We start from the raw sequence: 72,089 nt of genomic DNA on the forward strand, positions 1-72,089 counted from the left end.
TGCTGATATTGTAAAACATACTAATGAGAAAATCAATTCAGTAAGTGAACGTTACAACGATGATCACCAATACGTAGTAAAAGAGACCTCCGAGTAAAAAATCAAGGCTGTATTTGCATTACTTTATTTAGCAGGAATTCATCGATCGTCGAAATCTTGAAGATTTCTGGGTAAATGACAGCACAAAAATGCCAATAACCAAGAAAACTATGTCTCTAAAACGTTTTCAATTTCTGCTAAGGTGCTTGCGGTTTGACAATGGAGCTACACGCGTAGATAAAATTAAAATCGATAAATAAGCCCCAATTAGAGGTGTTTTCGAAAGAGTAGTTGACAATTTTCAGTCTGCCTACACACCTGGCATTATCTCACTGTTGATGAAAAATTGGAGGCATTTTGTGGCAGGTACCCTTTTCGGCAATACATTCCAAATAAACCGGCTCGTTATGGAATCAAAATCTTTGCTTTAGTTGATTCAAGATGTTATTATACTAAAAACTTGGAAATTTATTGTGGTTCTCAACCGGATGGTCCTTTCAAACTGAATACGAAGCCTATAGATGTAGTTTTACGATTGATTTCACCAGTGTCTGACAGCAAACGAAATATCACATTCGATAATTGGTTCACTAATTATCCATTAATGCAACAACTTCTTGAAAAACACCAATTAACAACTGTGGGTACTGTCAGCAAGAAGTGTGTAAGGAGCAAAATCCTTCCACAAAGGTCAACACAAAAAAACGAGAACAGTATTCTACACTTTTTGGTTTATAAAAAAATACAACCTTAGTATCCTATATCCCAAAGAAAAACAAAAATGTTCTGTTGTTATCAACACTACACCATGATGACAGAATAGACTCATCTACGGGAAATGCTAGGAAGCCCGAAATAGTCACATTCTACAATGTTACTAATGGAGGAGTTGACACCGTTGACCAGTATCAGGTACATACGACGTTTCCCGAAACAGAAAAAGGTGGCCGTTGACGGTATTCTATGCGCTCTTGAATACGTGTGGAATTAACTCCCAAGTAATCTATAAGATCCACAATAATGACTATACACTGAACTGTAAAAAATATTTGAAATATCTTAGTGTGTCACTGATACCAGATTATATGGAAGAAAGACAACAGAATCCTCTGTTGCCGAGAAAACTGCGTCAGACACCGGGCTATAATACTGCAGATTGTGATGAAACGTCAGAAAGTACAAGGTAGCTGTGTAGTGTGTCACAGAACAAGAGACAGAAAAAGTCGCTACGTGTGTTATGATTGCAGACATTTTGTTTGTTTCGAACACGCATGTTTCAAATGCGATATTTGCGTCAACGAGGAAAGTCAGTAAATTATGTAACTTTTTTTGATGTATGTATTATTCTTTATATTGTTTATTTGTTTATAAGTCAATAAAGAACGTTGTGTTTAGTGTTCAGAAGTCTTTAGTTTTTTTTTTTTCATTTCAGAAAAATGTAATGATTTTAAGTTGCTATTTCTGCTATTTTTGAACTGTGCAATAAATTGTTTGAGCTGATAATACATTTTCAATTTTTTTAATAGTAAGCACTATTTCAAACGAAAATTATATACTTTTGATGCAGATATTCAAGTATTGAGTTTTCCAAGACGAATTTTGCTATGGGGTATGTCACACCCCACCACACCAGACACGTAAATTTTAGGCACCACACCAACGCAGGGTTAAAGATACAATCTGGAAGAAAAAACACCTAAAACAAGACTCAAAAACAAGAATCTATAAAGCAGCAATTCATCATCATCAGTTGCATTACAGCTCGTTATGAGCCAAAGCCTTCTTCAGAACAATCTTCCATTCGCCCCTGTCTCTGGTAACTCTCCTCCATGCTTTAACTCCGATGGATTTTAGATCATCCTCTATGTTATCTTGATACCTAAGTTTTGGTCTTCCTCTGGCTCGTCTTCCCACTGGTCCTCTTCGGTCGAAAATTTTTCTGATCGTTGCATCTTCATCTCGCCTGAAGCAGCAATTAGACCTATATTAACATACACGGCGGAGACAAGACCTACTACATCTAAAACGAGACGACTACTATAAACAACAGAGATGAAATTACTCTGACGAATATCAGGGAAAAGTCTGTTGGATAGGGAGAGAAACGAAAACATAAGAAGAGCATGCAATTTAGAAGACATAAATGGATGGGTGACAAAACGGAAACAGGAGTGGAACGAACACATCAGTAGAATGATAGAGGATAGGATAGGATACGATAAGAAGAAGAAGAAGAAGAATAACTCTAAAAATTTAGATTTTATCAGCAAAGCTGTTTGAATATAAAATGAAGCTTATAAAACAAGGAGATTCTTTTTTATTAGGACCACAAACTTAATGGTAACAAGGTTATAAATGTTTAAAAGAAGACTTTTATTTTGTTCCTGGAGCCACACCCAAAAATCTCCAAGTTGCTCCTCCTACATAAGCCACGCCTTGTGAAAAGAAGACGATAACAAGATTTTGTTGACTTTCGTCGGTGTGAAAGTCGTCTCGGGGTAGTTAGACTTCTAAAATGGCTACTGGTCCCGTAAGCTCTGCTAAGAGGCTTCGTTTATAGTATACGAAGGATACTTTGCACTTTGCACTTGTTTAGGTAGGACGACTGATGTATAAATCCAGTCAAGTCAAATAAGTCTTCATAAAAACTTGCTTAATTTCTTACATGTAGGAAAACACCATTTGAACAAAAACAAAAGGCAGCCGCAGAGTCTTAGGTGGTAGTATGAGGCAGAGCCCCGACAGAAGGCCCCCTAGAGTATACGATACCCTAGGAGACGCCGCAAACGACTGTCCTTTGAAATAATTGATGGATTCGACCGGTACTTGATGAAAATTCATTTTATGTAACAATAAATCACTGAAAACTTTGTTTTCAAAACTTCCACAAAATTCCTGTCCTTTGGCTTGCTTCACTGTCATATTTTTCTATCTCCGTTTGGTTTATCTTTTCTTTTTTATGCTTTTGTTGTCCTGTTTTAGGTGTGCCACCTCTTTAGGACGTGGTTTGATTTATTGGATATCGTCTCTGGGCTGTGTTATGTCTCACTGGTGGTTTGCGTCGGTGGATGTTGTTCCTGCGGATGAGGTAGATGTTCAGGATGGTCGGAGGTTGAAAAGTTTAAGCTAAAACTATTCTTTTCAGAAATTATTAATAAATTAGTTAATGAAGTGTGGTAACAGCTGTGACTGTATCATCCCTAGAGACAGGTATAATTGTACAATGGGATCGAGAAACCACAGAAAACCGATCCCTCCCTATCCGTAGCAGAGCTCGAGGTGAGCTATTTATCTATTACGGTAATAGAGTGGATTTTCCTCCAGGATGTCTATGTATTAATCAGGGAGTTCGTTGCTGGCTAGGGTCAGTAATTTAGTAGGGAGGAAGGGAATTTTCTTTTGGGATGTCTGATGAATACATTACCAAAGGATGAGCACGTAGTTTTGATGATGTTTTAGGATCTGAAGCTTTGGCCTTGGATGGTTTTGATTGTATAACTCCTGCTCAAAGAAGAGAGCCTCTCATTTATGGTCTGGATGTTCGATAATTGACGTATGAGGGCGCAGAGGTAGTCAAGGTGTTTGATTCCCCTTTTAATCCCAGCAGTTTTTGTGTAAAGTCGCTATTGAACATGCTAGCTCTATATTCAATCACGGAACTAGTAAGTACATGTTTTGTATGTATGTATGAGTGTACGTAAATGTGTCCGTCCGAATTTACCGAATGCACATAGAGCATTGAGTAGACCGACTCTTCTACTTACCCTGTTATGGGTTACAGCCAGATCAGCCCTCCAGTGTAGTGTTTCTGTGAACACCACACCCAGATCTAGAGTGATTATAAGACATTAGGATAATTAATTTTATGTCACCACCTACCGCATCCTATATTAATACAGGGTAGTTTTGGAGGGTAAGTGGGGGTTATTGCGTCACATGTTTTTTAATTTTTACATATTTTAAAAAAATATTTTAAAAATTGTTTCCTTAGACTTTTCTACGCAAAAAAGGTGCTCTTGTAATATTTCGATAGATATCACCGTTTTCGATTTATTTAAACTCGAAGGTATACATGTATTTTATTGTAATCGTTACATTTCTTAATATTCATCAAATATGCTTTGGAATTGACACTTGTGTTAGCAACAACATTTAATCTCAAGTAGTCTATGAATTGGCAGTGACGTTTAATAACAATTAAATTATTTTATCTACACTTTTATTGTACTCGACAGTGAAATTTGTTTAACACGTCTCTTTTGCTATATTTTTAAATTTGTTTGCCCGCAATATACCACACTATTCAAATTCTGAGATGACAGACATACTTTTAGTATTAGGGGAATATTCGGGAAATGCTGCTGCCGCTGTAAGACGCTACAGAGAAAAGTATCCGAACAGAAATATTCCCAATGCCAGGACTTTTGTAAGTACTAAACGACGACTGAGAGAAACCGGTTGTCTTCAAAGAAGGAATACAGATGCTGGTCGTCGTAGAGAAGCAAGAAATGTTCGCGTTGAACAGCAAATATTGGATGCTGTAATAAATGACCCCACAATAAGTACACGCAGGTTAGGATTAAGAACGAATATTTCCCATCAAAGTGTTTTAAGAGTTCTGCATGAAGAGCAATTACATCCTTACCACTATCGACAGGTGCAGGAATTGTTACCTGACAATATGCCACTTAGAGTTGATTTTTGTGAAGTACATATTGCAAAATAAAGTTCAAACTGCACCAAATTTTTTAAGCAACATTCTGTTTACAGACGAGGCCACATTTACAAGACAAGGTATGTTCAATTCTAGAAATATGCAGTTCTGGGCTGAAGAAAATCCAAGGGCTACAATGGAAACTCACTTCCAACACACGTTCAAGATAAACGTTTGGGCAGCTACTTTAGGAAATAGTTTCATAGGATACCACATCTTTCCCGGAAATTTAAATGGTAAAATTTGTAGGTGTTTACATGAACATTTCCCTGATAGGTGGATAGGCCGGGATGCGGATGCACCGATTCATTGGCCTGCTCGTAGTTGTGATCTTAATCCAATGGACTTTACAGTATGGAGTTATTTGAAATCAAAAGTGTATAACACTCTACTGTACTGTACACACTAAAAGTGTATACAGTAAATGAGTTAAGAGACAAAATTGAACAAGTATTTACCGATTTACAAAACGATCCAGTAACATTAAATGGATTAATGCGTTCGCTAAATAAAAGAATTAGATTATGTATTCAACAAAATGGAGGACATTTTAAACAGTTGTTGTGAAATATTATTTTCGCCATTAATTAAATGTTAAGTATTAATTAGGTTTTCCATTAATTTGTAATATTATTGCTAAAACAAGTGTCAATTCCAAAGCATACTTGATGAATATTAAGAAATGTAACGATTACAATAAAATACATGTATACCTTCGAGTTTAAATAAATCGAAAACGGTGATATCTATCGAAATATTACAAGAGCACCTTTTTTGCGTAGAAAAGTCTAAGGAAACAATTTTTAAAATATTTTTTTAGAATATGAAAAAATTAAAAAACATGTGACGCAATAACCCCCACTTAGCCCCCAAAACTACCCTGTATTAATATAGGATGCGGTAGGTGGTGACATGAAATTAATTATCCTAATGTTTTATAATCACTCCCAAAATATGAACTCCGTATTCAAAACCGTTTGGAAGATATTTGAAAAAATAAGAATTTCAATTCACCCCTTTAAAGGGTTGTATTTCCCTTATTATTCAGTTTTATAAAAAAGGGGACATAAAGAAGTACCCTTATTTTTGGACGTACTATGAGCTCTAGAAATTAATGTACATAATTCTGGACCACCTTGTATATATATATATATATATATATATATATATATATATATATATATATATATATATATATATATACAGGGTGGCCCATCCTATATTTTATATGGGTGCTCCAAAAGATAGTGGTATATCAACGTTGTGTTTTTTCTTATGGAACACACTATATTGATGACATTTTTTAATTCTCAGTGAAAAATAAAGCTACATATTTATAAGGGTTTCCTATACCAAAATACAGGCTGTCGAAACATGATCAGTTTTTAAATAATTTCTTCAGATGTCCGCCATTTTGTTTGTTTTCAAGAATTTTCATTTTTTCTGGTAAACAATCACATAAGGGCACTTCTTTATTAAAACTCTTTTCAAATTTTATACTTCAGATTTGCCGTTTCAGATATTAACTGTCTGTCATTTAATTAATAGAAGTAGAAATAAGTAATTTTTGGACGAAAAATTTTTGGCGCCATCTTTAAAAAACAGGAAAGATAAAAAAAGAAAAATATATTTTTTGTAATCTTCAAAAGTTGTACAATATAAAGAAATGTTATTGTCAGTTTTGTAATAGATAAGATACAATTGTTTTATTTAAAATAAGTACTATTACAGCTTGAATTTGCTAATACTTAGAACAATCTACTACTTTCAACACCCTGTAAAAAATTTTGCTATTATCTAAAAGCGAATAGTCTATTATTAACGCAAAAAAGACAAACTTTGTTTCCAATTGTTAGATTTGTAGACATTTAATTTTTTCTACAACCTTACATTTTTAGAAAAATCGAAATAAATCAAAACCCTCTGTATTTAGGTATAGGGAATCCTTATAAATGTGTAGCTTATGTTTTACAGACAATTCAAAATGCCTTAAAATATGGGATGTTCCATAAGAAAAAATATAACTTTGATATACTTACTACTCTTTTTTAGAGTACTCCGTATAATTCACATTATTTTTAACTTGTCGTATTAATGACCCTGTATAGTTCTGCCAAGAAAAACACTTATTAAGACTGGATATTAAGACAATTTCCATACAGAGACTGAGACATATAGGATAGGCCACCCAGTTATAACTTAGTTAACTTGCAAAAATGATCAGAAAGCTACACCATTTCTAAGCTGAACAGATGGCACAAATGGCTTTAAAATGCTAATACCTGAAAAAAAAAAAACTGGGATAGAAGTGCATATCCCAGTTAAGTATATGTCAAACATCTTTAAAATGAAACCTCGTGCTATAGGAAGATATCCAATAACAAGACTATTTTTTAGTTTGGACAAAAAATATTGAGGACAAAAGATTGGCATAAGGTCTGATAGTCAAGCAACCATAAAAGCACTGTAATTATGTGTTCAGCTCAAAAGTGGTATAAGAACACTTAGGGAAATTACATAAAAAATCTAGTTTTCCTCTGTTGGATTCCAGAACATACTGACGTCGAGAGAAGCAAAACTTATTACACATTAGCCAAAAGAATTAAAAATGTATGTGCTGGAGATCAGATATTTTATGTGACTGTAATCGAAAGAAAAGTAGATCACAAAGGATTCCAATATTGAGAAGACTTACAAAGAGTTTAAAAACTACTTTTAGGGAATATAGCCAGATCAAATTTACAAATTGCATTAGTTTGAACAAAAAAGGTCTATGTATTTTAACAGGAATATTTTCATGCCATTCACCACTGAGAAAGCTTCTGAATACAATTAATGTAGTATTTGTGAAGGAAAACTGAATCTCTGAAGAATAAATGAAACTTTTATACATAAGTATACTGTTAATGGCTTCACTTATGAAACTTCGAGCACTATATCTACGAGAATTTAAGATAAGACTGTGTTAGCTGTTCTAATCACTTAAATACGATGACAATGGAGAATTACTTAATGCCAAAAATAAATAACTCAAAACTAAATCTAGTACTTAAATACAACATTGGAGAGTAGAAATAGTGGATAACTATTGTATACATAAGGTTGTGAAATAAGATGTAGTGTACAGCTGGAGCTCTTGGAAGAGATATAGGTTGACATACGAGAAACTCTTTGAGTTTTAGTATGTAGGACTACTGGAAATAAATAGGCATAAGGAGAAGAAATTGAAGTAAACATTATCAAACAATACTAGCAGTTGCACATAAAAAGCTATCTAGGAAAACAAAAACAAAATTAATAGGTATATGAAATTCATTAAATAAACAAAATTATAACGAAATAAAAGATACAACAAACAGTAGCCAAAATAATAAATAACCTGAAAATATAACACCACCTAAAGTTTATATATCTATATAAAACTAACTCTGTGACTAAATCATCTCAATACAAGAAAAACCGTGCAATAAAGGATGATTGAGCAATTTTCATAAAATGAAACTATAGGACTTATAATTTTAAATACTACTCTCTGCTATGATACTGGATTAATAATATTAAAACTCTTAAAAAGAGTTTTAATATTATTAAAGAGGAGAAGGACTGTATGTGAAAGGTCAGGTTTTATAATGAAAAAGAAATATTTAGTTAACAAAACAGGTAAAAATTCTCTACAATGGTTAAATATGCCAATGCTTACTAAAAATTCATTTTGAAGTGGAGTGAAGAAGGCATTGAGGGAACAGCAAGAGCTGTGCATCTGTGAGGGATATTTACTGAAGAATGATGAACAAGCAGAAGAAACCAAGAAGACTTTTCTTATTATAAATTTTAAATGTTTGACGATAACAAAAAACAGACAAATATAACATGAGAGTTACATTCTACAAGAAATAAAAATAAAACTCTCCTTTAAGTTTTATTTTAAGGTAGTACCACTAAAAATGATTGGATAAAAAATACATGACAGGTTTTTATAAGTAAAAAAAAATTCTTTTAAGAGAAAACAGCATAAACGCCTAGAAATGATACAGAAAGAAAACAAACTAAGAAGTGTATTCTTATTGAAAACACTTGAAATTACCTTTTTCAAAATATTTACATAGAACCTACATTGGTAATGTATATAAATGTATAATATGTTTAGTTATTATTAAAAAAAACTACTATTGTCTAAGTCTATTCAGAATACTTTTAGTTATTGTTAATGCATTAGCTGAAATATCTACTTATGATTAGGGTTAAATTTGTTTTGTAGCTTTGCAGAATTTCATAAACTAACTGCTAAAAACGAGTCATAATTTTTATTTATTTTTATACATAAAAAATAAAATCATAAATTACAGATATGTTTTATTGTATAAAACAAAATACTGGTTTTAATTTGTTATATATCATTAGTACTCCACTAGAAACTTTAGCAAATATTACTGAAACTTTCACAAATAATTATAAAGTTTTAAATAAAATACAGTCTTACAATTTGTAAATATTGTTAATATCCATAGGAAAGCCCTTTCTTCTGAATGGCTACTGAAACAGCAGCATTAAGAAAATCTATGGTATTATCTTCATCTACCTCCTCTGAATTTGCCGCCACACCATCTTCAGGACTGCTGCTGCCATCTGTGGATGAACACTGGATCTCCTGTGCTTTGATCCTCTCATTCTCTACATTCTCCAAATTATCCTGACTAAATTGCTCTAAATCAGGTTTTCTATCTGGCAACACCACCTCTGTCTCGGTAAAGGAACTTGGCTGAGAACTCTGCAATGGACCCCTTGTATCTCCAAAGGGTGAATGTAAACCATGAGAATGGATTGCCATCAAAATAGCATCATTCTCGATTTGTCCGCTGTTTTTGTAGCTCTCTATAAAACGGCGGACATCTAGCGGACGGTTGATCCAAGCTTCGAGAACTTTGTTAATGGTGTTGTCCACAAATCCCCTAGCAATTTGTCTAGCTTGCCATTTACGTAAATAATAATCTTGTATTTGGGGATCTGGTGACGCTGTTGTAAAATTATATTCATTTGACTTGTCATGAATAATTATATCGTCCGCACTTTCTAATATAGTCTTCAAACAACAACTATTACAATTAGCACTTCTTGAACTGTGCTGTTCTTTGCAGTTCTGTTCGTTATTTACCGATTCCGCACTATTCATTTCGATATTTTCACTAGTACTTACGTTATTTTCTTCGTCGCCAGTTTCCTCGTTATTATTATTGTTGAGGGAACAAGTAGTAAAGGCTTCCTTGAGATGATGTTTACCCTTGAGTTCCCACACAAACCTGGCTTTCTTAAAGGGTTTTTCTCCTGTACTAGGACCTTCTTCATTCGAGATTTCATCGCGGGGTTGTTTAGGCATTGTTTAAGAATAGAAAGTATTTAGTTCGTCAAACTATTGCTTGAGGACACATCACTATATATTGATTTATAGCTATTGACCAAAGGACACTCACTACACAATTTTTAGTTAACTGAATGTCTATTTAAACGCCCAACCCGTCCACCCTAACAATACGAATCGCAAATTCATCAATTCTGAAATTTATTAGAACCGAATTTGCAGCTTTAACTGTGTTTATATTTCAATATCACTTATGTTGTTTTAATAAAACTGCTATCTATATGAAGCTATGTGCTATGTTAGTCGGAGTTGCCGTTTTGTTGACTGTATTAAAAAGAGAAGGACAAATAACAACGTATAGCGCTTTCTATGAGGATATTTAGGAACGGTGAAGCCCTTCGGCGTCATCTACTGGCGGAAAAGTAGAATTCAAATTATTGTAGTTTACCAATAAAGCAAAATTAGGTTTTAAGTCTAAAATAATATAAAAAGTATATCTGATTTTAAATAAATTATTGTAATTTAAAGTTCAATTTGGTAAACTACATTGCACAATATACTTTTTATATTTTTTGCATCTACTTTGTTAGATTGGAAACTGTATTTAAACCAGAAACTTTGTCATCTTGCCGAAAGATGGCAGTGCAAAGAAACTTATTTATATTTTTAATTTATTACTGTTAATATTATTCTACAGATCTGCTTTACAAAGTGAGATATTTTATGGATAATATTCTTGGAAATAATAAAACTTAATCACGACTTGAAAGCTCAAACAGTAAACTGATGGCACATTTTAATACAAAGTTGTCATTTTAAAATGATATCCTGTTTTCATAGCAGCTATGAATAACTCCAATAACCAGGAGAATATTGTTTTTTGAGTAGAACATTTTATTGAGAATCTATCTAGATATAATTGAAGCGATGGTCATAGTTAACTGATTTAAATACATATTTTAACAATATTAAATATTACTTAGTAAACAGAAACATTTAATACTTCCGTTTAAATGTGAAGAAACATGGGTTCTATCTAACATAATATTTTTAACGTACCTAATTTTTAAAATTCGAGCAAAAGTTTTCAGAAAACTAGTATGCCAACAAACAAGAGTAAAATCTGGCATCGAAAATATAAATCCAAGCTGAATAATCAATAAAACAAATGAATGGAGCCAAAAATGTAGGTATGGGAAGGTTGTACATAGAGAGACGCGGTACACAGTAAGACCATTGTTTAAAAAATAAATTTTTCTTTTTTAAACAATGGTAAGACCAAAGAAAAATAGAGACATAATATGCCTTTCATATTCTTTGGTGAGACAACCAATTTCAATTCAAAAGATTTCTTCCTTTTGCTTCGCCAATCTACATAAGGAGGGCTGTTGCATCACAGATGTCGCTACCGTTGATATTTTTGCAATTTGGCTCATTTTGTAAAAAATGTGTTTTCCCTAGTTTAAAGTTACATTTAAACCAATATTCATAGTAATATTTTGCAGAAACTGTAAGCAGAAGCAGTTATTGATTGAATGATCTCAGTTGAAAATTGGTGCATTAGATGTTGTGAACAAGATAGGGGAGAGTGCAGCTCCTTCAGACATAAAAATTTGAACTGTCATATCACTAAATACCTCACCAAATAAAGAAAGAAAATATTCATAAAATACATTGTTCACACAACTTTCACTGTATGTATGCTTTTAATATTAAACCCTATACTTGTAAAAAAAATCAAAACTACTTTTTTAAAAACGTCAGGGGGCTCCACTCAGTGGCGGATCCAAGGGGGTAAGGTGTCACGGGGGTCATGACCACCCCCAAAACAAAATTAAATATCAATCAAATAATCCTAAGAAAATAATTTAAAACTCATCAACCTTTTAAGCAGGAAGTCAAAAGTTAAAATGATTCAAACTCATTTATTCTAGGGGTAAGTGTAGAATTATACGAAAGTCTTTTTAAATTGCTCTTTAAAAAAATCAACAATTCTAAATACAGTAATACCTCGACTAAGACGTCCACGAATTCAGAGTTACGCGATTTTCAAATTTTGTCAATTCTTCATTTGAGTGCCAGAGAATCGTTCGATTATCGATGAGATAGAATTACCGCCCGCACATTATTGCTCATTAAATGTACATGACTTTTACACGAAATCAGCACATTTTTATTTTGTATTAGGTAGTTCTTGTCTTTAGTTTTATCTACGAATTGGTTGTTTGTAATTTGAATATGTATTATAATTGTTGAGACTGTGCTACATTTTATAATTTATCTATAATCAATATCAAAGTGAATATTATAAGTTCTGTCTGATACTTTAGTGAATACAAATAAAGAAACTGGGGGCTGCTGTCCAAGGTATTTGTGAAACTCGTAGGGTTGAAAGGCATGAAGGTCATCTTTAGTTCCAGGGCGAGTCAATCATCAAAATATACAACGCTCTTGAAACAATTTCTTCGTGGAAGGACAGTAAAATGTCAGCTGAGACATTTTCATAAATGGAAACTAATAAGAGACAAGAATTTTTCATTTCAGTAGTTTGTCTTAGTGATGTTATAGGTACAACTGTATCACTTAGTCGTCTTCTTCAGCCACCAAAATTAGATTTAAAGTAAGGTACTGAGTCAATAGAGGACACTTAATGCATTCTTCAAAATAAAAGATCAAATGCTAAATCTGTTTTTAGCAAATTTTACTATGAAGTAAACAAAATAGCTGAACAACTAGACATTGAATTGAAGATGCCTCGTATAGTTTCTCGTCAAACCTGTCGTCAAAACCAATCTGCTAACTCTTGCAAATATAATTTCCGAAGATCTATTTATTTACCCCTTTTAGACAATATCTTAACGGATTTAGAAGAACGACTTTCACCGAAAGTTATGAATCTATTTAATTTTCGAGTTGTTTTACATAAAACTGATAACACACCAGAAGATAAAGTTGCATTAAAAAATTGTTGACGCCTTCCAGGATATTATTGGACGAACTACTTACTGCATATTCCACAGTAGAACAAGAGTTTTCGCTGTGGATTCAAAAGTGGAAAAGAGTCGTGCAAAATAATGGAAAACTTCCAGATTGTATTTTAGAAGTATTAAAAAACTGCGATATTTATAATATGTATATAAATATCAAAATATTTCTGCAAATATTAATTACACTGCCAGTCAGTGCAGAAACAGCAGAGCGTTCTACGCTTAAGCGTCTAAAGACTTGGCTTAGAAATAGAACTTCGGAGAAAAGGTTAACTGTTGTTCGGTGTGTGTTGCCAGAGTTGTATGTTGGAAAACTATCGGGAATTCGTCATCTTACCTGATTCGTCATCTTACCCCCCTTTACCCTACAAAAGTACAGTTTTAAATAAATTGATAAATAATTGTAACAGTTCCGGTTCCAGGTCATCTTCCAGCTCTAACTGTCCGATCCTAAAAGGGTATCTCCATTGGATATTTCGTCTTACTCTCACAACAGGCAAAGAAGCTGGTGAAACTGAAGATGACAAGTGGATTCTTGACCCGTGCTCCTTTCGAGGGATAATCTTCCGATCATTTTATATATTCAAGCAATATTTTTCTAAAGAACACCGTTATAGATCATTCTCTCGTTCGCTTCTTTTTTTACTCCGTTTCTACCATATTATTAATAAATTCAAGGGTATTTTTTGTCTTTAAGGTGACATATGGCAAACTTTAGTCTCGCTATTTTTAATATAGAGACGGTAGGTGAAAATAACAACTGTTATATTAATGAAACGTTATTATTTCTTTAATGTTTTCAATCGTTGACGTATTTATATTGTCCTAATATTGTTGTTTTTTTTTTGTAACTAACAATATAAGTTAATTGTGCCTGACATTGAAATAAGAAGTGAAGCGACAGCAAATAATTATTGGGCACGATCACAACATATTAAATAGTGAATATTAAAAGCGGGGAAAGAAAGTTTACTGAGGATACAGGTAGTAGAAACAATGAGCTTGAATATGAAAGCAAGTTCTAAATCAATTTGAAGAAATGTGGCTGGTTTTATTATAGATACTGAGATTGAAATCGTTTAAAAAACCTCAGGAAAGAGGTTTGAGAATAAAGTGACCTAGTGCTGTTTTTTTTATTGGTATAGACTAGGTGTCAATCAGCCAGTTACAACATTACTAATATTTTAAACATAAAATTTTTATGACCGTAAAGTCCATAAAATATCAATAACGAAGAGCTGAACAATATGCTTTAAAAACTAAAATTAAAATAAGATACAAGTTAAATATAGCATCTTTTCAACATCAGTGTGTTTAAAAAACGGTACACATAATATAATTCAAAACACTTTTTTTGTATTATCTCCTTTTTATCAATATTTAGCCAGGTAGCAGCAGCACAAGCTGCTGCTACCTGGTACACGGATGGCCCAAAAACATCGGAGGGTGTGGGAGCCGGCATAGTAGGGACAAATCAAGGGATAGATTTTCCGGTAAGTTTATCTAAGGATGTGACACTTTTCCAGGCAGAAATAACTGCAATCCATCACTGCGTAGAAAAAATAGAAAGGCAGGAAAGAACGTTCTGTTCAGTTGCCATCTTCACAAATAGTCAGGCAGCGCTTAAGGCACTCAATTCTGTAGAGGTCAATTCTAAGCTAGTATGGGATTGCGTGTGTGTCCTAAATAAACTAGGAGACCGTAGCAAGGTTACGGTAGCCTGGGTACCGGGGCACGAGGGTCATAAGGGCAATGAAAAAGCAGATGAAATGGCCAAACAAGGCTCATCATTGCCATTCATTGGACCGGAACCCTTCTGCGGAGTTGCTAAATCAGTAACAAGAACGGCTACAAGGAAGTGGGTAGCTCGCAAATCTCTGGAATGGTGGAGGAATTCACCAGGACAAAGACAGGCGAAACAGTTCATTACAGAACATTCGCCAAAATTTACGGCAGACCTAATAAGCAAAGACAGGAAAACAGTCAAGGTCATAGTAGGTCTTCTAACAGGGCACTGTAAGCTGAATAGGCACTTGAAGCTGATGGGATTATCAGATGATGACCTGTGCAGATTCTGCCACCTCGAAGAAGAAACAGCAGAGCACATTTTATGTCAGTGTGACAGTCTGGCAAATGTGCGGTTCTTTGCATTAGGAGAAGAAAATCCACCGGCAAATAGCTACATGGAAGGTACAGTCTCGAAGCTACTAGACTTTATAAAAAGGGTCAGGCTAGAGAATGTTATCTAGGAATAGAGGACCACAATAGATCTGAAAAGATCGCAGTGGAATAGGACGAAAGGCCACCTCTCTTAATCTAATCTAATCTAATCTAATCTATCAATATTTACATACAAACAAGATGATGAGGTTCTCAGAGTTCCACAGCAAACTCTTGAGCAGCTATCTACTCAATCCGACAGCTGCTTTGCTATGGACTGTCCAAGTTGCTCACCACAATTTTGCATATACATATATTTTTTTGATAGTTGACATTACAAGACTATTTTGGTACATGACAGAAATTTTACTAATGCATTATAAATTCTCTCAGTTCCATTAGCTAAGAGACTAAGGATATTAAACGGGGCCTGTACATTAAAATCATGTAATTGTTGAATATATTAATCTGTTTCATCCTTATATTTTTGGCATTCGAAAAAAATATGATCTAAATCACCTTTTTGCCACAATATTGACAAAGATCACTTTCGAGAACATCAATTTTATGTAGATGTGTGGGATAACAGGCGTGGCCAAATCCAAGACGTGTTACAGATACGTGATATATTTTTTTAAGTAATTATATGGCTGGAACCACGTTTTATTCGGTATTTGATTTTGTATACTGCAGTATCTAGAAGGGTTGGTATAAGTATGTTGTGACCAACATTCGTTCCAAATATTGAGATATTTCATTCTAATATAAACTACTGCATCACAAAAACTTACAGGTAGTTTATTGGTCAAACCATTTTTTACACTTTTTTTGCCAGCATATCCACATACTCGTTATGTTCGATACCAATATGTGCTTTAACCCACACAAAATTAATTTTTTTGTTAACTTTTTGTAGTTTTAAAAACCGTTTTTTAATTGCATATATGATATAATTGGGTATTTAAGGAACCAACACCAAGGAATTTAAAACAGACAGGGAGTCCGATATAATTATTGCAGAACCAATTGTAGACTGTGATAAAAATGTCAACGCTTCGTAGATTGCAATAGCTTCAGCACTAAATGTAGAAAATGTGTTATCCAGTTTGTAGGAATAATTAATATTTTTGGAGGGAATATAAAAAGCACATCACACACCATCCTTGGACTTCGAAGCATCGATATATATTGTCACAGATTCCTCGAAGCTTGCGAGTATTGAGTATAATAAGTTAATGTTAATGTGAAAATAAACTTTGCAGTTTAAGAAGTAAAATAAAGAAGAAGACAAAACTAGAAAGTGGCAAAAAATAGGTCCTCTCTTGATGCAAACCATAATGTAGCTTTGCCTATTTTAAAAATTTTAAACTATTTGTCCTTGTGTAGTGTAGTGTAATGTACACTTTTATGTTTATGGCATTCTCAATAGATTGCTGGATAGGCCAAAATTGACGAAACGCCCCTGAAGATGCTCTAGAAAGCGAAAGTTCTTGGGCAAGATTAATTAAAAAACTGTGCTCGATATCTGCTTTTCATTTGATCCAAATAGGTTGAATTTAAATCTTCAAAATTATTAGGTGCAAAATGGAAGCGAAAATAGTAGTGTGGTATAAAGTATTAAAATATTAAAATCCGGAGAATTAAGAATTCTCACTTAAATAATTATAAACCAAATAATTAACGCCAGCAGCAAAAACGCATTACTTACATAAATAAATATTAATGTTATTTAAAACATTTACCAAAAGTCTAGTAAGTGTAAACCCGACCTTGCTAGCTTGCACAAATATTGTGAAGTATTGTAATATGACGATTCGTTATTGAATGGGTCTATTAAAAGTCTGGCAGACAAGGGAACGGGGTCAATCATTGTTAAATATTGTTAGTCGTTTATCTTAGTTAACCGATTTAGCGCCAATGGTGTGAAAACGAACCATAGCAACAAGAAGGTATAAGCGTAACGAAATTTAATTTTGTTTAATTTACAAACTTATTTTACTTTACAAAAATATTTTCTAAGTATCCGACATTTTCAATTTCTTAACACAACTTTATTTTTAGTGTACTAATTTTATTGGTAAAACACATTTGTGGTCAAATAAATTAAAACCTGATTTTTTAACCCATTTGTACGTCAATTGTTATAAAAATATAGAAAAAAATTCTTAGTCATCAAATCTCGCATTTGAAAATAATGTATTATTATATGAAGACCTGAAATGCTAATCGATCTAAGTGCCATATTTACCAATTTCATTTTATTCCTGCAAAATGATCTATGTCCTGACGCCAATGCACTGCTGAAAGATCTAAGTGTCTATAAAATAAAAATAAAAATAAAAACGTTTATTGCCTTAAAAAATATATTTACATGTCAAACTTAAAAATTTCAGCCTTCTTTCTTCGGCGTACCGCTTTTGCACCGCCAGCGTTTGTTGTTTCTTCCTCTCGGCTCCTGGATTTTCCTTGGTGGTGTCCTCGTCTGCTTCTGTAGGTACTTGTATCGGCAAACGTACCTACTTCCCTGCATGCCTGGTTTTCTAGACCCTGATCAGGTGGTCGATCAGTCTATGGGTGGATCTAAATATCCTCTGGATCCTGTTCTTCTCGAGGATATCCCTGGTCTTACGTAGTCTTCGTGTGGCCTGGTTGAAGAACCACCTGGTTCTGTTCTCGGCCACGTCCCTTAGTGGCGTGTATCCTAATCTGTTCCTAATTGTCGCGTTGGTAACTCTATCCTCCCATGATGCTCCGTCGATGATTCGGTAGCATGATGTTTCAGTTGCTTCTAACTTTTTCCAGTGTGATTCCGCAATGGAGCTCCACACTGGTACTGCATCCAGAATCACCGACACCCCCTCCAAACGGTTTAAATAAATTCCAACGGAGTGCGCTGTGCGCAAGTCCGAGAGCAATGGAAGTGCTAGTTGATCTATGTGCCAGATGTCAACCAACCATTTTGTTGATGTACATCAGTGCGTTTCTCCATGGTTAGTAATTGTTTACATGTTTAAAATATGTCTACTTCTACAGATATTAATACTAGTAGAGCCTTTTGTGATAAGTCTGAAATTATTAGCAACTTCAGGACGAAACAGAAAACCATCAGATTAAGTTGTAAATCCTATGTTACCCTAAACAAAAAGAAAGAAATCCCAGCAAAGCCACTAAAATGCGAAGAGGTTAGTATAATATTTATTTACAAAATTTTGTAATTTAGGTAATTCTGCTGTTTATGTACATGTTTGATTGTTCACGACAAGTTTATTTATCTTAACAATTTCCTATTAGAATCTAATGAATAGGTTTTAATTACCGGTATCACTATTCGATCCACATTTTACATATTACCATACAAAACATATTCCATAACTCATTTTTTTTAGGTTATTTGCAAGTGCAAAAGCAGATGCAATCAAGTTTTGTTTGAAATGAAGAGGAAACTGTTTAAATCCTACGACTAACTTGGATTGAATTACCAAGGTTCTCATTTGATGGGTTTAGTAGACATTCTTCCTATTACCAGACGGCGACACGGTTCTTACGATCAGCCAGAAAGCAGCCGAAGGCAAAGCACTCTAACTTACAGGGTACCTGATGGGGAAGGGGAGTTCCTTAAAGTATGTAAAAAAACTTAAAATTTTTAGAGTTTTACCTCAAAAAATCTCACTTATTGTGAAGAAGGAAGAAGAAGAAAAGTGGTGACGTGGTTTTTAAAGATAATTGTGGTGGCCACATTAATTCTTTACCCCGAGAGGGTCACTACGGCCCTTCAAATAGTATCCAGTTGTAAGTGACAAGTTCTATTGAAAATGATTTGTAAAAGACTTTCCAAATTTATCGTTCAAAAGACCGAGGGTGGACACTTGTAAAACGTGTGATTATCTTCCTATTCAGACCAAGAACAGAGATGTCGCTGCAGCAAATAAAACCAAGACAGAGCTAGAACTACATCATAGAAAAAGTAAAAAGCCTTAAGTACATAAAAAAATATGCATCTGGCAGCACAATGCCTAATAGTAGAGTGTGTTGTGTGGTGATTAACCTTCAAAAAGTATTTCCTCTTCCGAAACTTACACATAGCGATATGTATTATTAAGGCAATTATCTTGCTACAATGTTATTATTCATATCACCGACACCAATGACGGTATTATGAGTATATGGCATGAGAATCAATCAGGGAGAGGAGGGAGCCAGATGGCTTCCTGCATATTGCAAGCCTTAAATACAGGTATGTTGCCGACTTACAAGAAAAAACTTGTATGGAGTGACTACTACATTTACATAGTATCTTTGGGCCTATTTGAGTCTGTAGAGCATAAGTTCTTGATACCTAGTCACAGCTTTTCTGTAGCAGACCGGGACTTCGCAGTTGTAGAAAAGAGATCAAAGGTAGCAAAATGCAACATGTTAAAGATGTGGAAAACGTAATTATATCAACCAGACCATCAAGACCATTCCGAGTGCTAAGCATGGATAGATTTTTTAACTTTAACGAAGCATCTGCAATGTGTATCAACACTAAAGATTTAATGATATCCAAAGTGTCGTATTCCAAGATTGATAAAAACGAACCTGGCTACGTACTTCCCAAGCGAACTGTATGGGTTTGACAAAAAATGCTACGTCCTAAATAAAAATATTATTTCTATTGAACACATAGCTTCCATGGAGCTCAATACTCTACCAATAAAGATTCTACTAGCAGAAAACAAACAAAAAGGACTTAGGAAGCATGTTAGGTTTCATTGATAAAGAAAACAGAGATTTCTACTATGAAATACTCTTTGATGGCACTTAGATCTTTACACAGTAAAACATACCAATGGACTTAGATCTCTTAGAAGTGAAACCTATCAATGGACTTAGATCTGTTTAAAAAAGTATATGGTTAACATGCGTTTTCTCTGTTTCGTTTTTGTAAAACTGTACAAAAATTACAAAACCATCTATTTACATTAACTTGTTTGAATAAAACTACTTTTTGTAAATAAAATTGTATTCTGTTGAAAACTGTACAGTTTTTTTACCTTTTCCAACAATTTTACATTTGGCACTTAGATCTACTAGCTTTTCAGGTCTTCATTTATATATCATATGGAATCAGTGACTATCGTTTAATGGAATATTTCTTTATTATATTATATGTTAGAAAGACATGTATTCTGGTATTCAATTTTGTTGTAATCTAGGGCTGGGAGGTTGAGTAGTGTTGTAAAGAATATATTAATTTAGCAAAATAACCCTAAAATGGATCTAACTTTATTGGAATTAGAAGCCAACTGATGAATCTCAGTATAGCTGACGAAATAGCTATAATACCTCCGGACTGCGAGGAATTGATAGATGAAGAAATTATTTATGATGATGTAACAGGTAACCTTTTCACTATTTTTTAGTTTCTTTACGTGATGTTGTATGTGACAATGAGTTTCGAAAGATTGCCGGTACATTTGAGATTTCTGTTAAAGATACCGTTCTTCTGAAACCTTTCAAAAGTAAATCTGATGTTGCCGCCTTTGTAGAGATTCCTATTAAAGATTCATTCAACGTTGAAACAACAACAAGCAAATTAAATAAAATACGTAAAAAAAGTAGTGTGGCAACTCCAAAATGGTTTACAAAAACTGATCCGATATTTTCATTAGCACCACAACCACATGACATTGAAAAACAGATAGAAATTGAGAACCGTGTCGCCGGAAAAACCCCTTACGAATGTTTCCAGGTCTTCCTCGATGATGAAGTTATAACCTTACGGTTAATTTTACCACAAAATATGTCTACGATAATAATTGTCACGATTTTTATTTGACAAATCGATCATTCAAAAGGTTTTGGTATTAATCATTCTTACAGGGTATTTCACCTTGCCACAAACAGATGTGTACTGAAGCAAGAACGTGACATTAACTAGGAACTATATGAGTAGAAATATATTTCGGAGCATCAAAAAGTATATTCACGTAAGTGATAATACGATGTTACACAAAAATGAAAAATTTGCAAAACTTTGTAAGAAAATTGAGGTTTTCGAAATGTGGCTTAATTGTCGAATCCTCAAGATATCTTTTACCGACCACATTACTAATAGAACGTTTCATTACGAATACAAAAAGAAAAAGAGTTGTTAATCACAATAAAAACAATCAAAATTCGGATATCTCGGTCCCATCATGAGAAACAGCAAAAGATATTGATTACTGTAATTAGTTTTATAGGGAAAAGTTTGAATAAACACGAGGAACAGATAGCCGAAAGATTTCCTGGCTGAAAAATCTATGTTCGTGGTTCAACACAATAAGCACAAATCTTTTTATAGCAACAGTGTGCAAAGTAAAGATTGTTATGTTAACCTTCAGATAGTCGGCAACATCTGAAATGAATAGGCACTACAAGAAGAAGAAATTCAGCTTCATTGTCGTTTTATTATTATATCCGAACGACTGGAGCTGAAGTTCGGCAAAGTACCGATCCGAGGAACATGAGAATAGCTCATTCCCGTATCCTGCTGAATGAAAACTCGCCAAATACTGAGCTTTCATTAAATAAGTTATCGTTCTTTCCAATGCGCTACCAAGTCGTATTATAGGCGAGCGGTTTACCCATCGAGCAAAAAGACAAAAGAGGGAATTTAATCGTTATGAAAAGGAGACCAAAAAAGTGGCCTCTGATGGCGGACATATCCGGAAATGCGAATGCGCCAAATTTAAATTTCATGACACTTCACAATAATCATACAGTGGTGTAGGGTTTCTAATTTATCTATTTATTTGTTATATTACATAATATTAATACATAATACACTTTTTTTAACACTAGAACATAATAAAGTTTTAATTAAATAATAACAATAATAGTCTAAAATGTGAAACAATTGTTAAAAAACTTCAATAGAAAATACAAATAATCTTTCATGTGACAGTTGGGACAAAAAATAACATCAGCAATAACATAACCCAACTAAATTTGATTTCTTAAACAAGGAAAGCGTCTCTCTTTCCTTGTTTAATGTGGCCTCTAAAGATGGCACTTCCTGTCTAACAATATTTTTGCCCCCACTACCTTTACATTCCCTCTTTTGTCTTTTTGCTCGATGGGTTTACCCCTCAAAAGACGCTTAGAAACAGAATATACCGACTAAAATTCTTTTTGCATTTCTAATGCACAAAACATTTTTTATTTGATTCTATATATTTTTCCAAGATGAAATGTATTTTTTTTTTAAATTTTTACAAGTGGGCCGGCAATTGTTATTAACAAATAACTAATACAAAAATTGCTTCGAAATCAATTTTTTTAGATGTATCTCATCAAAATAAACACTTTTTCTCTCTTGATAATTTTTCGAAAAATGCTTCCTTTTCGAGTTATTTGCATTTTTTTGTTGAAAAAATGCCTTAATTTGTGATTTTTTGGATTTTTTTTCTAAAAAACTACTGATTGAATTGCAATTCTACAAATAGCTTTATAATCTTTAAACCGTCGAGTACAAGTTAGAATATTTTGACAAGGATAATTTTTTGCTCTCTTGCTAAAAACGTGGACCCAAATATTTCGAATATTCCTTTCGAGCAGTCTACCGCTAAGTGTGTACAGCGGTTGCGGCGATACAGGCGTGCGGCACGTAGAAATATTTGTTTAAATTTAAAAAATTAATTCAATACAAATATTACGTACAATTTATTAAAAAAAAAAATATTTCTAATTATTTTTATATAGACATATTATAATTAAAACAATTAAAATTAATTTTTTACAATGCTATAATAATGTAATTTTTCTTTTAATATACTATAATATTGAATGTTTTATTACAGTGAAATACATTAACCAATATATAATTAATTTTCATTGAAAAATATAATAAAATTAAAATTTATTATTAATTATACATCGTTTTTATTGTCAATAATTTGAAAATTTTCGTCAACAGCAACAGGATTTCCATCTAATAAGCTGATTTCATTGTCTTCAATAAAGTCGTCTTTAACATTTTTACAATTCTCTGGTGTACATGCACATACTGCGCAGCATTCTAAATTATAGGAAATACAAAAATACTTTTGTAACATATCTAAACTAGTTTCGATTTCAAAATAATTAAAATCAAAAACAATTATTTTCCATTGTCCAACCATGGGTTAATGGATCAAGAGATGAAATAATATTGTTTTTTGCTTAAATCCATTTATTCATTTGCCACATTGCTCTTAAGTAATGTTGTAATAATGCTGGTTTCGAAGGTGGTAATTTTTCATTAGATGCATTTTTTTTAGCGCCTACAGCACCTCAACCAAGCCTCAAGCTGTACACGCTTAGCGGGATACTCTCGAAAGGCATATTCGAAATATTTGGGTCCACGTTTTTAGCGAGATAGAAACCATTTATCCTTGTCAAAATATTCTAACTTGTACTCGACGGTTTAAAGATTATAAAGCCATCTTTAAAATTGTAATTTATTTAGTAGTTTTTTAGAAAAAAAATCCCAAAAATCACTAATTACGGCATTTTTTCAACAAAAAAATGCAAATAACTCGAAAAGGAAGCACTTTTCGAAAAATTATGAAGAGAGAAAAAGTGTTTATTTTGATGAGATACACCTAAAAAAATTGATTCCGAAACAATTCGGTGAAATTGCTTTTTTGTATAAGTTATTTGTTAATAACAATTGCCGGCCCACTTGTAAAAATTAAAAAAAAATACATTTCATCTTGGAAAAATATATAGAATCAAATAAAAAAGGTTTGGTGCATTAGAAATGCAAAAAGAATTTTAGTCGGTCGATGCTCTGCTTATAGGGGTAAACCGCTCGCCTAGTATAAAAGATAATTAAAAGCGTTCATTTTCTAGTACAATAGTACCCTCAAGAAATAAAACAGACAGCAATTAGGCAGGAACATTGTAGCGAGGAAAATGACAAATATAAACATTTCATGTGTTATTCATAAATGATTTGAACATAAAGTGGTTTGATGTCTTTAGATGAATATTTATGGTTATACCAACAAGTCTCATTAGGGAATAAGTCTTTAAAGAGCTAATTAATCAACAAAACATTCTTGCAAAGCCCTATTAAAATATAAATCAAATTCTTCACAGCATATATCTTTTTAATTGCGTTCAAAACATACTTCTAACTCGCTGGAGCTCTATTTTACAAGGGCCATTATAAACTCTGCTACTTCTAAATTATGCATTAACTACTTTTAGGCGCCCACTTTTTTGAAGTGAATATTTTGTTTTGAGGACTAAATTGAAAATAATGTTTTTGTCCGAGCGTGTAAAAAATACATTAAACGAGTTTTAACTGCTGTGTTGTAATCTAGTAGTTAGTCTGCAAGGGAAGAGACAATTATTAAAACGTGTAAAGAAAATGGTAAATGCAAAAAGGAAAATTTTTTTACCGTTTTTGTTTTACATAGGGAAATCGGAAAAAATGTAAAAGTACGACTAAGTGAAAATAAACTCCTACATAATATTCACCCATTACTTTTCTCAAGCCAGAGATATTAAACACGTTCCCAATAACCCTTCTTTGTTTGATTTTTTTTGGGCCGGGCAAACGTTGTGTAAGTGAGGTGGCATAGGGTTAATCAATGCAGATTTCTGTATTCAATAGATGTCTATACAACCATAGACGTAGTAATAATAAACAAGATGTAGAACTGGGGAACAATAAGTGAAGTTTAGTGCGCGTGTTGTACGTTAGGTGGACACAAGTAAGGGGCACAAAAAATGTAAACATTATTTAAAATTTAACTTGTTTTCCGTGATAATATAATTATTTTTACTTATATCTTATTTGAGTATATTTTTAAATCATAATGATATTTTGTCCTCTTCTTCTTGTCAGTTGCATTGAATGGAATACTAAATAACAATGAAAATTAGGAAAATGTATGCCCAATACCCCGATTCCGAACCCCGGTATACCAACAAAACATATCTTAAATGTGGGCTCAGAGGATCTCCCTGAAATAATAACATCAGAAATTAGAGCCGCCCTAAAACAAATGAAAAATGAGAAAACATCAGGAGAAGATAAAATTACTTCAGAGATGCTAAAAATGGGAGGCACTGCATTAGAAGAGGCAATGAGAGCATTACTGAATAAATGCCTATTGGAAGGACAAATACCAAAAGCATGGAAAAATGCGGAAGTCATTCTACTCCATAAAAAAGGAGACGCCGCAAATATAGAAAACTACCGACAAATAAGCTTGTTGTCACACCTTTACAAACTACTAACCCGAATAATACCAAATAGATTGACAGCTAAGCTAGATGCATACCAACCGGTGGAGCAAGCAGGCTTTCGTAAGGGTTTTAGCACTATCGATCACTTGCAAACAATCCGGACAGTTATTGAAAAAACAATAGAGTACAACATACCACTACATCTGGCATTTGTCGATTATCACAAAGCATTCGACAGTATCGAGAAATGGGCTTTCTTAACAGCATTGGACGACGCCAGAGTAGATTCAAGATATGCTGCCCTCCTTAAGAATATATACGATGATGCTACTTTTCACATAAAAATAGATGATGATCTGGAAACTATGAAAATAGACCTTGGCAAAGGCGTGAGACAGGGTGACACCATCTCACCCAAGTTATTTACTTTGGCATTAGAAAATGTCTTCAAAAAACTAAATTGGGTCGAAAAGGGATTAAAAATAGATGGAGTATATCTTAACCATTTGCGTTTCGCAGACAACATAGTACTAATAAGCACAGATATCCATGAACTAAAATCAATGCTACAAGATTTAAATCACAAATCGAATCAAATAGGATTAAAAATGAATCTCGACAAAACAAAGATATTAAGCAACAGCCCAGAAAACATCACGATAGATAACATCAATGTAGAAAAGGTAGAACAATATACACTTCATCTAATTTAGTTAACGATGTACGTCATCGGCGTCATAGCGTGTGACGTCACATGATACCAACACGAAATATTTAGGGTGTAGGTGTGTTCTTTTTTAGAATCACTTTACCGAGTACACTGGCATTACAGCCACTAGACATATTTTATTATATACGCGTAGAACTAATATTTAAAAGTTTCTATTAATGTTAACTTAAAGAAATACACAATAATATGTTTCATTTAATTTGTATAAATGCATTATAAAGCGTTTTTATCAAGAACATTTGTTCGGAACACACTGTATCTGTAATTGAACGAAGGTAAAATTTTGGCATAAATTGGTAACACCTATTTGACAGTTGGGGTGTTGACACTTTTTGTACTTTATTATTTTAAATCTTAAAGTGAATACCTCTTGTTTTATATTTTTAACTATTTAATAAAATCTGTTCTTTTTAGAACAAAATTAGTGTGTTTTATTTCAAAAATGTCATGTAAGAATTTAAATAGTCGTTGTAAAGAGTATATTAATAATTATGTGACCTATTTGATTTAAAATGGATTCAGGATTTTTTTATACTTTGGCAACTATGTCAACTTCAATCTCTGACGTATATAATGACGTAAATCGTTATCTAAATTAGATGGACTGTATATATCTAGGACATGCAATTAAAAACGAAAAGAAAAATCAAACCCTAGAAATTAAAAGAAGGACACAATTATCATGGGCTGCTTTTGGGAAGTTGAGCTTCATTTTAAAAGACAGAAAAATCCCAATACACTTAAAACGAAAAACCTATGATACTTGTATACTACCAGTTGCAACTTATGGATTGGAAACTATGGCAATAACAAGAAAAATGGCAGAACAATTAAGAGTAACTCAACGGGCCATGGAGAGGGCCATGTTAAATATAAGCCTCAGAGACAAAATTCCTAACACCGAAATACGTCGAAGAACTAAAGTAACCGACATCATGGAAAAAATAGCGACATTGAGATGGCAATGGGTAGCACATGTAGCAAGACAAGACACCAACAGATGGTCTCATAAAGTGACATTCTGGAGACCTCGAGAAACAAAAAGAAGCGTGGGAAGACCCAAAAAGAGATGGATAGACGATATAACAGCTGTAGCTGGAAAGCAATGGATGAGAATTGCAAAAGATAGGGAATCGTGGAAACAATTGGAGGAGGCCTATGTCCAACAATGGATGAAAGAAGGCTGAAGAAGAAGTATTACCAATAAAATAGAAAAGGAAAAAATATTTCTTAAAGATAATAAAATAGAAATTATATAGATCTGTTTCCGGAAGAGTTGAACATGGTGTTGATAGAAGATGAGAAATCTAAATTAAAGGATTGTACAGAGCTAAGAGAGGAGTTCATATTGCCATTTGAAAAATCTTAAAAACAATAATAAATCGTGAACTGAAGTAACTGAACAACTGCTAATACTGGAAATGAAAAAGAATGGACACAACATCGTAATTGTCGGAGTATATGCCCCAAATGAAAATGCAGATCCAGAAAGTAAAGAAGATTTCTACAACAAGATGAATGAAATACTCTCTGAAGGTAAGGAAAACTGTAAAATCTTTATATAATAATAGTCTCCCGTTTTATACCGCTTCGCGGCTTTAGGAGTATAGCAGGGTAGTCTGCTATATCTAGGGCCTACGGTATACAAGGAAGGTAACATGGCCAGTGCTACGCTTCAACCACCTATTATTACCCCTGGTTTTACCCAAGGTACTCATTTTATTCAGGCTGAGTCGACCTGGGGCCTATAGACATTTTTAAAAATGTCTAGTTGTTCTTGCCGGCGGTAGGATTCGAACTTCGGACCACCGGCGTGCGAGGCAAGCATCCTACCGCTTGCGCTACGCAGGCCCATAATGACGTAAAATCTTTATACTAGATTTAAATGGCAAAGTAGGGAGAGAAGAAAATGACAGAGTCGTAGAAGATATGGGGAACAAATAACCAATGACAACGGAATGTGTCTTAGAGATTTTTGTTAAACAATGTCTTAAAATTATGAATGGATTTTTTCAATATAGAGACATCCACAAATTTACATGGATACAACCTACTAGGACTCTGCGCTCGATAATCGACTATGTAATCAAATGTCAAACTTCCCAACTGAAAACAACTGACGTAAGGGTATACCGTGGATCAGAATGTGGATCCGACCATCGTTTACTTGTGGGTCAACGAGATAGTTAACTATAGCAAAAACAATAACGCTCAGGTACAGAATATAGAAAAGGGACAAGAAGTAACATCCCCTAAATATAACATAGAAAGAATAAAAGAAGATCTAACGAAATTTCTTTACAAATTACGACTGGCCATAAAATTACAAAATGTGGATCGAGGAAATATATCAGCAGAAGAATTATACCAGCAACTTAAAAATGCATTCATGAGGCTGCAAGTGAAGTTTTAGGGTATAAAGACAAACAGGAAAAAAAAATCAGGAATGGTGGTCGGAGAATATGCAAACGTTAGTAAACAAGAAGAAAACTGCTTATCAGAAATGAATGTCAACGAGAAAGGAGAAAGATTACAAGATATATAAAAAATTAAATCGAGATGTGAAAAGAGAAGTAGTGAAAAGTAAAAATGAGATGTGGGATCGAAGATGTGCAGAGGTGGATAGGTATATGGGTGTAACAAGAGTTGGTCAAGCGTGGAAGGTGATAAAGTCTCTTCGGAGGAAAGGAAACGAAAAATCGAACTTACAGTTATTAGATCTGAAACAGTGGAAAATCATAGGTCTTACTGACAGAGGATAGATGTAAATTCCAAGAGATCGAAATGGAAGAAATATTTGAAAATACACAAATAATTGAGATAACAACCGGAGAATTAAGCGATGCTCTTAAAAGATCTAAAAACGGTAAAGCAGCAGAATCTGGAGACATCCCAATTGAGTTGGTAAAGTATGGACCAAAAATATTATATGAGATGTTGGTTCAACTTTTTAACAAATGCTTAAAAGGACAAAATATCCCTGATGATTGGAATGTTGGATAGATCAGCTCAATATTTAGGAAAGGGGATAAACGCAAATGCTCTAATTATAGGAGAATAACTGTTATCAGCTCAGTGGTGATGTTGTACGGTCGAATAATAAAAGAAAGAATAGAATCAGAATACAAAGACATAGAAGAACAAAATTAATTTCGTGCAGGAAGATCGTGCACTGATGGTAAATTCATTTTGCAGCAGGTAATCAAAAAACGGAAGGCAAGGAATCTATCTACCTATCTATTATTTATAGATTAAGAGAAGGCATACGATACGGTACCTTTGATAAAACTGTTTCAAACATTGACGAAAGTAGTATGTGGATGCTATCGCAAATATATACAAAAATGCAAGAAATGTCGTTAAAGAAGGAAACTTTATATCGAAATCATTTCCAGTAACAAAGGGGCTTAAACAAGGATGTTGTCTATCTCCGACCTTATTTAAAATATATATTCAATCATCGCTAGAGCAGTAGAGGAAACAAGTATCCGGAATGGGAATAGACACAGGCGGTGGTAAATGTCTAACAACTTTATTTTTCGCAGATGATCAGGTAGTCATAGCAAATGATGAGAAAGACGTGGACTACATGTTTAGAAAACTAAAGAAAGAATATGAAAAATGGGGTCTTAATATGAATATGTCAAAGACAGAGTATCTTAAAATAGGAGATGATGAAGAAGATCCAGAGTTAGAAATTAGAAACAAAAAAACATGCAATGTATATAAATATCTCGAATCTATAATATCTAAAGAAGGCACTACCAAATAAAAAACATCGAAAACACAACGCAGCAGGGAAAAAAGCGGTAAACATTCCAAACTCTCTACTATTGTATAAAGATATTAGACAAGAAACGAAATTGACAATCTATCGAACCTTGGTAGAACCTATTATGACTTATGGGGCAGAAGTTTGGAAGATCACGAAAAAAGATAGAAAAAGAATAGAAGTAGTAGAAATGGATTTTTTAAGGAGAGCGTGTGGTGTACCCAAAAAAGATCATATCAGAAATGAAGATATTAGAAGGAGGACAAATACTGTATATTACAGTGTAGACATAATTGAAACGGAACAACTAGTGTTGTATGGTCACGTGAAGCGAACGAATAAAGATAGATGGTCAAAGAAAGCTTTAAACTGGGAAGAAAATGTACGGCACATAATGAGAGATAGAGCCATCAAAGAAGACGAATGGATGGACAGAAAACGATATATATAATATATATATATATATATATATATATATATAAATATATATATATATATATATATATATATATATATATATATATATATAAATATATATATATATATATTCTTTTTTTTGCTGGGCTGGCGTTTGCAGGACGATTGTGATGTGTTTTGCTCTTTGAATATGTCAAATTCTTGTGGTGCTGGATACTTTTTATTTTCATTAAGAGATCCAGAATTATTGTATAAACTGGAATATGAATGATGTTAAGTTATGCTTATGTGAGATAGTGGGATTAGTGAGGCGGATATATTTGCTTTTGATATTATTGATATTGCATTAACTGTAGTTAATGTGTCTTGTGTTGTAAAGTGGGTTGTGGGTGATGTTCTTGATGGTGACGTTAAGGTATTTGATATATTTGTAGAGTTACACGTTGTTAAAGGTGTAATAGCAGTCGTTGCTACTGAAAATACTGTGGTAGATTCATTTTTGTTTGAAAGTATAGTAATTGGGACAGTTGTATCTGAGCTATTTACAATTGTTGAGCATCTACTGGAAATGTGGCCATGTTGTTTGTAATGAAAATATTGCAAACATTGTCTAATGTTAGTGTCGTCATGCGTTATTACAATGGAATCGAAAATTGAGGAGAATGGATATAATTATCATTAACTTTTTCAAAACATGTTCTATATATGTTTAAATTTACAACTACAGTGGGTGGCCAAATTATTAGGGACACTGCATATATTTTTGTATTTTCTACTTAAAATTATTTTTTTGACCAAAAAAATTGGTGTTCATATCTGTATTTTACTTGGTAATTCTTCTGGTATAACTATTAAAATTTTTGATAAGCAGCAACACTGGCAGACTGCTTATCTATAAAATAATAATTATTGTTGCATCTCAGTTGGTCATTGGCTGTCACTGCAGTGAGGTTTAAAAATATTTGCAAATCGTTTTAAATTGTTTTTGGTCGGTTTTCGTGTCAGATATATTTAACAGGTATTGGGTAATATAAGTAATATTTGTTATTTAGTAATTTTTGCTACATTTAATGACACGAGTTTATTTGAAAAGATTGTTTAAATTCAAAATTATTTTTTTAGCCTGGGCAAAATTGCAGACTTGTCTCCAGATAAAATTAGAGAAATAAAAACATTATTACTGCACTCGAGGCTTTCCCAGAGAGTTATAGCAACTACTGCAGGTGTTTCAAAGTCTATAGTTAATCGAATAAAAATAAAAATGAATTCAAACGAGGCATTGGAACCGGGCCGTGATGGAAAATGTGGCAGGAAAAGGATTACTACTCCTCGTACTGATCGTAAAATTAGGGATATTTGTCTCCAAAATCGTAAAAAGAGTGTGACACATCTGACTACGATGATTAATGATGAAGGAATTAATGTTTCCAGAAGGACAGTACGACGACGACGACTGGCCGAAGAGAATCTGCTAGGTCGCCGGCCTATGAAAAAACCACGGCTTACCGAAGCCATGAAGAGAAAGAGACTCCAATGGGCCAAAGAACACCGAAGCATGACTGTTGAAGACTGGAGTCGAGTAAGTATGACTTTTTTTAACGAATGAAGTTTGTGAACAGCGAATATTATCATTTTTACAGGTATGCTTCTCCGACGAATCAACATTTCAGATTTTGGTGGATAAAAGTGCGTTTGTCCGACGACGTCCTGGGGATCAGTTCCATCCAGATTGCATTGTGGAGAGAGTTAAACATCCGGTGAGTGTCATGCTGTGGTCTGTAATCTCGGCAAAGGGTATGGGACGCTTATACATCGTGGAAGGGACAATGAGACAGGACCAGTATAAGCGAGTACTTGAAACTCGGCTACTGCCCCAGCTCAAAGAATGGTTCCCTGGTGAAAAAAATTACATTTTTATGCACGATTCTGCACCGTGCCACAAAGCCAGGAGTGTAACTTCATATCTGATCAAAGAAAATATTGCAGTTCTGCCCTGGCCGGAAAACTCACCTGACTTGAACCCTATAGAGAGCATGTGGGAGTTAACCAAACGGGAGATCGCCAAAGATGTTATCACCACGAAGCGGCAGTTGATTGAAGCTCTTATTAGAGAATGGCATCATAACCCTAACTTAAAACACAACGCAGGAGTTTGTATTCAGAGTATGCCCCGACGCGTAGAAGCTGTAATTGCAGCAAAGGGTGGCATCACTAAATATTAAAATTAGTCATATTATGTTAAAAAAAATTTTGTGAAAAAAATAAATGGTTTTACTAACAAAACTTAATGTTTTTGTGACCCTAATTTCTCAATCTCTTATACAAAAAATAAATGCAAGCCTTAAAGCCAACAAATTGCAAAAAAAAATCAGTAAAACTAAAAAATTAAGAAATCTTTTACTGTCCCTAATAATTTGGCCACCCACTGTACTTTATTGTTAGAGAAATAATTTATATTTTCAGATAAAGCATTTATACGACTAAATATTTGATACCTGGTCGTTGAATTTATTGTTTTCATACGATGCAAAACCTTTTAGAAGAATATTTTTTCCAAAAATTAACAATTAAAAAAATTCATATGGGTCTATATAGATTAATAGAGACATGCTGTATAACACTAAAACTTGAAAACAAATATAAGAATGCTTCCTCGTAAGATTTCTTTATATGGTCACCCATTTGCATCAATGGTAAGTGAGGTGAACAATATTAAAGACCCTGAATAGTGTTTAACTGTGTTGTTACTTTCACTTTTACTTTCTTAGTTTGTGTCATCGAATCAAGATGTTTAAACTTGAGGTGAGTAGATAAAAATACATTATTTTTGGTTTAGTAGATGTACGATATATAAATATTGGATCTAAGGTGTAACTTGTAATTATTTTGGTTAGGTATTATGTAATAATCGCTTAAATATGACACAAACTTGGTTGGCTTAGAAAAATAATCGATATCATACAGAAATTGGTAATATTTTATAAATAAATGTTTAAAAAGTAATACCCATGTAAATAAAACTAGAAAATATACTAATAATTATAGTATGTTTCTATTAAATTATGGTTCAGCATAATGCTTTATAATCACATGATGTTATTGATATGGTAATGTGACATGTTATACATCTGACTAACTTATCAACCATACATTTTCAACAACATATATTCTCCCTTCTTTCTTCTTTAAACCCAAGTTAAAAAATAAGAAAAGTAGAAAAAGAAATGCATTTACATGAAATTTTCCCTAGTAAACAACATCTTATGTATATAAGTGATGGATTCGACAGTAACTTGATGGAAATTCATTTTATCTATCAATAAAATACTAAAAAAAATTGTTTTTTTAAAAAAGGCCGAGTGCCTTTCTTAAGTGATCTATTTTTAGTATGCGCTTATACTTTATAGTCTTTAACTGAATCTCCGTAGATTCCAATAAATATAGCTTAATTCCTTTATTTTGAATGCGAAGAATTTTAAATTATTCATTAAAAGAATGAATATGGTCTAGAAGGTAAAGTGAGTACGTAAAATCTATTTTTCTATTATTGAAAGCCCTTTTATGATTTGCTATACGTTTGATTAAAAGTTCTACCAGTTTGACCGATGTAAGTTTTTGGGCAGTAGCCACATTTAAGTTTGTATACACCACTGTGTAAGTGTTTTTTCTTTTGGCTCTTGTTGCCCTTACTATACTTGCCTAAGTCAAATATATTAGGCAAATATACACACATCAAAAATACCTAAGGAACACCTAAACTGCAAAAATCAGGTCTAACTCAAAAAATCCTACTATTCAAAATTGTTTTACAGAAAAATTCCCAAATCTGTCCATAAATAAGACAGGAGCGGCCAAACCCTTCTACGCAAGGATTATAAGCTACTTAAATCAATTATAAAATAAAATAGAATAGAAATATGCTTTATTGTCACTGAAAATTGTACAATTTTATGGGCAAAGCAAAAGTAAAAAAAATATAAATAACAATAATAATTAAAATTTACTTAAATTAAATAAATCGTCAATACCACAGAATAAAACATATTAAAATAAAATATACAATCTATTGCAAAATTTCACTAAATTGCAAATTGCATAATAAAACCTTACGAACTAGTTTACGAAGAAGTTTAAGCTGCTACATGTGATATCCAAATTTATAAATACTGAAGTGTTTTTATTAATTTTATTTATTGTTTTTATTTATTATTAAAGGTTCTACACTTACAACACTTATAAATTTATTTAAAGTCTTTATTTGCACAATATAACTAATTTATATTACACTAATGATTAAATAATTTATCAATGTTCAAAATGTTCAAAAACAAACTGTTCTCTTCAAACAAAATTCCTCTTTAAATATAAAATTCCGTTAGTTCCGGAATTGCCGCGATTCTCCATCGAAGAACCCAGAAGGTCGCTCATGGTTTTATTCGGCCTGCTTCTGGAAATTTCAAATCGCGGATGACTCATCATAATTCAGGTAAACAGGTCTTTCAAGTGAGCGCCGAAACTAGAACAGAAAAGATATTAGCAATAAATATGTTTACAGTTTTGAGTCATATGACACGTCATTATTTATCGTAACAGTATCTTGCATGTACCTAAACGTACTGTACTTTCTTAATTATTCGTTAAGAAACTCTTCCACTGAATAATAAAGTCTTTCAGATATATAGGCTTTTGTCAATTTACGGAACTTAAAGACAAAAGTTGTAGATTTAAGTTGCAAAGGGAGATGGTTGTATAATTTTTTTGCCTAATATAATATAGTTTTTTTTACTAACTCAGTGGATGGGATCGGTAAATACACATCAAAGCTTGAATTTCTGGTGGAGTAGTCATGACTAGGTCTTGCTCGAAAAACATGTAGGTGTTTACGAACTAAGCAAACAGTTTCTAGAATATTATAAAGAGGGAAGAGTTAAAATCCAGTGATTTTTGAAGTAGCTTTTGTAATTTGTTAACATCAGATTGGGCAGCTGTACTAGAACCCTAAAAAGGAAGACCATATCTAAGATGAGACTCAAACAAAGAAAAGTATGTTATTTTGGAAGATGCTAAATTAATTTCCTTCGAAACAGATCTTATTGCATAGCAGGATGAGGCTAGTTTCTTACTTAGAAAATCGATATCGGAACCATTTAAGGTTGCTGTCTATAAAAATACCAATAAATTTTAGAGAATCAATTGTACTGATCTAGCTGTTATTAAGGAGCAAGGGTTGAAGAGCTCCTTTATAGAATAATGCTCCTGTCTTATCTACGTTAAAAGAGAGTAAATTAGGGTCGGACTAGGTTTTTATTTTATGTAGATCAGAAGTTATAATTGCATGAAGTGTTGCAATATTAGAGTTCTTCCAAATAATACTGGTATCATCAGCAAAAAGAAAAATTTTTCCATTGATTTTTAAGTTAGTGATGCCATTTATAAAGATACGAAAAAGTAGAGGACCCAGTACTGAACCTTGTGGAACTCCACATACAATGCTTTTCTAACTAGAGTCAGTATCATTTGCTCTGACTAGTTGTTTCCTATTCCTCAAGTAAAATTGGAACCAATTTAACGAAATACCTCGAATTCCGTAGAAATTCAGTTTTTTATCAAAATGTGATTTACACAATTAAAAGCTTTGGCCTAGTCACAAAAACCTCATGTAGTACAGAAAACATAGCATCACTGGTAGATTTATTAGATAGAAAGGCGAACTGACTTTGTGATAAAATGTTGTTTTCAACGAGAAATGACATAAGTCGGGCTTTTATAAGTGTCCCAATAATTTTGGATAGGACCGGTAGTATGGCAATAGGTCTATAGTTGCAGACATTAGATTTATCACCACCCTTATTAAGAGGAACAATAATGGCTGTTTTTAGGCACTCTGGAAATATACCTTTTTCAAAGAAATCGTTAATTAATGAAACCAGGACTTCCAACCCATTATTTGAAAGATATAAGAACATTTTTATGGATAGTCCATCAGTACTAGAGTAAGATTTGCTTTTGATACTACTGATTGTTTGGATCAGTTCAGATTTATTAACTGGTCTTTTAAAGAATGAATTCGAGACCTTTTTTAAATTGAGAAGATAGGAAATAGGATGGCAAAATAGTTGATGTTATATTTTTACTCACATTAACGATGTATTCATTTAGATTTTTAGAGTTTGGAAGAGAAATTGTTTGAGCTGAGTTAGTTTTATTTTGAAGATTGTTTATTATGGACCAAGTTTCCCTTGAAAAATTTTTAGAGCTTCCCAGATAATTCTCATAGTATATTTTTTCTAACAGGCATTTTCTTCTACGAATAAAATGCCCGCCAAAACATTACAGAGCCTTCTCCAAAAGCGTTGAGCACAAGCAGCATATCGTTCCCTGAGTTTGCTGTACGTCTTGATGTAACCTTTTGATCCATAAAGAACTATCCTGAACTCATCACTAAACAAAACAACAGAACATTTTTCCAATCTTCTATCAGTCCAATGCTTAGAGACTACAATGCGTAGTCTCTAGCAAACTTAAGTCGGCGTTGTCGAGGTGTTGCTGTTAACGAACGTCCTGTTGCTTAGTCCTTAGATGTAGCGAGTTCTTAGATCAAATTTTCTCAACCTTCTTCTCACTGTAAAAATGCTTGATGTCCACCTGAGAGCATTTTAAAAACCGTTTTGAATTGTTCTAGCTATAAAGAACCGATTTTGTAAAGAAATGCGTTGTAAAGAACGGTCTTCTCCGGCCGTCGTGATCTTTCTCAAGCCTGATCCTGGTTGTCGTTCATGAGATCCAGTCTCTATGAATCAGTAGTATGTTTTTGGACCATACAACGATGGACTCCAAGTTTTCTGGCCACTTCTCTTTAACTTATTCCATTAACAATCAAAGTAACAATTTAAACAGATATAGCAAATCTTCCAGCCATAGCTTTAAATTTGAAACTTGCACGATGTCACTCTTTGAACAACTGTACACTAATAAATGATTTTTGAAAAACAGAACAGTTATATTTCAAGAAAAACAACGTACAAACTATTACCATTACCCCTAATTGACCTATCGGCAACTAGTGGCGATGCCTAAAAGTGTTTCTACATTGTGGGAGTTTATATGCAACAGAATAAATTGCATAAACTTAAAATTATTGAAAAATTCTTATAAAATTCTAGGTGGCCTCTTTTTAATAATATATAAGTATATAATATAAGGATAATATACTTATACATATGCGCACAAACAATACTGATTAATTATTATTAAGTGAACCATCCATTTTAACATGCAAAATCTTATGTTTTTAGCAATACTTACTTCTACTGGTTTTTCTGGCAGCTATTGCCACACTGAGAGCGGCTGCCCCGAGTACAACTAGTACAACAGAAAGACCTGCGATATCAGATGAAACTTTGGATGCTACGTTGAATGACAAGAGGTATCTCTTAAGGCAGTTGAAGTGTGCCATTGGTGAAGCTCCATGCGACTCTGTTGGTCGGAGATTAAAAAGTAAGTTATATTTAGTTAAATAAATAAGAATCCCAAATTACAAACATAATAATTATCAAGTTCAGAAAAGTAGTTGAACACAGAAATGTGTTCAATGAAGGTTTAAAATTTTTTATTTTAAATTTTCTTCCATAATTATTACATTTCATTACGATTTGGGAAGTATCATTGGCCAACTCGTCATCGTCATCTAAATCAAAATCTATGTAGGTGTTCCGATAAGTACTTAGCTTCACCGCTCGATGGCGCTACTATTTCAAGAGAAATCTACTATTAGTAGAACTACATTCTTGTAGACGGCTAATGTCCAAATTTTAGCCGAATCGGATTCGTAGTATTGTTTCGACTGCGTGTGCAAGCAGGTGTCTTCGCGGATTTTAGAAAAATGGAAAGAGAGCAATATTGGTTGGTGATTTAATTCTTGTTTTTGCAAGGCAAACGGTGTACGGTGACTCTTCTCCTTCAATATCAACCCTCAAAAATTGGTTTCACTAGTTTATACATGGCCGCACGTTGGTTTTTAATGAGCCACACCCCGGAGCTCCGAAATCAGCTACCACGAAGGATAAGATGACAAAAATTCACGATCTCATTTTGGCAGACAGCCAACTGAAGGTACACGAGATAGCTGAGACAGTAGGCATCTCAAAAGACCGAGTATATCATATTGCCACGTTTCCTTTCTCTGGACAACGAGCTTATCCGTGAGACCACTTCACAGCAGTGTTTGACGCTATTTAAGCGTAATCTGAAGGAATTTCTACCTCGTGGTTGTAATCATTGACGAAACATGAATCGATTGGTAGACACCAGGGACCAAGAAACAGTCGAAACAGTGGCGGCACCCAGTGAACGTGCTCCGAAGGTTTCAAAGACTGTCCTACCGGTCGGAAAGGTGATGGTCACAATTTTCTGGGATTCACAAGGGGTGATCTTCGTCGATTACCTTGAAAATTACAAAACGATTACACAGCTTTACTTCTTCTTCTAAATGTGCCTATCTTCTAGATATGTTGGCGACCACATTGACTTATCTTATTCTATTCACAGCAGCTCGAAATAGATCAGTTGGCCAGCCAGGATATACGTCTACGTAAAGGGCCTCTCCTGCCCTCAATCTTACCTTGTAGAATCAACTGAAGAAGTCGGTATATATTATAACGCATAATGTGGTCGAATTAAGCTAATTTTCTGTTCTTTACGATGATAATATTTTCTTTGTTTGTTCTTACTCTCTGGAGAATAGTTATATTCTTAGTGTGGTATATATATGAGACCCTCAACATACGTCGCTAGCACCATATTTCAAATGCATCTAATCGTTTTGTGGTACCTTCTGTAAGGCTGCAGCTTTCTATTCTATAGAGGAGGATACGAAAGACGTAACATCTAAAAAATTTTATGCGTATATTTATACTAAAAGATAAATTGCAGAGAATCTTCCTAAGACTATTGAAAGAGCTTCTGACTTTTTCAATATGGGGTTTTTATTTCGTAGCTGTGACCCCAAGTATCCCTAATATTGCACACCAAATAGCATATTTTTTCCACTCTTTTTTTTAACATTTTTAACGGTGTATCGTCTATTGTAATTTGGGCGTTTATGTTGGTGTTCTTACTAATGATATTTATTTTTGTCTTGCAATTTAGTTGTAGTCCGTATTTGTTACATGTTTCTACAACGTTATCCATCATACTTTGAACCCACTGCGTACTATCTGCCAGCAATACTGTGTCGTCTGTATATCTAATATTGTTTATAAGTTGGCCATTTGCAGCAATCTATATTCTAATTAGTCCAAGGCCTCTCTAAAGATGTTTTCAGGGTGTATGTTAAATATTGCCGGTGACAATATACAATATATTGCCGTTAGACAATATGTCTAACTAATTTTTCGACTATAAAGATCTCCGACAGTTCATTTTCTAATCGTACTGTTGCTTTTTGTTGGAGATATAAGTTTGAGATCAGTCTTACATTCTGACCATCGAGTCCTGATGTTTTAGGATATCAATTAGTTTCGCATGTGTTACTTCATCAAATGCCTTCTCGAAATCAATGAAACCTACATACACATCACTGTGCAAACTAAAAAGTGCTTCCCTCGTTTCGAGTCCTGCTCTGAGTCTAACTTGAAATTGAACTTCACTCAGGTGTTCTTCTAATTTATGTGAAAGAGTCAGATAATGACTTGTGTAGCTGCTGCGGTCGCTTATAAGGGCTTTATTCACTTATAGTTAGTATGAGCCAATTTGAACTGGATCATGCAAACTGTATTTAAATTAGAGTGACATCCAATGTGTTAAGAGGAAAGAAAATTTACTGAGTAAAATAAATTCATCCTTTTCAAAAACCTCATTTTCTTGGATTATTGGTTCTGTAAATGTTAATTTGTTTCTGCTGGCATAACGAAAGATATCAGGGTGGAAGATGGAATAAAGAAATTGGCTGGAGACCATATACTGCAAAAAGGTCAAGAGGTCGACCGCAAATGAGATGAAAAGATGACATTAAGCAAAGCGCAGGTCCAATGTGAAAAAGACAAACAGAAGACAGAGACAAATGGAGACAAATGGGAGAGGCCTATATTCAACACATGAATAGATTTTGGGCTTTGGGAATCCGCTTAATGGCCATAGTTATTCTTCATTATTCATTATGCCGAATTATTGGGCCAATTCGATGCCAAATTGCAGAAAAAACGACCACATTTAGCAAAGAAAAATGTGTTCTTTCGCCATAACAACGGACACGCACATACCTTCGCTGTTACCATAGCGAAATTGGCAGAAATTTGGATCGAAACAGGAGGCCATCGCCGCTACGGAAGCCTACTTTACAGATATCGAGAAAACGTAGTTTTCAGACAGGTTAAAGAAATTAGAGCATCGCTGGGTCAAGTGTATCGAGCTAAAAGTAGACTATGTTGAAAAATAAATCGCCACTTTTCCAAAATTTTTGTTTTGCTTTTGTAGGCTAAGTATTTCCGGACAGCCCTAATAAGTCTTCTGTAAAAATATTTTGTTGTCATATTGTTTAACCCTTTCGGTGCCACTTTCACTTCTAAGAGTCAGATAATGACTTGTGTAGCTGCTGCGGTTGCTTATAAGCGTTTTATTCACTTATAGTTAGTATGAGCCAATTTGAACGGGATCACGCAAACTGTATTTAGTTTATCTAGTTTTTGTAAAAGCTAAAGGGTATCTATATATTTTAAATAATACAAAAGCATAAATTGTGTATTTTAACAAGTAAAACCGTTTGCAATATTTTTTAATTCTATTTTTTTTAATAGAAAAGAAACATTTCTTTCTTTTTTATGACTTATTAATTTACTCTCTTAGCATTTATGTTACAGCGAAAAAATAGTTCCTACATTAAATTATACACGTGCACTTTTTATGGTGCAATCAGGTGCCTTATGGAAATCTATGCACAGAACAGAATCTTCATACTCCAAGCTCGTTTCTACTCATATTCTCATTGCACAGTCTCCCTTTGAAGGTTAGCGATCGAATGTGTTAGTAAGCGCATAACTCAACAACGCATGGACCAATCTTAACAATTCTTTTTTTAAAATGTTCCTTGAAGTCTAAGGCTGGTTTTTACGGCGAGAAAGATTCAAATAATTTCCTCGAAAACCCTAAAATAGCCCTTTTCTTTTTCCCATACAAATATTTTCTAACTAAATGTAGTCAATTTGAACTTTATTGCTATTCAATAAAGTTTATATTAAATTCCAAGCACTAACTGTCTAAACAATGTAGGTGTGTTCCTAAGTATTGTGTGTTTCCGTCGAAAAGTCAATTTGCGCTTTATTGTCGCTGCACAAAGTTCAAATTCAATCAAATGTGTGTGCACATTTGTGTGTAAGCGTGTTCGCGTTGGAGGATCTAATGCGTTCACACAAAGGTGATAATATCGTGAACCGGACCAAATTGAAAAGTCAAAAAATTTAAGAGTTATAGATTTGATTGGCTCTGCAATATTCTTTCTTTTGTTTTAGTTTCGGAATGCGACATAAATTACATCAGTTTTCACGTCGTTGCATCTGTCAAACAAACCGCACACGTGTTGTTTTTCTTGGATTTTCTGTTACCTTATCTACCCAGTTTTCTTTTGTCAACTTGATAAACGAAACAAATTTTCCTGTTTATTTTTAATTGATTGTTTTGTGCAAAGTGTTTTAATACCTGTGATTGTTTGGGATGAATGCACGATGGCATATAAAAAATCTTTGGAGGCTTTAGGTAGAACCTTACAAGATCTACGGAGCAACTATAACCCATTTGGTGGTGCAATGATTTTATTAGCAAGAGATTTTCGTCAAACATTGCCAGTGATTCCACGATCAACGCCAGCTGATGAACTCAATGCATGTTTAAAGTCCTCCAATTTTTAGAATCATGTCAAGGTATTACACTTAAGCAAGAATATGCGTATCGAGTTGCAAAATGACTAATCTGGAGACATATTCTCTAAACAATTCATTGACATTGGTAATGTCAAATTTTCTATAGACACCTTGACTGGTTGCATTAACTTTCCTCAAAGTTTTTGTCAGTTGACGATGAACAAAAAGATGAACTTATTCAAAAGGTGTTTCCAGATGTTGCTCAACATTACAGAAACCATGATTGGTTTAGCGGATTGGCTATATTGGCTCCAAAAAACATAGATGTAAATGAATTAAATTTCAAAATTCAAAAACAAATTACAGGCGAATTGAGGCTATATAAATCAGTTGATTCGGCTACTAACCAAGATGATGTCGTCAACTATCCGCCAGAATTTTGAAACTCGCTGGATTTACCAGGATTGCTACCTCACAATTTTCAATTAAAGGTTGGATCGGTAGTTATAATGTTGAGAAATATCAACCAACCGCGTCTTTGCAGAGACACGGTTAGCGATAAAAAAATTATTGAACAACGTGATAGAAGCAACTATACTGAAAGGAAAGTATTAAGGAGAAGACGTTTTGATACAACGCATCCCAATGATTTCGACTGATGTACCATTTGAATTTAAACGACTACAGTTTCCAGTGCGGCTTGTTTTTGCTATGACCATAAATAAGTTCCAGGGACAATCATTAGGTGTTTCTGGTATTAATCTAAAAAACCCATGTTTCTCACATGGTCAATAATTGTATGTTGCCTGTTCCCGTGTTAAAAAACGGTGGTGGTTTTTAGTGCGTCCAAAAGGGTGGCCAAAGTTCGTGGAAGCGAAGATACTTAGGTCACCCAAACTAACCCACACACACCGCCCTATCATCATGGTGACGGTTCTGTTCAGGAGAATTAAAGAAATAAACTGCCACATTCCAAACCTATTTGACAGAACGAAGTCTATCGGGTCTGCTAGTTATCAATAGATAAATGTGAAATGAGTAGATTCTTGAGCAGAGCTACTTTCTTTCATATAGTTGTATATCATATATATCCCCTCGCATTAAGTATCCGGTGTATAGTAGCCTACACTTTTTGATCATAAGCAAGCATCTGATCCTTGTTCTTCTGTATTATGTTAAGAACTTCGGAGTTAGTTATTGTTTTCATCAAGAAAATGCCTATTATTCTCCTATAAAGATCAATTTCGAAAGCGTCGATGCGATTCTCTAAGGAAGGATTGGTGGTATAGCTCTCGCAGCCGTAAATAATTGGAAACGCACAAAAAGTTCTTCATACCAATAATAGCAACTGTTGTTTTATAGTGCGATCAGGTATCTGAATGAAGTCACTCATTAAGCGATAGTTTTATATTTTCGGAAGACAGCTTGCGTTTGCATTTTCGACAAAATCATTAATTTCTGGTTAACGATGTTCATATATAGGCCGCAAGGAATGTTCGCTGCATTCTACAATGCCTTCTGATATATTGTCGGTGTATCTTATAGCGGATTTGTCGATCGGATAGCCAAGCGGGCTGGGCGGCTGGCTTCTCCTTCGGTTCACTGCGAGAGATGTCAGTTCAAATCCCCAGCTCGGTGTACAGAAAACAAAAAGGCTAACGCAGCAGTTTACAATTCTAAATGAATCTGCGGCTTAGTCTAGAATATGCTGGTATCTGATCGGCCTATGGTGGAGCAGTACGGCAAGAGATAAGGGCTTGCGGCTTGGTGATACTCCTCCATAGATCCCTACCGGAAGGGCGTGTGCCGCCTAAATACCGGGTATATATATAAATATATATATATATATATATATATATATATATATATATATATATATATATATATATCTTATATCATTAATTGCTTTGCCATTAACTTTGACTTCACCGCTAGTCTCTTTAAGAGCTTTGGCAAAGACAATTTCCGAATACAGTTTAAAGAGTAGAAGAGATAATATACGTCTATGTCGTACCCCCTTTCTTATTGCTTTCTCTTCTCCAATATATTACTTTTTACCCTTTGCAAATTAAACCTTAGTCTGCCATAATATTTTCTTCTAACCTTGCTGGTCACATGCTTCTGGTCTCAAGTTTTTTTTTTTTTTATTGAAATTAACGTCTATGGCCATTGACACGGGTACAAGAACGTCTGGAGTATTACATTATACATATAAGATTATTACAATATATAAGATAAATACGGTAAGTTACAAATAGTTATACGTAGTTACATATAGTGTTACAAACTTTATTTTTTTGCAACATTTTTTTAACAAACAATGTTGCAATATTTGTTATATCCGATAATATAATCTGCAATCTTTTAAAAAGTCAATTAGATCACTGTACACATTAGGCGAACTAAGTATCTGTTTCAGGTTACCGGTTATATTATGCGCTAGTCTATATATTCAATAATAACTGCATTCAACGAGTAAGTGTTCTACTGTAAGGCGGTGAGAATCACAATGTTCGCAAGCAGGTGGGTTTTCGGAAGTCATCAGGTATCCGTGAGTGAAGCGAGTGTGTCCTATTCGAAGTGATGAGTTTGTCCCTCCTAGTCATTGTAGGTATCTTGAATGAGTATACAGTGGGATTGATTATGTCTTAAGTTTTGATTCATTAGACTTTTCTTGTTTACCGCCATTTATATTTCCCACATTTCTCCGGTTTCTCTTTTAGTTTTCCCAGTTTCTGTATACAACTTAACCTGTAATAATGCATTTTTTAGAAGATTTACTCTTTCAACACTTAGGTATTTTATGGCATATTAGAAAACCAGGTTGAATAAAGTCGGAATCAGCCTATCATCTTATTTTAGCCCTCTGACTATTCGGAAGCTTTTAAGTCTTAACAACAGTACCCATTCGCACAGAGAATAAACTTCTAACAGCCCTTATAAATAATCAATGTTTCTTTTTATTTTAGGTTTGGCACCTCTAGTTCTACAAGGTTCGTGTACACAATGTACACCTCAAGAACAGAGACAGATCCGAAAGGTTTTAGGATATATGCAGGTCAACTTTCCCAAGGAATGGAATAAAATTTTAAGACAATACGCTGGTTGATGGGACATAACCAAATTTCAGTATTCTAAACACACCCAAAGAACAGATAAATATTTTATTTTTCAGTATTTTTGTAGTGTCGGTTTGTAAAAAATATATGTATATAATATGAAATCAGATGGATAATATTTGTAATACTAATTTTAAGAATAATTTGATCTATATGATAAAATATATACATAATATAAAAAACTAGATATTACATTTTTAACTGTAAAAAATTGTTTTCTTTAATAGGTTTGGTTAAGTTTTGTTTCCACAATCTTAAAATTAGACCCTTTCTTCTATTAATGGCATTGGAGCACTTGCGGAACGAAGCATTTGTGCCGACAAGATTGGGGTCACTTGCGGACAAGTTGAAAGATTAGTTTCTCAGGTAAAAAAATTCTTATGAAGTGGAGGCATTTTCGTACAATTTTTTCATCTGCAATAATCAATAAGTAATAATAAAAAAGCAAAGAAATCGTGAGAACGAACTTCCCTTTACACTTTATTCAGGTTTAGGACTCCCAACCTTTAAAATTATTTTTTGTGAATGGTACAAAGGAACTAACTTTGTATATTGGCGTATTTAGAAGTTTTTTTTCTTTTAATTTTTTATTTTTTAGATGTTTTTTATTTTTCTTTTTTATTCAAACTAAATACCCAATAAAAGCATTTATTTTTAAGGTCTTTTTAATCCTTGCATCTAACTGTATATATTTTATTTTCCCTCTTTCATCATTGAGATTTAATTGTTCCGTTTGAAGGAAACTTCAGCGAACTCTGCATCTTGTTTTAATATTTTGACCAGTTGTTTCTTTAAACGTTTATTCTCCTACAAAAATTATTTACACAACATCCAACATAATTGATTATATTTTCTCAGATTTCTTACCCCTATATATAATCTAATCATAAAGCTGTATATTCCAAGTTTAACACACTTAACAAACCATCCTTGAAAACCCAACGTTTAGGTAGGATTTTTCCGCTAAGATCTTTCGTAAATTCCAAAATTTTTGCTGGACTTTTGGGTAGCACTTTCGCTCTGTGAATGTGGACTATAATTATAGTGATTTTTTGGATAGGCTTGTCTGTATTTTTAATAAGGCATTTTATTTAATAACAATTAGGTCAAAACATCACAAACCTTGGACTACCAAAGGTATCCGCATATTATCCAAGAATATGCTTTCACTACTGTACATTAAGAAATTTACTACCAGCGTCTTTTGTCACTAAATATATCTCCAAGTATAAAGAAACCTATCTAAAACTTATCAAAACAGCTAGAAAAATGTACCATCAAAATCATCTGTGAAGCTCTAAAAATGTTGCAAAAGAAACGTGGTTCATAATAAATAGTCTTCGAAATAAAACTAACACAACTCTCTCTTCCAAACCCTGAAAATCTAAATGAATACTTCGTTAATGTGAGTAAAAATATAACATCAACTATTTTGTCACAAGATCCTATTTCCTATTTCCCCAATTCAAAAAAGGTCTCGAATTCATTCTTTATAATCAGCAGTGTCAAATAAAGCAAATCATCCTCCTAGTACTGATGAACTATCCATAAAAATTTTCTTAAATCTCTCAAAAAATGTGTTGGAATTTCTGGTGTCACTAATTAATGATTCATTTAAAAAAAAGTATATTTCCAGAGTGCCTAAAGACAGCCATTATAATTCCTCTATATAAGAGTGGTGAAAAATCGAATGTCTGCAACTATAGACCTATTGCCTTATTAGCGATCCTGTCCCACATTATTGAGAGACTTATAAAAGCCCAACATATTATGTCCTTTTTCATTGAAAACAACATTTTATCACAAAGTCAGTTCGGTTTTTAGCTAATAAATATACCAGTGATGCTATATTTTCTGTACTAGATAAGGTCTATCAAGCACTAAATAATAATCTCTACACTGCTACTGTTTTTTGTTACTATGCCAAGGCTTTTGATTGTGTAAATTACGACATTTAACACGTTCACTGCCGGTGTAAAATCTGAATGAACCCTTAGGTGCCGTTAGCATATTTTTAGTATTTAAGCTTCTTTTGAATAATAGTTTTTTAATTGAGTAGTATCTAGTTGATAATTGAGGTATAGCTATCAAATTACGTCATCACGCATACGTGGCGTGGTCGGCACCGAACAAAGAATTGCATGTTAGGTGCCGGCTACGCCACAGTGGTGTTTTAGTTACTTCTGCTGTATTTTAGGGTAAAATAATTCAAGTCAGACAGAAATATTTAATTAAAAATAAAACAGTTAAACAAAACAAAATTTAAATATAAAAACTAAATTGTACATAAAATAAAATCAAAAATATAAAATATAAGATTATTTTGAATGCCACATTCTAAAACAAGGGTTTAAACATAATCCTGGTTGACCAACGCATAGATTACAAAAGTAAGGAGTCATCTGTCTCTTGTTTTGAGTTTTACACACTCTACAGTCTTTTCTTCGAGCTCGTTTATGGTCATCCGTTCGTTCAAAGTTTGACGGCAAATGGTGTGATTCGTTTGCTTTTATAGTTTTTTTGGGACAATTTTTAGTTTGGGCTCCCTCCAAAAGTTCCTCAATAATGGCCAAACGAAAATTATATAAATTTTTTCTTTGACCAGAATACGCATTGAATAAAAAATGAGAATTTATGAGCATTACTTGAAAAAAGTGAATAAATATTTTTTGTACCACCTTAAGCTTTTACGCCCACATGGGTTGTAAGCCAACATTTGATCTTTACGATCTACACCCGACATATTTTTATTATATTGTGCAATGGCCTCAGGCTTTTCTTTTTCAATACCTCTTCTGTTCGAAACCGTCACGAAATCACCAGAATACTCTGTAGTAATAAATGAAACATCCCTTTTATCACGCCACTTTCCCATAAGAACACCAGAATTGTTATTACACTTTAGAATTATTTCACCTCTCTTGAGTTTAGAACTTACAACTTCATGAGAATTTCCTTTACGATTCAGTCGTAATGTTCCTGTGCAATAAGTCTTCCGCTCGAGAAGGGCAACCGATAATGTGTAACTATTGTAGAAATTGTCCATGAATAAAGAATGACCTTTATCCAGGTATGTCTCCATTAGTTGAAAAACAACGTCTGAGGTATGCCCCCTTTCACTAGATTGAACTTTTGCTCCAGTATACACAGCTATTTTTAGAGTAAGTCCGTTAGGTTCAGCCAGAACATAAAGTTTCACCCCGTACTTATGACGTTTGCTCTTTATATACTGCCTGAACTGCAGTCGGCCTCTCCACAAAACCATTGATTCATCAATGCATAAATTTTTAGACGGATAATATACTTGAGACATTTTTTGGTTAAAGTAATCGGCAATCGGTCTCAATTTATATAATCGATCTTGAGGAAATGTATCTCCAATACCTGGATTTTTTACAAAATGTAGGCAACGTAAGATTACCAGGAAACGATTTCTCCCCATATAGTTACTGAAACAAGTAAGATTGAACAATGTGTGTTTCTTCCAGTAATCATTTAGGTATTCGGTTAATTTTAATTGTTCCAATATGTAAAACCAAACTAAAAAATATACGCAATTCCCCTATAGTAATTGGTTTCCACTCCGTTATTCTAGATTTCTCTTTTCCAGCAGAACTTAAGAAAATTTCTTCAGCATACCTATTTGTTTCATCAACGACAAGTTGAAAAAATGTGTCATCTGCTAAAAGATTAAAATAATCTATCGGATTATTGCCTTCAGGTTGAACTAATAATCCACAATTTTCCGTAAAAATGATATTTTGTTTGATCATAGGTGGATCGTCCCATATATAATTATTTTGATTAGTAAATATCGGTACCTGTACCTCAGAAGCGATGCCAGTATCTTCATGGTTAGAATGCTGTGATTCACAATCCGAATCCGTCAAATCTATTAAATCTTCATCGTCGGCGTATTCGCTTCCACTCGACTCATAATTATCAAAACTGTCATCATCGGATTCTTCCAGTATTTGTCGTAATTCTTCATCCGTTAAAGGCTTCTTCAATTCGAATTCTGTTTTTCTTTTTTTAACGCCAGACGAACCAGGGTTATTGCCAGAAGCCATAATCAAACACTTTTAATTACTTACAAAACAAAATCCTGACTTTCGAACCGATATGAAATTTGAGACACAATAAACCTTTTCGAAGTGCCGATGAAGTCTGATAGCTATAAAGCAAGTGCCGACTACTTAAAAACTTTGTTATTAGCAGACATGTACACCACGCACCTATGGCGTGGTCGGCACAGGGCGCATATAGCCGAGCACGCCACAGTGGCACGACACAGTGGCGTGACCGGCAGTGAATGAGTTAAAAAAAAACTAAATTTCAACAGAATTCGAGGTACTTCTTTAAATTGGTTTAAATCTTACTTGAGGAAAAGGAAACAACTAATTAGAGCAAATGATACTGACTCTAGTGGCATAAGCATTGTATGTTAAGTACCACCTGGAGCAACAAACTATAATATTGCAACTCTTCATGGAACTATAACTTCTAATCCACTTAAAATAAAAACCTGGTCCGACTCTAATTTACTCTCTTTTAACGTGGATAAAACAGTATTTTTAAGTTTTATATATCGAGCACAATAAACTAAATATTAGCATTTTCTAAAATGAGATAACTTTCTGTTTTGGTGTGTTAAAGGAATTAAATATTATTAAACTATTGGTGACAGCCTTATTTAAGGCTGAATAGAGCCTTGGTGAGAAATAGTTTGCGAGTTGATCTAAAATGTCAACACCATCTTTTGCTTTGTTTTAGTCTATAATTGCTTCAGTTTAAATTATAACTACACCATCTTTCTTATGTTTACCTGTCTCTTTTATGTCGCTTCCAAGTCTGGTGGCCAAAAAGAGGACATCACATTTATTTGCCTATTACGAATTTTTTTTAATTTTGCGAAAAGGATATCTTCTGATATATATTTTCTTTTTTTTAAGTAGGTAGTGTTCCTAATAAGTGACTATTAGGATCTAATAATTGTTTTGCTAAAGGCACAGACGTGTAGCATTATCGGCTAATATAACTCTTCCTTTTTGTAAATAATCTTTTGCTAAATCTAGTACAATTTTTCCCGATAAATTCTGTTCTTTATTAGCCATTTTTCCGGTATACATAATCATTATTAGAGTATATTCTGCAGCATTACATAATTTAAACAGTTTCAAGCCATAGCGGTGATGGTGACGCTGTAGGTATACATATATTGTTTGAAAAGTAGTCTTCCTCGAAAGGGAATCATACTTTCATCAACAACTAGTATTGACCCAGGATTACATTGTTGGGCAAATGTTATTGTGTCATTTCAAATTATTTTCTAATTTTATGGCAACGACCGTTTGGTAAAGCAACCGTGTTATCAGCAAAATGTAAAATAAGTTAAAATCTGTTTCTGGTCAATACACAAGAAATAAAAGTAAAATTATACAAGGGTAACTTATTCCAATAATCAGCAATTTTGGCAAGCTTGACAATTCTCATATACATAACACAACCTAAAAATTTTAAACATTCTTCTTTATTGGTAGGTTTCTATGCATGAATTCTGAATGACCTGCTATAAAGTTGTACATTTTTTACTTGCGCAGCATTTCTATTAGTCTCCTCTACAATAGGTTGTAAAATTTCATCAGCGATCAGTAACCTGTATACATGAAAAGGAGTTAGTTCGGTTCTATTTTGAGGACAGATATATGATTCATTACCAGGAAACTGTATATCGAGACGTAAATGAGTAGAGTCAACTTCTTACCATTCATCGTCATTATTTTACTGGTCTTTAGATTCTACCGATTGTTGTGCATTTTCGTCCAATAAGCTTAAATCACTGTTACATTTGTCTTCTCTTTATCAGATTCTTCTTCGTCACTCAGGCAGTATTCCGAACCGGATAACAAAAATTCATCAGAATCCTCCTCTAACAATTGAAGCAACTCTGTCAACTTTTTATTTTTATTTGGCATACGATGCGTTTTACTCGTACTTGGTAAATTATCCATGATCTGAAAAACAAATTCCAATTAAAAAAAGTAACTTTACTAGCACAATTTTTCAATAATTAAATCTATGCAAAAACATTTGAAGTTATGTAAAATAAATACTGTAATATTTTGTTTATCCTTACAAATTGGTAGAATTAAACGGACATTTGTTCAACAAATTAGGATGGCGATGTTGCTTCCAATCCGAAGGACCACCTACTGGCGTGGGAAATATGAACACAAGCAGTTCAAACAATACGTAATTTAATATTTGAATGTTACTACAACTAAGTTAATATCTAGCCAAAGTTTTAGCGCAAGTTCTTTATTGAAATAGCTCCGATCACTGTTTTTACACTGGTCCACGACACACTATAAACACAAGCACTGATACAAAAAAATATTACTACTAACTATCACTTCCCCTGGCAGTCCATGGACTGCCAGGGTCACCAATGAGGAAGTGCTGAGAAGGATGGGTCGAGATAAAAAATTGTTGAGAACGATAAAAGTACGCAAGACTGCATACCTTGGAAACATACTGAGAAATAATAAATATAGTCTTCTGCAGGTCATCATACAGGGTAGAGTTGATGGCAAAAAGGGAATAGGTAGAAAGAGGAAGTCATAGCTGCGAAATATTCGAGACTGGACAAACATGACTGTAGACGAATTATTCCACGTTGCAAAAGACAGAGAAGCTTTTAAAAATGTGGTCGCCAACCTCAGTTAATGGGGACGGCATAGGAAGAAGAAGAAGAACTATCACTTCAACTAAGGACGTTTTCTGATATATGAATAAACTTGATAACTGATGAGCGTTCAGTTTTTAACTCTAAGCTATGTAACGATAACTACAATGCGCGAGATAAAACTCTAAAAACAAGAAGCGACCAGCTCAGCTGGGATACAATTTGATACTGATTACGCGATAGTCTAAAAACTCTTAAACCAAAAATGCGACGAATTATATCGAATTGGAAACTAAAAACTAACTAATATGCGAGCGACCAGCTAAGCTGGGGTACAATATTATACTGACTTAAAATTCCGATTTTCAATACCTGACTATTGCAAGGGATTTTCGAGCGGCGGGGAACAACTTCGATATTTCTTACAGAGGTAGGTAAAAACCGACCTTTTGAATTCGTGTCTAACAGAGAAATTTTTGGAATTGGTTGGAGAAAGTTAATCTACGGGTAAACATATCTTGTAAATACATTTTCGACTTTCATGAGGATTTACCTAGGTAGACGTTAAGAATTGTAAGTTGATTGTTACCAGTGGCGTAGCAACACTTGGATACATTTCTTACAGAAATTTATCCACAAATAATCCAGCTAGAAGATTTTATAATGAATAAACTACACATACTTACTTTATATAATTTCAAATTCACCAAAAAAAACAGCTAATTTCGTAAAAAAACTTGATAATGAATGCTAAACTTGATAATGAAAACTAATCGTTTTTACAACGCCTTATTCTCAACTGTCGATACAAGCTATTTACGTTCCTAGGGTTCCTAGTGTGCCACAGTAAAACTATTTAAGGTTGATCTGCCCCCCCAAAAGACAAACTACAAATTCAAAAAATTTGAAAAAAATTTAGAAGGTATATGTGACAACTAGAAGTATTTTGACAAATTTTGAGCAAACTTCATGTTTTCGTTTTCGAAGAAACTCTAAAAAACTACTTTTTTCCAAGTATAAAGCGGGAAAACCAGACATACAATGTTGTTAATTTTCTTACAACATAAAGAAACCCTAAGAAATACTTATGAATTTTTTGAATTTACAGTTTTGTCACAATGGGAAAAAATAATGTTCCGGCTTACAATAAAGCTACCGGTAAGAAACCGGAAAAAATTTTAATAACAACATAATAAAACTGTAAAAGTAGAAAATATTTGCAATAAAACGTTGAATATTTTTTCCTAAACATATAAAATATCTCGTTAAACAAGAATTATACCTTGAACTGCCGCCATCAAATCTTATACTAGAGAGATGGCTCCATCTCAAACGTTGGTAGTATTTTCATCGATAGATTGCATTACTTTCGGCCTCGAAACGCTTCAAGCGAATCGTCATACTCAAACAGGTTGCCATATCAATTATTTTGTACAACACTTTGGCAGATTACAATAAGAATGTTATCGGTTTGAATGAATTTTATCTGGCATGCTGAAACTTACAGAATAATAGATAGTGCTATTCCATCTACAAGTAATATATCTATAAAAAACGTATTTAGTTTTTAAAAACCTATTTAGGCGTTTTTAGTTAATTATTTTAGTATTTATAAACAATAGTGTTGCTTGCATAACGTATTAGTGGTAATTTTTATATTAGTATAAGCATTAGTTTTTCTTAAGAAATTCACATTTGTCAACTTGTATTTTAAATCTTGTTTTCCTTAATTTCTCAAAAATCTTCTTAAGATTTACCATATGTTCCTAAAGAGAGGTTAAAAATGTCCATGTAAACTAGATATATTGCTACTTGAATATATTCATCGGTGTTATTGACTATCTCGGTCCAGGCAAGTTGATTACATGCGACGGAGAGAGTTTCTCTTAGGATGGCACCTTCGACTTCTTGTCTTGGGATGACGATTTTACCTGATGTTTCTTTTACTGGCAATTTAACTTGTATAATTGTTTAGGGCTCTGGTGGACTGTATAGAATTGGGTTTCATTTGTGACATAGTAATTAATAGGAAGAATAGAATGCTCTGCAGTAAGAGTAGCTTGGGTAAAATCGAAATTTGCTTTCAGAAGCCTTACGATTAAGACCATCAAATGTCTTGTGAACTTTAAAAAGATAAAATTTTAACTTACTATCCGAGTTAAATTCGGGAAAAATTGGAATTTCTACACAATAATCTTCTGAATGATTCTGAAAAATTGATGTAGCAAGTGGTTCATATTTAATATTATTTTTGTAGAATTTATTGGCTATATCAGGATTCAGGAAAGATTTAGTGGCTTTTGTATCAATAAGAAGTTTAAGAGGGGGATTTTGAATTTTGATGTAAGAAAGCTCTTTTTTGTCAGCAAAGAAATGCAATTCTACTAAGTTTCTTTTTGAAATCTTAGAAAATTTACATCTTCGTCCTCATATTCTTGGATTTTTTGTTCATAGTAAGAGTAATCTGGGTATTTGTGTATATACCTTCGTCATAATTGCTCTTGTTGTTCGATATTAAAGAGCTCTTCTACCGTGAATCGGTGGCTGGCTGTTTGTTGAAAGCGGAAGTTTTTTTGAGATTGGGCTCTATTGCCGGTTTGGCGTATGAATACGCTTATAGGTGTTGGCTTATATGATTGATATGGATCTGGTTTATAAAAATTGGGTTGGTTAGTTGTAGAATTTTGTGTATATTGAGTGATTTGTTGATTTTGTTGGAATCTAGGGGGTTGAAATGTCCCTCTTGGATTATTGTTGAATGGCTGTTATTGCAAAGGCATTTGATTTGGCCTAAAGAATGGCCGTGGCCATTGGGGATTGGGCACCTCAGGCTGCCATCGTGTAGGAGCGGGTGTATGAGTTAAATTGTGTCGTTTATGAAGTGGCAGATGGTTTGTTAGAAGATGATAAGGAATAATTATGAGATTTTTGGAGATATCTAATATTATTTATTATGGCATTCTCACAGTGCCGACCGTTATAATAATTCTGAAAGTTAAATACGCACAAGTAACACCGGTGATCCTAATGGCACAATTGTAATCTGTTAGTTAGAATCGCCGGTGATCATTGTGACAGCCAATGTGCTAAAGAATCTTATTTTAGCATACCATTTCCAAATTGTATATCTCTTCCACACATTTCTCATTATATCATATTAGACAAATTTTCAGCTTTCTTCATAACGCTCAGAATGCTAGTATAAATATGAATGAAAAAGAAGAGATGCTGTTTGTGTGCATATGGTGGTTTTCTTTTTATGCCAATCTATAATTTGCTAGTATTTTACGTAAAGGTATTACAAAATATGTATATTTCATAATAGAATTGATATATGCATAATGGGTATGTTTTATACCGTAATTTGAGCTTGTTAACATTGATATAAGGGTTGAGAAATTTATGCCCGCAATTAAAATTTTCCATAAATCATATCGTGCTTGTCTCTCCCCGAGGAAACTTATTATAACCTCCTTCGTCGGTTGAGCTCCACTTGAACCAGCCACGTTTTAATAAATTAGTCGTATTTGGGGGAATATTAAAGTAAACAAATTTTGTTGCTGTTATCACGAGACCGACGCCGACGCCACCAAGCGATGCATAAGAACGTTGGGATGACGACGTATTATTTAATATGTCATTAGGGGCGCTATGCTGTTTAATTTCGTAAGCCGGGCAAATCTGTAAGTGGGATGGTGTTTGTGTAAACAAGATTTTCTAAATATATTTTTGTTGTAAGTCTGTCATTGTACTATATTTAGAGAAAGGCATAAAATATACATATTATAATAACATAAATTTAGAGAATAGAAAATATTAAGTAACAATTTTAGTTTGTATGCCCTTCAGACGATACTTAATAATATAATATTTTTAGCAAATATATCTTTAATTAAATTTACATATGAAGAACTTAAAGCAAAAAGGACGAGGGTCCATTATTTATTATTATAAAAATAATACTATTTTCTTGTATTTTATCTCATCTAAAATATTGTATGGTATCTAACTAACCAAAAAAAGATGAAGGTGTACAAGCCATTCAGCTTTGAAAAATACGTCTTAAAGGCTAAAAGAATGAAGATGCTACATATGCAGTCTAAAAGGAGGACAAGCCACCTAATTTAGATTGCTGACTACAGAGGTCTCTGATAATAGTGACGTTTGTTGCCCAGATGTTTTGTAAATATACATACCCGTGTTTATTTACAGAGTTCTGTTATTCTGGACTTCTCATCCATATCAAACACTCTTCCGGCTTGCAAAAAACTGGCCACGTATCGGAAAATTTATTCTAATTTGTTCTATTTCTGGAGGTCGCTTGACTTTAAGCCAATAATGTAATGCATGAACTAGGTGTGAGTTCGTACTTTGTCCTCAGAATCCGTCGAAAAAATTTGCAGCATCTTTATTCCATCTAGATTAAGTAAGTCCAAATGATGCAGAAGAGCAGATCCTACTTGTACAGAACCCCGTCCAGCTTGATCTTCGCTCCACGTATAAAAATGGGGACGTTTTGATCCTATATCAATATAGAAAGAAACATAAAAACCTACTTGAGTGCATAAAATGCTTCAGATATGGGTGTCTAAGGAAATGGCTGGACCTGCTGCAAGTCAAAACAAAAACTCAGTGAAAATTCTGGGCGATCTTTACATAACTCGTAAAATGCTTCAGTTCTTTTGTTGCGAATGCGCTTTTGTACAATTAATTCTCTACTTTTTTCTGCAATTTTTTCTATTTTAATTTGGTTCATGATTCTCATGCACGTGGCGTATATATATTGTTATGGATCAGTTTATCGATCAGAAATAGAATAAAGAGTTTTTTTATTATTTTAATATACCGCGGGCATATAAGTTAAAATACAACCCTGTACTTATTTGTAATAGTTAGAATAAGAGAAAACATTGTTCCGTGACGGGACCCTGACGAGTTTTTCCGTGAAAGACTGAGTGAATAGTGAAAGGACAATGGAACCCGTATAATTATAGATTTAGGAATAAACTTGTAATTGTATTTAGCGGTGGGCATTTCTCGAAAGTAAATAAGAATTAGATTTAGATATGAGATAACAAGAATTTGGAAACTTATTTCTGTTGAAAAAAGGCAAAATTGATAATGGTTTCTGAAAAGTAATTTGAGTGAAAGTAGTTTATTTGTTTTAAATATCATGTTGGAAATTTTCTAAATCGAAAACAAGTGGGAAAGATGAATGCTTATGATTGGTTAAAAAGGAATGGTGGGTATGAGAGAGTTGAGAAGGTTGTCTGGGAGAGATTGAAAGAATTATTATGTTACCGGCAGACCAGAAGAGAAGACGTGTTTTCGTGTAGTCAATCTGAGTACCAGTGTTTTCGTTTGTTAGTGAAAAAGGTGGAAGCTGAGAGCAGATCAAAATCGAGAAGATTAATACCTCTTTTGAGTCTGCATAGTCCACGAGATATAATTGAAAAAGAAAGGAGAATTTGTGAATAAAGAGTACCGGTCAAAAGAGGCTTGGGCTTGTGTTTTCGGAGGAGTAGTTTACTGGTATGCGGTTTGGATCGATGCTGAGAACGGGAAAGATTTGATGGTAGCCGGACATAATCAATCAAGGAAGGAACTGTGGTTTGATCGAGAGGAGACATCATTGGTGTAAAAAAATAAAGGTCAGTCAAATAATTTGAATAAAAGAAAATTTTAAGATATTCTAAAGATAAAATCAAATATAAGCATACGAACTAAGATTCCAAGTTTCAAAGAGTTATTTTTTTGCGAATAAATTATATTTTTATATGGTCTTTTTTTTTAGTAGATATTATTATAAAACAGATCAATAGATAGTTTGTAATTAAAATTAAATTTAAAGTATAGGAGTTTGTTGGAAAAGATAATTGCCCACAAAAGTTATTTATTAATATTCATCGTATTGATTATTGAAAATAAATAATAATTTGTGTGCATATTTATGTTGTTTTAATGTTAGTTCCGTTTCCTGTTCTATCCCGATTATGAGCAACTAGGAGATACTGAACCCACTAGAAGAGATATATAAAGTAAACTGATTAAAGTAAAATTAAAAAGGCACCCTGAGAATTTTTAATAGTAATTGATTTGTATGACTCTGCATAAATTAGTGAATTAATTAATTAAATAATTAGTGTTAATTAATAATAAAACATCATAAAGCAGATTACAACAATATATATATATATATATATATATATATATATATATATATATATATATATATATATATATATCTAAAGCAGATGAGGAAAAGCCTAAATTAAAATACTTTAAAAAGATTCTTGAAAACATTGACAGTGTAACTTGGTTTATCTCGAACTTTGTGTTATATAGCTTATGTAACTTTTCACTACTTATATTACTGTCTAAATAAAATTTTTGAGACTTTGATCTATTGTAATGGCTTGGTCCTCTCAAATTGCAGGTATACTTTCTAACCCCTCTTGTCTTTTGGTACCTCCCTTACATGAATGGTATTTACTGATAGACCCATAACTGACGTAAAAAAAATAATAAATTTTTTTAATGATACAATAATGCAGTTTTTGATAAAAATATCGAGTCCTCTTAATTTGGGGTAGATATTCTGCCGGTCTCCCTATCTCAGGGTCTTATTTTCATGGTATAAAGGGTCAGATTATAAGTATAAATCGTTTAAAACATCTTTATTGATAACACACTAAGTTCAACTTACGGTTAATGTAGCGATGTAACGCGATTTACTTGGATTCGCATGGTGATATTATTGACTACGCGTAACTAAGATTACATGTGTTTAATTACAAAGTACTGACCAACTTAAGTACATTACGACTATGAATTAAACTAGATTGCTCATCTGTTTACCTTTTTTATAGCATAAATATCGGGTTATAAAAAATCGACTCAATTACTAAGTCGAATAATGTTTATATAAAACTGCTGAATCTTTAAGGTTAAGCTTAAAATGCAACAAAAGTATTTTGAAACTAGACACGCATGTTAATAATACGTGTGCCCTAGATTTCTGATAGAAAAACAGTTATTTATTGTTATAGAATATTTTCGGATCACTGTATTTATCTCAATATTTTTAGAATACGTCTTTGAGATGTACTACAAGTTCATTGATTTGTTTCTGAACTTTAATTTATTAATGCGCTATCAGTATATATGATGGATTGGTTTAAGTTTGTTAAAAATACTGCAATAACATTTAAATATTATGTATATTGTCGTTGAATATTATCACAGTTTACTTGTTTTAAAACTTTTTCTCATTTTTTATGCAGTTTTTACCATTCTCCCCTAGAATGAGTTGAACCACGACAAACAATTCTCCTAAAACGTTATAGTAAATAAACAAAATATTAAGACGTCCTTAATAAATAAAATATTGGGAAACAGCCTTTCTCGATCCTCGACTGGATGCCAACGGTTTACTCTGCGAATTAAAAACTGTATAACAACGAAGAAAACAGTTGATAAATGGATCGTCTCGCAGTCCACAAATTTTCGATCGAGAGTTTAGTCCGTTATAAATCATAACAGATCTAACGACAGCGTTATCAGAAAATTGATCTCCGCGAAACAGGCCAAAAAGCCGTTGATAAATGTATATGGTGTGAAATTCCGAACAATTTGTAGATTATGCAAAAATTATATAGCTTGTCCTTAATAGAACGGAATGTATAATAAATAATTTCGGTATTTGAATGACAGATTCTAGACACAACAGATATAATGCAATATATTGCAATAATTTTAGCCCGGCCAAGACAGGCATTGTACAGTTAAGGTCATGTATTGTAGAACATAATTTCCGAGTTGTAGGGATGTATCAATAGGGTTGTTTCTAAATAATTAGGAGAGTTTATTAAATGTTATACAGAAAATCATGGAATTAAGTTTATAAAAACGTTTACCAATATCACTGTCATATACACGGTAAAATCATACACTGTAATCACAATAGTTGTCTTTTAACGGATTTGCGGTGTCTGTTTCTAGCCAATTCAAGTGTATATGTCATTTAGCATTTGAATTATTTTAAAAGAAGAACAAAGTGTTTAAGGTAGCCAACAGTTAGGCAGTGAAAAAAGTCTTTTTCTCTATGGTAACACGTTCACGACGGCATTAAATTGGTCAGTAACATTACGTAACAATGAAGTAATATTAAAGTGTACAAAAGTATATATTAATTAAAATAGTAATTAATAATTAGATATGTCTATCATTAAAACAAGTTAAGCACAAAGCCGGTTTATTTTCACATTGTTCACAAAAAGTTTTTACTTTGGTCGCCTTCTTGTTAGCTTCCCTACTATTCATAGTCTGTCTCAACTTCTTGACGAGTATGTTTCAACTGTAGTGGCGGAAATTTATAGGAACAGTAAAGCCTCACCAAATACAGCAGTGGTGTTCCAAAAATACTTATGATTTAAATCAAATTGTTAAAGATAGGCACACACAGTTTATTAAACAATGATATTAGATTATATTTTTGGTAATATTGTACTACATTTTAATACATATTATTAAAATATATCACATAAATATATTGTCTCTATGTGAAACCATAGATACGTATTACAGATTACAGTATTAATAAATATTAATTACAAAGATTGTTTTACCTTTAAAACCTTTATTATTTATATTATAACTCATTTAAACGTCACAAAGTTAAAAAGAAGAATATACGAACCGATTGTAATAAAGTAAAAAAATAATACATACATACAGGACAGTTTGGAAAACTCATATTCACATAGGTTACATATTATACACTTCCCGTCATATAAAACTGGTACACTTTTTTTCCCAATGTAAACCTGGGTTTAGACTGGATACAGTGGTTCGTAAATTAATTCGCTGTTGCCATCACAGATAACGGAATTGCACTAAATCTAATTAAAAAAATATAAAGTTAGTATTAGATAGGTATTATTTTTATCAATAACAACAAAAAACCGTATTTAATAAATTTAATAACCAGAGATAGGGTTCAGCTAATATCCAAAATATTTGAAGGATCTTTAAACCTAGATTATTGGCACAGGGAACATTGGAATGCATCTACTGTACCTAATTTTTTACTTCAATTACCTACCGAACACGAACTGTATTTTGTATCAATAAGTTTAGTCAAAGGCCAACTACCAAGATTAATTTATTATTTATTATATTAACGATAACATTAACAAAAACTAACATTATACTTTATCCTACGTAGATTATAAAGTGACAGATCCAATACCTCACTGTAATGTTTTATTATAATAATTTAAAGTTATGTCTAGATTTATTTTATCTATCACTATATTTGAATTGAAATATTTTCATAAATTATAATAAAACACAAATCAAGGTATGAGTACTTAATTGATATAATGAAAAACAACAAAATTATTATGAGAATTTTTTAGGATGCATGTTTAAACAAATTTAATGTGACTGACTGATCGAGAATGCTCGATGTTAGAATACTCAAAACTGGCGGTCTGTCACACAGCCCTGCTTTTAGCTGATTTCATATAATATTTTCGTTGAACTGGCAACAGTGCCCTAGAATTTAGAATGACACATGTGACAAGATCAACTTACACAACTTGAAAAACATGATTTTCGGTAATAAGAGTTGTACCAGTTTTTTATGACGCGAACGGTACATCGTATTGTTAAATTATATTATTCACTTTCACAATCAGATGCACTGTCGTCGTCACTAGAATCATTTAAACCAATCTTTATCTTCAGTTATTACATCCATGCGACGTTCACTTTCCAAATACTTATCTTCAACCTTGACAACATGTTCACACACTTTCTTTCGGTTATCTACAATTACTCTAGCAAATTCCTGTTCCACCAACACTTTTATGTCTTCTAACTTAAAATAAACGTTTTGTTTTGCAACTTCTATTTTTATTTGCGCCCAAACCATTTCTATAGGGTTCAAGTCTGGATGATATGGCAGAGGTTTTAAAGAAACATGTCCACATTCTTGCAGCACTTTGTCAAATTTATATTAATTATGATCTTGTTTATGTCATTTGATGATTTCATACAATTGCGGTTTTAACATTGACGTTACAAAGGGTAAATTTTTTTCTGTCAACTAAGATATCATATCCATTTTTTTAGAATTACTGGTGGGTGCTTTATTAACTTGTACATTATGATATGGCGCATTATCAGTAACAACAACCAAATCCAACAGGCAAATTGGTGATTAACTGTTCTTTCATCCATTTTTCATAATTTTCTGAATTCATATCATCATGATAATCTCCCATCTTAGCTCCTGACTTGTTTTTGAATAATCCTTTGCCACTGTCATCTGTCCAGCTATTTGGCGTAGTGTATCCTACATGTACATAGGTTTCATCATTATTACACAATTGACTTACCTTCGCTTCTGTAATATTTAATTTTGTCCAAAGATTTATTGCGTAGAGCACGAATATCATTCCGTTCAATTAATAAACGTCGATGACTATCTTTCGTTTTCTTCCATTTAAATCCCAATTTTTTTTCAATTCTGTAGAAACAACTTAGACTTCCAGTCTACCCGTACACCTCTTCAAGCCTTTTCTGTAAAAGCTTTAATGATACACGACAACTTTCAGTCTCATAAAAACGATGAATGGTATTTCTAATGAACTGTTTGTCATACTACCTCAAGTCTGTCACGGTGGCTTTCCTTTTAGCAAGTGTTGTAGCTGGAAATTTTAGTGTATTATTTGACTCTGCGTTTGTTAGCATACTTGCTTGTTGAATGATCCTTCCTACTATACGTAAAGATTCTCCAGTAGCTTTGCCCGCACATTGTTTAATACTGGTTCGAACATCTCCAGGAAATAGTATTTGCATATATTTAAATACATTGTAAACTATTCCTTTGGATTCTGTTGTTAATCTGACCTGTTTACTTGTACTACATTTAACCATTTCCATTCTACAAAATAGTTCTAATACGCGTGCTAGCACCTTTCTTGTTGAGACTCGACAACATAATGAGACTAAATTACGAACTCGTTTAAAATCCAGTGACTAGAAACTCTCGGAAATAATTCTTCGTATCAGTTCTCTCTAAATCAGTTCTTTGTATGTCCTTAACGAGTCGTTAAGAAGTCATTAATAATGATTTTATAATCACGGTTTTAAGGTTACTGATACTTAATTAAAAATTAACTTTTACCAAACTTTATAGAGTATCAATTATTAAAGATAGTATTATAACAAACAAAAAGTTTGGTATCTATAAAACACTCTGTGTACAATCAAACTACATTTATTATTTAAGTGAGTAATAATTTTGTAATAAGTGCGATTTCAAATAATTTAATTTCTTTAATATTGCAACGCTACTGCATGGGTCTGATCATAGATATTCTATTGTCTGCGCAATTAACTATTTCGTCGAAGGGCTCGCCACTTGATTTAAAATAAGCTGTTGTAACAATCAATACAATTTCGTCTACTTTTTCTACCAGGACGTCCTTCTCGTCGCAAACAATCTTTTCGTTTTGATAATTTGGTTTCAGAAATACACACATTTTGATTTGAAAGTTGTAATGCTAACTGCATTGGTAACTGTTTTTTTAATGTTTGTTTTATTATAGACAATCCAGCTGTTAATTATTGTAGCACCAAAAATTAGTTCGAAGACTACCTTACGATACCACTTGAGACCGTTTCGTAAAGAAGAATAATAAGCTGCCATTTGGTCACTGTAATATACACCTTTTTTAGCTTTGTTGTAGTCTTGGATAACTTGCAATTTAAAAATATATTCCACTGGTTCCTGGCTTGTTTTTGATCTCTTTTATTTGCCCGTATTACAGAAGTTTAGCGTGTGCTCAGGTTTACTGGATAACATTAATACCGGTCTCTTGTCTTGCTAACGGATTACCTTAATATTGTCCTTATTTTCGATGCCAAATATTTTTTTAGTTTTTTTTTGTACTATTTACTTTGGAATACTTTTCCCATTGCTTCTAAGAGTCCCACAATAAAAATTTTGGCGATTTAATCGATCTTTTGCAAAAGAAATACCCGAATAAAAGTTGTCAGCATATAAAGTTAGGCGGGCATCTAACAAGCTATTTATGAAGGTCAGTATAACTTTCTGAGAATGGCTTTTGTTTATCATATTGTTTTCTTTTCCATTACTTTATAGGTATATTTGCTGACGGTACGCCATGCTCCGTATGCTTCGTACTTTCATCTATGACTACATTCCTGACTGGAGTCATGATTTTCATGAACCTGTCATTAAGTAAGTCTAAAACATGTAGTGAAATGTCGATAGCAATTAAAGTAAACTGTATACTCAAGCTTAATCAAGCCATTCAGAGTGATGCTGGGAATATTTATATTCTACTATACATCAACAATTTACCCATATAAATTACCATCATTTTGTACTAATTTCGCCGAATAAGGGCGATAACAAAATAAATACATATACGTAGACGGTTACGTTTGGATTTAATTAGAGTCTTTTACCATTCTATAACATGTATTTCTGGGTCTAGACTTCATCAGAGAGACTTTAGTTTGAGTCTTCTTACAAGTCTTTCTGATGACGGATGGACCCAGAAATACGTGTTAGAGAATGGTAAGAGACTCTAATTAAATCCAAACGCAACCGTCTACGTATATTAATCTAAAACATGTCTAATTTTGTATAATTTATCGTTGCTTTATTTATTTATTATTTATTAATAATAATGTATCCCTAGTCATAACCGAGGAGATAAACTTATTGTTTTAAAGGTCATTTTTGGACCACAATATAATCGAATATTAGGGACCTTCACGAATCTCATACCGATCACGATAATAAAGAATTTTTTAATTACTTCTTTATTAATCGGAACCCACTTACCGTTAGACTGATGTTTGATACTGTGTACAACAATTTCTTGTTCTGCATATCTATTGGTTTCTTGAAAAATTAATTCCAAAATTTCATGTGTGACAAATAGATAAAAAAATATCCAATAGGCTCATATTTTCATATTGAATATTTATTTTAGAATTTGTAGGATATTCATCAAAATCTAATTTCTGTTTCCTGAACGTTAGTCCAACGTATTCCTCAGCATCACCTAAAAATAAAGACAATGAGCATCAAGTTATAAGATTTTCGATTTTTTTCGATTCATAATTATCAGTTTCTATACCACTGGATACTTCTTCGTTTAAATTTATGGATTCGTCTCTATCAGAATTGTCGCTATCTTTACTAGGAGTGTATTCAGGATCTCCATCAGACAAGTTTTCAAATGGATCACTAGCAGATTCGGTTTCAGTTTATATCCAAGCACTTTGGTGCTTGTTCAGCACCAATTTAACCAATTTAACCATTTTTTCGTCTCTAGACGACATTTTTATAGAATAAAAAACAACACACGTGTACAATGTTTACTATAGAACTAATAACCAGATACGGAGGTGCGGTAAATCCAATAGCGTAAACAAATTCTTTGTGGGACATTACTAGGTGCTGGCATCTGGTAACTTAAATCAGAACTAAAATATAAAGTACATTACGCAAGGTCTCCAAATTTCAGTACCGGTTGAACGGTAAGTTCATACCAGACCCATGTATCTGGTAATGGCGTGAAAGTGATGATAAATGGTAATCAAGAGAGCGGAGAAAGTTAAACAAAAATCCACAAGGAAAATAATTCCTGCAGCTGGCTGTATACCACGTATAACAAAAAGAGGTTAATCTTTGTATGTGGGTATATTTTATTTTATAAAAACCCTTAAAAGGGCAACATTAAAAACACGAACGTTTTCGGAACAACTATTCCATCATCAGGTTAAAATACAGGTTACCATGCCTGAGCCACCAAAATATTTGGGTAAAAACCCTTTAAAATGTAATGTGTTACCAAATATTGTACATGATGTTGATAATATTATATGATGTTTAATATTTTAATTAAATTTTACTTCAGGTAACGTACACCCATGCTTAAGTGAGTTCCAGTGTCCGGAGAGTAAACCTCTTCAAACGGACTTCAGCTGGTAACTCTTAGCTGAGTTACCAGCTGAAGTCCGTTTGAAGAGGTTTACTCTCCGGACACTGGAACTCACTCTTAGCTGAGTTACCAGCTGAAGTCCGTTTGAAGAGGTTTACTCTCCGGACACTGGAACTCACTTAAGCATGGGTGTATGTTACCTGAAGTAAAATTTAATTAAAATATTAAACATCATATAATATTATCAACATCATTTACAATCTTTGGTAACACATTACATTTTAAAGGGTTTTTACCCAAATATTTTGGTGGCTCAGGCATGGTAACCTGTATTTTAACGTGATGATGGAACAGTTGTTCCGAAAACGTTCGTGTTTTTAATGTTGCCCTTTTAAGGGTTTTTATAAAATAAAATATACCCACATACAAAGATTAACCTCTTTTTTTTAAACAAAAATGTTTGAATGTTTGGCCAAAATACTCCCCTCCCTTGAGTTGTGAGTTTACCCCTTACCAGTGTAGCCACTTGTACCGATCAAAATTGACGGCATATTTACTAAAGTTTATTCTTTATTTTCTTTCATATATAGCTGGTGTAGTATTTTTTTGAACTGGGTGTATGCCTTAAAGTTATCCAAAGTAACCTGCCAAGCCGGCAGGTTACTTTGTTTTGATGGTCGGCTATTTTCGAAATTTTCTATGCTGTTGTTCTAATATTTAGCAATTTGAAACTGTGTTTTTAATTAGCTGGTTTTGTTTGTTTTGGGATACTGATTGAGTATTACTATTAGGTAAGCCTAAATAATAAAAGTTTGTTGTTATTTTTACAATATATATAAAGATGCTTTAATAAAGTTTGTATTTGTATTTGTGAGAGTATTTATCTCAACTGTCCTATACTGTACTTGTCCAAACCCTCCCACAAGGGTCCAAACCCTTCTTTATTTATAAAATTGTTACAGAAAACATGCCGTATAAATATAAGCGACTAATTGAGCAACGATTTCTCAAAGAAGCCATGCGAAGTGCAACAGCTGATGTTTTATCTGGAAAGTTTTCTATCAGAAATAGCGCTTTAGAGTATGAAATTAAAAAATCAACACTGGCTTTATATGTAAAGAAAGCTAGTGAAGTAGGAATTGACAATACGACATTCTCTCCACACGTTGTCACATGCCAAGTGTTTTCTAATGAAATGGAAGCCTCCGTTGCATTGTAAATTAAGAGATGTTCTAACATGTACCATGTTTTAGCTCCAAAAGCGACTTGCAGATTAGCATACAAATTTGCCGAAAAAACGAAGTTAAATTTCCAGAGCATTGGAAAGTAAATAAATCAGCTAAGAAGGACTGGTTTACAGGATTTTTATGTCGACAATCTGAACTATCCTTACAAACCCCGGAGAATATACAAGCTTAGTGAGAATTTCCAGTTTCAATAAATCTACAGTCGGTAAATTTCAAGGTAAGTTAGAGGAGATTCTAAAAAGGCACAGCTTTACGGAAAGTTGCTACTAAAGGTCAGCGTCAAGTTGGTAAAGTACTGTCGCCTGAGAGAAGAGAACTGATTACTAAAGTGGGTATTATTGAAGCGAATTGAACAGCACTTTTACCAGTGTTGGTGTTTCCAAGGAAAAAATTTGACAACCATAGAATGCTAAATGGTATTCCAGAAGAATATGGTATAACCGGTTTAGTGCATTCACCTGGATGGATATCCAGTGATAATTTTTAAAAAGTTTTAGAGTATTTTATAACTTATGTTCGATATTCTAAAGAACTCTAAATTATTTTATTAATGAATAATCATGAATCCCATTTATCTGTTTCTGCTATTGATTACTGCAAAGATAATGGAATTACAATTCTCTTCCACTCCACTCCACTCATCTAACAAATTGCAACCATTAGAAAGGACTGTTTTTGGACCATTTAAAAGGTGTTTCACTCAAGAAGCAGATGGCTGGATCCTCTCTCATCCAGGAAAGGCATTATCAATGTATGACCTTGCACCAATATGTATGAAAGCTTGGTATCGATCTGCAACTCCTTCCAACATAAAATCTGGATTTCGTTGCACTGGAATTTGGCCATTGGATAAAAATATTTTTGGTAAAGTTTCTGTCATCATCATCATCATCATCCAGCCTCAAGAGTCCACTGCTGAACATAGGCCTCTTCCTCATGTTTCCAACCCCGTCTATCTTGCGCCGCTCTCATCCAGTTTTTATCGAGTCTTCTTAAATCGTCAGTCCATCTTGTAGGTGGTCGACCGACGCTTCTCTTGTCTTCCCTTGGCCTCCATTCCAATAACCTCTTTGTCCATCGCCCATCTGTCATTCTGGCTATGTGTCCTGCCCATCTCCATTTTAGTCTGGCTATCTTCTCGATGATGCCAGTCACTCCGGTTCTTCTCCTGATGTCTTTGTTGGTTATTCTGTCTCGCAGAGTTATTCCTAACATGGACCGCTCCATTCTTCTCTGCGTGACTCTCAGTTTGGTAGCTGCTGCTTTTGTTAAGGTAAGTGTTTCTGCTCCGTACGTCAAGACTGGGAGGACGCACTGATCAAATACCTTTCTCTTTTGCCCACCCAAGGCCGATTCTTCTCTTCAGTTCATGAGTCTGGTTATCCCTGCCAATCATAATTTCATGTCCCAGGTATTTATATCTATCTACGAGTTCTATTTCTTTTCCACCAATACTGATGTTCTGGTTGGGTACCAAATTGGTCATGATTTTTGTTTTCGAGATATTTATATTTAAACCTACACTTTCTGTAGCCACAACGAGTTCCTGTACCATCTCTCTTGCCATACCTAGATCTAGGTAAAGTTTCTGTGCACGTTCGTAATAGACAAAATGGTTCCTATAACATCAAATGACCCCAATGTTTCTTTATCAAGTAAATGTTTAAATCAAAATGTGGAGGTTTCATCGCAATTCAGCCTCTATGCATTGTCCCAGCCTGTCACTCTAGTTCAAAGCGAGCACAAGAAAGATTACTATCTCCATCCCAAATAAAACCCGAAGGCTAAAGAAAGAAAATTAACTGGAAGAGATCCAGTAAAAAAAGCAACCATAATAGCAACTGATAGCAATTGCAGAAAAGAAATTAAAAAAGGGACACCACAAATTAAAAAAAAAAAAATAGAGATGTGAAAGAAGAAAGTAATCAGCGAGTCCTATTCCGATGAGGAAAAAGTGATGACTCATCTTCAGATTTATATTTGTAAAATGATGAAGATCAGGATGAGGACCTTACTAGACCTCGAATTAATAGTCCGAAAAAAATCGGTTCCACATCATGCCACCAAAATTGAAGAAGTTGTTGTAGATGGTTACAACGTGAAATTTTTGAAAAAGCAAGTTGCTTCCAACCGGTTTATATGTAGTTAGTAAAGAGCCTTCAGCATTTGTAACATATAAAGAAGTGATTGTAAGTTTACCAAATCCTTTGACAGATGAAAGTGCCAGATATAAAGACATGATATATTTTAACAATGATCTTTCCCAGTACAGTTTATTTTAATAATGAATATTTTGTTTGTTTCATTGATATCTAAAGCTTTTTTTTTGGCAAATAAAAGTAATAATTACTATTTAAATGGGAATAAGCCACAATTAAAGGTTAAAGTACGTTTATTGACGTTTCAATTTCCACTTCGAAAATCGTTCTCAAAATATAAACATTAGTAAATTAAACATTTACTAATGTTTAATTTTTTTTTTCATTCATTCCTTAAGTAATATTTTTGTATTTATTCGTTTATTGTCCAGACGGGAGGGTTTGGACACATTACCTCAAGTATTTATATGCGAATATTTCATTCACCTTGTTATATTTGTACACAAACTATGCAAATATATAGTGAGGAGACATACATTAATCAGTATGATTTCAAAATTTTAGATATTTGTTTTCCATGTCTACGCCATAATTGTTTATTAAAAAATTGTCCAAACCCTCCTGGCGGTCTCCTATGGAAGGAACTCGTTTTTTAAATATTTTGCTTATTTTTGTTTACTTTTTTGTGCAAATTAAGTAAGTCGTGCCTAGATATCGTATCTTCCATTTCGTTGCACCTTTCTCTCATCCATTCTTTTTTAACTAATTGTATCTATCTTGAAATTCTTCTCATTCGTTTCGTTTGATTAATTGGAAGTAGACGTAGTTCCATTAAGTTCAAGGTGTCTTCTGTCCATTTATTTCATTTATTTTTCTTGACTAAGTTACTTCTATAATCATTGTTTGTAGAGATTTCGTTAAATAGGCTTTTAAATTAATTCCTTAGTTTCTCTAGATCTTCTAGTTAATCTCCGAAGTTCTTTATTATATTGGTAAATTCTTTTTTAATGTTAAGAACTTTTGGTTTTTGCCTCTGGATTCGTTTTAACCTTAGTTTAATATCTGCCACAAGGGGTTGGTGATCAGATCCAATAGTTGCTCCTGAAAATGTAGTGACTTTTTTGACGGCATTTTGGAAATGCTCACTTACAAGTATCTAATCTATTTGATTTCTTAAAGATCCGGTGTGCTGCCATCATTAAATAGGGTTTTCTAAGTATATATCATCTCTTGGCTAGTTTATACCAAATGTTTGCAATGATCATATCGTTTTCTTTATAAAATTTATACAATCTCTGTCTTTGATCGTTAGGTTGTAGACCTTCCCCAATTTTTACATTTCATTGCATTGAGGTTGCCTATATTATATAAAATTTCTTGTTTACTAAGCTTCTGTAAGATGTCTAGGATTCGATTACAAAGCGTTTCGACTTCATCGTTATATTTAAGATATAATTCTCTGGTGTTGGGGAAAAAGGGCATAAGTCAAATTTTTACTATATTGACTTAAGTACACTTGTGACATGAAATTTAATCAATTTAGTTAGGGTCTAAAGGACATAAGTCTACTGTATTTCTAACAGCTTTAATATCTATTGATCTAATAGACGCAAGTCGTGTAAAACCGGTTCTGTTTGGACAAACGGACTTATGTTGACTAAAGTCTTTTTTACCGCGGTAAACTTACAACCGTATATTTACACTTGCTAAGGATAGGCTGACTTAATTCCGTATGACCCGTTACAATAACAAACACGTCTTGCTTTTCAGTGATAAAAATTTGTATTTACTTGTGATTTTGCGAACGTAAAAATGTCAGAAAGCTAAAAGATGTAAAAGAATTATGAAGAATTATATACATAATTGGGCGACATTAATAAGATGAGCAAATAAAAATAAACCTTTTCAGTGCTTGAAATGTCATAAGATGATTTTTATGACTTTGCAGCCTTGTTGAAAAGTGTCTTTGTAAAAAAGAAAATAAGATAGTGAAAAACGAAAATTTCTATGGTACGACTGCAAATGGCTCAGATACACAAAGGCACAGGGACTGATTTATAATAAAAAATCACTTCAAGAAACAGAAGACTTCTCCATTCTGAATTTAAATCGCCGTGGCCGTCCGGTTGCACTCTCTTTATCAAAAAAATATACAGAGCCACTTGCAATCTGCAAGGCAAAGAAAGATGATCTCTTGAAATTACTACCCCTTATTCCAGATGTGTACAAAAGCTGTTATAAGCAACTTGTAAATTCAAATGCAACAGCTGACGTTGACCCAGATTTAGAAGACCTAGATCCAGACGCCGAAAATTCAGACTTAGAAGAGTTACATACGTAGTAAACATTTTCAGTGATGTATAGGATGTTAGTTCATATAGACTTAAGTCAGCAATTGCAATCAAAGTCAGATCCAGAGGATTTAAGTCAATCAAAAATCATCAATTTGAAAAGATATAATCTACTTTATTATTTTCTATAGGTTTGGTTAATATATCGTATTATAATATTAGTATAAATGTTTTTTTTTTTTTTTATTATATTATAACTAATAAATTAACAATCAGAATAAAACAATGTATTCTATAAGTTAATGTGATGAGTTTAGGTCCTGTCCCTTGGTTCTGGCGCGATGTGGTCCCCTCCAGTGAGAGAATCACGGGTCCATGTTACTGGTCTGTTGGCCAACGTCGCTTTAGTCTTCTGATAACTCGATGT

At 33.3% G+C, this 72,089-nt stretch overlaps 2 protein-coding genes across 2 annotated transcripts; one reads left to right on the forward strand and one right to left on the reverse strand.

Annotated features, from left to right (window-relative positions):
* Positions 1-9,042: 9,042 nt before the first annotated feature.
* On the reverse strand, positions 9,043-10,434 carry LOC140438327 (uncharacterized). Its single transcript, XM_072528012.1, has one exon. It carries the CDS (start codon positions 10,125-10,127, stop codon positions 9,249-9,251), a length of 879 nt encoding a protein of 292 aa, XP_072384113.1. The 5' UTR covers positions 10,128-10,434; the 3' UTR covers positions 9,043-9,248.
* A 22,621-nt stretch (positions 10,435-33,055) lies between these two features.
* On the forward strand, positions 33,056-45,524 carry LOC140438339 (putative odorant-binding protein A10). Its single transcript, XM_072528019.1, has 3 exons — positions 33,056-33,180; positions 37,674-37,875; positions 45,200-45,524. The coding sequence occupies exons 1-3, from the start codon at positions 33,166-33,168 to the stop codon at positions 45,337-45,339; spliced, it is 357 nt and encodes a 118-aa protein (XP_072384120.1). The 5' UTR covers positions 33,056-33,165; the 3' UTR covers positions 45,340-45,524.
* The last annotated feature ends 26,565 nt before the right edge of the window (positions 45,525-72,089 follow it).

This window comes from Diabrotica undecimpunctata, chromosome 1 (genome assembly GCF_040954645.1).
Source record: "Diabrotica undecimpunctata isolate CICGRU chromosome 1, icDiaUnde3, whole genome shotgun sequence".
Taxonomy (NCBI): Eukaryota; Metazoa; Arthropoda; class Insecta; order Coleoptera; family Chrysomelidae; genus Diabrotica; species Diabrotica undecimpunctata.

Coding starts and splice junctions, on each gene's coding strand:
- LOC140438339 (XM_072528019.1), top strand. Junction 37,876..45,199: donor TGTTGGTCGGAGATTAAAAA/GTAAGTTATATT, acceptor TTTTTATTTTAG/GTTTGGCACCTCTAGTTCTA.
- LOC140438327 (XM_072528012.1), bottom strand. CDS start 10,127: ATGCCTAAACAACCCCGCGATGAAATCTCGAATGAAGAAGGTCCTAGT.